This window comes from Aquarana catesbeiana, linkage group LG03, assembly GCF_042186555.1.
Source record: "Aquarana catesbeiana isolate 2022-GZ linkage group LG03, ASM4218655v1, whole genome shotgun sequence".
NCBI classification, from domain to species: domain Eukaryota; kingdom Metazoa; phylum Chordata; class Amphibia; order Anura; family Ranidae; genus Aquarana; species Aquarana catesbeiana.
In genome coordinates, this window is record NC_133326.1 from 399,890,797 (window position 1) to 399,962,885 (window position 72,089).

Consider the following 72,089-nt stretch of genomic DNA (forward strand, 5'->3'; position numbering starts at 1 on the left):
AGTTTGCAGAGTGCTAATGTAATTAAAAAATCTTCTAACTATATGGTAAACTCTTTGTGTGTCTGTGAATGCTCTGCCAGCTTGTATCTGTGGCAGATCTAATTACAGTGTAGCACTCACCGACACCAGAACTCGAGTGAGAGACCTAGGGATTTGAGGATATGTATTTTCTTCACACGAAATGTCAGTTCTAATATTACATACAGAGGTCATGTATTAACACGAGTAGTGCCATGCTGCCTGCCTTATTATTCAGCACAAATTGTAACTGCTGACAGGGGATTGTCCCTTCAGACTCATTTTATTGCACATCTGTTTTTTTGATCTGAAATGCTATTTTCTTGGCTCTGCCTGGCTTCAATACTTTTAAAGCAAGACCTTGGGCAAGCATGCAGAAACATGGGCACTGTCTCCATCAGTAATCTTTAAAATATATAAATCTGTAGCACTGATCAGTGTATTCTGACAGTGGGGAAGCCTCCCTTCTTTTGGAAAACAATGACACAGCAGGAGGATTCTGCCCATCCACCTCATGTGTGGATGGAGTAATCGGGTCAGTCTTTTTAATTCAACCCACTCGTTGAACAAATAAAACTGACCCATCTCTGCCCAGCTTAAAACTGAGCACTTATCTTTGAGACTTTGCAGACTTGTTTGTAAACATCTGTACTATGACATTAACAGTGGCACCATCAGTAAATCATGATCATGATTTAGATGCTCAATATTAACCACTTGACCTCCAGAAGATTTACCCCCCTTCCTGACCAGGCTATTTTTTGTGATACGGCACTGTGTTACTTCAACTGACAGATGTGCGGTCATGCGACACTGTACCCAAATAAAAGGTATGTCTTTTTTTCCCCACAAATAGAGCTTTCATTTGGTGGTATTTGATCACCTCTGCATTTTAAATTTTTTGCGCTATAAACAAAGAATGATCGACAATTTTGAAAAACAGAACAATATTTTTTACTTTCTGCTCTAAAACATGTCCAATAAAATAAATGTAAAAAAATCTAATTTCTTCATCAGTTTAGGCCAATATGTATTCTGCTACTAATTCTTGGTAAAAAATCCTAATAACCGTATATTGATTGGTTTGTGCAAAATTTATAGCGTCTACAAACTATGAGATATTTTTATTTATTTTTATTTATTTATGTATTTACTAGTAATGGCAGCGATCAGTGACTTAAAACAGGACTGCGATATTGCAGCAGACAAATTGGACACCTAACTCACACATTTGACACTTTTTTGGGGATGAGTGATTTATTACACAAAAATATGCACTGTCACTGCACTAATGACACTGGCTGGGAAGGGGTTAACATCAGGGGCAATCAAAGGGTTAACTGTGTGCCTAGCTAATGTTTCAATGTAGTGGGGGAGGTGCTTTTACTAGTGGAAGGCATGCATCAGTGTTTCTGCTTTACATGTACTGACAGAACAGAAATCTGCCTTGTTTACATAGACAGACTGCCATTCTGTCAGTGTACCGAACGATCAGTGGGTGTCGATGAACCCGCTGATCAGCTTCCGCTGTATAAAAATCACAGCAGGAGCGAGCCGCCGGCTGCATGCACTGCCACCGATACCCAGAAGTGCAGGATCACATATATATAAGTGATCCAGCGCAGTGCGGCTGCCCTGTAGCAGTAAATCTGCTATGGGGTGGTCGGCAAGTGATTAACAAATAATGGGTAGTCTATTGACAGTGTTGGATCCATTTTTTTAATTATAACTAAAGCTTCACATGATTAAATTGTGTAAACATTTCCATATAGTAAACTTGGGGCAAAAGGCACTCTTGCTTTTCCACATACGGAAAGAATTCTTTACCATTTGAGCTATAAAAATATAGAATGGATTTCTGTAGGATATAGACCTAGCCAACTCTGTAGATTGCTTTAAAAACAAAGGCTGGATGTGTTTCTAAATGCACAAATTGTTATTATTATTATTATGTGCCTTCAAGTCAATGTTGATCCCTGATGATCACACAGATAAATTGTTTTCTATAATGATATGTTTTTTGTTTGGGTCTTCATACTTCACATATAGCTGGCTATTAATAATTATAGGAAGTAATTATAGGAAGTAATACAGTAGATTGTTGATCTGGGGAATATCAAATTGCTTTAGGGAAACAGAAAGACATTTTTCCCTTTTGGACCATGCTTTGAAAGGCTATTTTACCTTCTTCTAAACCACAGGTTTAGAGTCCTGAGAGTGTACATTTTAAATTTTTGGGATTTTGCCTTTTCGTTGTGTTTCTTGTAATATCAATGCAATTATTATATAATTTGAATGTACATAAATAAGAATGTTTCATAGGAAAATATTATATACTGTACATGTGGATTTGTCAGATAACCCTGAATTCACTTTGGCGGCCTGTCTTATAATTTCATGTTTCTGTTAGACAGTGACATCCATGCATATCATTTACTGCACTTTACATGGATAAAGAGCACTTGGTAAGCATGACCCAAGCACTGAACATGATCATTATAAATTTCAATTGCATTTTAAATACTCACCTTCAATAATTCTTAAATTATACAGCACGTTAATAAGATGCTGAAACACTCAAGGGGAAAAAGCACAATGTCATACAAGAATATACATGAATACATCTGGAAATATCAAGGACACATGCCTGTTGTACATTGATAATTATTTTGACCAAGTGATGGATTGTTACTTAGAATCTGAATTACCATGACTAGGTTGAATACATTTACAGCCATTCATATGGGAAAATTCTTCGTTTTCCTAAATGTATCTGTGTGAAAAATCATATGTATGAGGAAACCAGCTGGCTAACCAAGCCGTTCTTTTACAGAGATATGACTTCAAACTGAAATAAGGTAGTACACTAACCTAGAACACCATCAAAGATTACCATAAAATCAAAATTTTGTTGTTTTGATTCTGTGTGGTTTCTTAGAAATAAATGAGAAAGCAAATGTTTAAAGAACTGATAGTTTAACTGAACTACACTGCCACCTAGCTGCTTAAAAAATGAATGCTTTCAATTTTTATACTTCAGATATACAAACTAAATTGACTGTGAAACCTTTACATGCAATTTCATTTGACGACTGAAAAATGCTTTAGCATTAGAAACAGACAAGATGAGTAATTTCACTAGCTATGCTATATAGTTAGACACATGTTACATATAAACATCACATTCTTACCAACAATATTTGCAGGGTCAAAGTCAGCACAAGCTGCTGAGAATTTTTTATGATTGTTGTGGATAATATCTGTCACATTGACAACATGACATGGCTTGTGTTCAAGGTGCTTCTCTTTATGCCTGCGACAGGTTCTTGACAGATCCATTCAGGCCAAACGGATCTTCATACTTCTCTTGAACAGGGTTTAATTTTAGCCTATAGGAATTGTATATGCAGTGCACATGGTGGTTTCTGAATGCAGCTCATAGTTAGCATCCAGCTACTGTCCCGTATCTGTCAGACTGTTGGTATGCATTCCTTGATTTTCGATTTCATTCTTTTGATTGTACTTAGTTTGTGCTGTGTTCTGTTTGTAACAAGGATTGTAACAAAGTTTAATGATGAACAAGTTTTTTTTTTTTAAATGTGTACCATCCACAGTCAGTTAAACCAAGGTTATTCACTTTTTGACTCATGCAAATTAGCCAATCACATATAACACTGCACAGAGTGCAATCCACTGATCACTTATAGATACAGTGGAGTCATGTCCTATTGCTCTTTTTACTGAAAAAAAAACAGTCCACGGTCTCACCCTGAATGTTGACACAAAAAGCCAACTTTTTTAAAATATAATGAATGCATAGAACCAGCTAAGGTTTGCACTTACACACTGATTTTCTGAAACCGAACACTAGAACAGAAACAGTACCTACAGTATGTACAGATGCTCTATGATGGTAATTAATTATATATACATATTGCATACAGAGTAAAGTAAGAAAAAAAAAGAAGTCAGATAGAAAAAATTAAGTTCTGCAAGTGAAATGGGAGAAACAGAAATCAAGAAAGAAAAGCACTGTCTGGAACAGTATTTGGATTTCCAGGTTAGCAAACAAGGCACTGCTGAGACATGGGTTTGAAAATGACAGTTTAAAATAATATAAGAGTAAAATTTACAAATGAGTATTAACATGTGTATAAACCATAACAGTTTTTTGCTACTTTTTGGTCCGTTTCAATATACCATTGGAAGCATGTTAACAGGGAAGTGCCGGTAATCGGCACTCCTCACCTCACACTGACAGAGTGTGTGGCGAGGAGAGCCAATCAGCAGCATCTCCACACAGGGGGACATGTAGGAATGTAATCAGGGCACTGATCATTGCAGTATAGTAAAACAGTGTCACTATACAGTGCCCACTAGTGCCCACCAATGCCAGCAATTAGTACCCACCAGTGGCAGCAATCAGTGCCCACATGTGCCACCAATCAGTGCCCATTGGTGATGCCAGTCAGTGATGCCTATCAGTGCTGCCCATCACTGCTGTCGATCAATGCCCATCAGTGTCGCCCATAAGTGCCACCCATCAATGCCCATCAGTACCACCTATCCATGCTGCCTATCAGTGCCCACTAGTGCTGCCTATCAGTGCTCACCAGTGCCACCTATTAGTGTCCACCAGTGGCACCTAATAGTGCCCATCAGTCCCACCTATCAGTGCTCATCAGTGCCACATATCAGTGCTACCTATCAGTGCCCATAAGTGCGGCATATTAGTGCCTCCTCATCAGTGCCACCTCATCAGTGCCCATAAGTGCCGCCTCATCAATGCCCACCAGTTCAGCCTATCATTGCCCATCAGTGCTGCCTCATCAGCGCACATCAGTGAAGGCGAAAAATTACTTAGTTACAAAATTTACTGACAGAAAAAAAATAAAAATTTTTGGTCTTTTTTTTTGTAAAAAACAAAAAACCCAGCAGTTATTAAATACCACCAAAAGAAAGAGCTATTTGTGTGAAGAAAATGATAAAAAAATTTGTTTGGGTACAGTGTAGCATGACTGCTAAAAGCTGAAAATGGCTTGGGCAGGAAGAGGGTGTAAGTGCCTGGTAGGCAAGTGCTTAAAGGGGCAAGGAACTGTGATTTCAGTACCTCTGTTGTGATCCTTCAAGATAAACAAAATGCCCATAGCTACAGAAGTGAGTGAATGTTTTTTTAAAAGTACTTTTACTGTGTGTTCGGAATTTGTTAATGCTCTGTGCATAAGGTGGGAACAGGGTCACTTTAAAATAGTATAAATAAAATATTTACTAACTATAAAATTATGTTTAGTCACTCAAGCATAGATATCTGAACTAGGGACGAGCCAGTGGCTCAGTTCTACCACTTCTATATATGACAGCTTCTATGACATCACTACCCAAAGATTGCCACTGGTCATATTAGGCAATTACATTAGCAAGGGTTGTGGGGAAGAGGCCCTTGTACTCTTCAACAGGGAGACGGGTTGCTTTGACCCCCTTCTTTCAATCTCCAGTCAGGCTGCATGCTTGGACTAAGAGTTTTTAAAGGGACCTCATGCATTTTTCTTTGTTTTTTGTTTTTGTGTGGAGTCCCCCTTAAAATCTTTTTTTTTTCTGTGATACTGCATACAAATATGTATATGAATCCACACCTTCTGCCCTTTTTTGTACACACAAACAAATCTGCCTTATGCCTACTTGAAGAAAGTGTTTTTGGACAGTGTTAGACTGCTTCTCTGAGAAGTGATAACTGGGTTGTCTGTGTTAGGAAATATACGCATTTACAGGCAAAATAGGATAAAGAAACATAATGAAAGAAAACGGTATAATTCATAGGCTTGTGGTGCACAGATTTCCCCATCTGCCCTACCCTCTGTGCTCCCACCCACTACAGTGCTTCCAGTTTCCTCTTCTCCTGCCAGCTGCTGCTGCATGCATTTCTGTGGACTGTGCTGTTGCTGACAATATCCTTGTGCTGACTATAGACAATATTCCTGCCTGCTGCCTGGATAATTACTATTGCTGTCGCTAAGCACATCCCTACCTGCTGCCTGGACCAGTGCTCTCCTCTGTGGACACTACTAAAAACACAGATAATCCTTTTTTTTACCCTTTCCGCAATAGAATTTATTTTGGATTGTAATTCTTGGTATGCAAATGCTATGTGTTAGAAATATTAAGGGCCTTCAAAAATGATAGGTTGCCAGGAAATGATATATGTAATTTATGTTCCTAGAACACCTGATGGTGCTACTTGGATGTTGGGCCTCTGTATGTGGCCAGGCTGTGTAAAAGTCTCACACATGTGGTATCACCATACTTAGAAGGAGTAGCACAATGTTTTTTGGGTTATCATATTTTCTATGTATTTGCTATGTGTTGGAAATATCTTATAAATGGACAACTTTGTGTAAAAAAAAATCAGTTTTCATTTTTTTTTCCACATTTTTTAAAAACTTCTGGAAAAAAATGAACCATTCAAAAGACTCATTAAGCCTCATAGATTATATGTTGGGGTGTTTTGCTTTCCAAAATGGTGTCATTTTGTGGGCAATTTCATTGTCCTGGTGCTCCAGGGCCTTCAAAAGTGTAATAGGTGGTTGAGAAATGTGATGTGTAATTCATGCTCTTAGAACGCCTGAAGGTGCTACTTCAATGTTGGGCCTTTGCATATGGCCAGGCTGTGTAAAAGTCTGACATGTGGTATCACCATACTCGGGAAGAGTAGCAGAATGTATTTTGGGGTGTAGATTGTTGTATGCATATGCTCTGTGAGAGAAATAACCTGTTGCTATGACAATTTTGTGAAAAAAAAAATCTTCATTTAGCAAAGAATTGTGAGAAAAAATTACAACTTAAAAAAATGCACCGTGCTACTTACTTAATACCTTTGAATGTCTACATTCTAAAAAGGGGTCATTTGGGGGGTATTTATATTTTCCTGACTTGTTAGTGTCTCAAGAAATGAGATAGACCTTATATCAGTACATTAGGTGTGATCAGATGTGATCAATTTTCAGTGATTGGCACTATAGTTTGTAGACTATAACTTTCACAAAGACCAAATAATATACACTAATTTGGGTTATTTTTACCAAAGATATGTGGTAGTATAAATTTTGACCGAAATTTATGAAGAAAAATTACTAATTTGCAAAATGTTATGATAGAAACAAAGAAAGGCATTTTTTTCACAAAATTTACGTTTTTTTTTTATAGCACAAAAAATAAAAAAACCACTAGTGATTAAATACCACCAAAAGAAAGCTCTATTTGTGTGAAAAAAGGACGCAAATTTCATATGGGTACAGTGTTGCATGACTGAGTAATTGTCATTCAAAGTGTGAGAGCACTGAAAGCTGAAAATTGGTCTGGGCAGGAAGGGGGTGTAAGTGCCCTGTATTTAAGTAGTTAAATATCTTGAAAAAGTTAACTATTTCCATGGGGTATAGTTAATATTTCACATGAATGTATGTAGCCATGTAATCATATATGTCCTTACAGTGGCCTCTGTGGAATGGACTTGGTAAACAATGAATTAAACATATGCATACCAATTTTGCAGAATTCTACACATGACAAATTATCATTATGAATACTCCTTCATGCTTCATTGGTGTGTTTTTCACACAGTGTTAAAATAATTAACTAACATTAAACAGCCATGAAGATGATTTGAACTAGATTGACGCATTACACAGTGAGCTGTCATGAGGGTTAATAGCAAATGTTAATCAATGTACGTGGAAAATCAGCCTCCAATACGGCCATTTACTCTTTCTATGTGCCCATATTATATCTGTTGAAGGCTTTTTACTGAAATATCTAAAAAGCACTTTACCCTTTTGTAGACAGATTGTCTGTAAATTCTAAAATTGTACATAATAAGGTAATAATATTATTTATAACACACAAAAAACTCTTCACAGGATACAGGACCATTTTAGTCATAGATCTATTGAAATTAGTAGGAAATGAAGCATAGCTGGTCTTTATAATTAGAATTTCCACAAAATGACCTAATACATCCTCACATGGGTGTAAAATAGACTCTGTTATGCTGTCACTTTAATTAGATATTGAATAAATGATACAGTTTAATCAATGTTACTGTGATTGTTCCAAAAGCACGTAGATATTAACCCTTTCCCATCAGTGAAAAATATATACATTTACCCCCATATGCTCCATTCCAAAGTGGCATTCAAAAAGTACTCTGAAAATATAGATTAAGTATAACATTTACTTAACACAGTATAACCCCAAAAAAGATTAATGTTCTCCAGTGTATTAGTTGGCTTACCTTTCCTTATTAAAGGAATGTGAGAGATAAGAGAAAAGGGAGCAAATGGCAGATTTAATTTCCCTATTAACTAAAATAACAATATAGAGATACACAGATAACAGGGACTTAGCAGTTTTGCTTATTAGAATTTTAATGACATTTATCATTTCTATAAAAGGGTTACCTTTTAGATAAAGAATGATATTCGTTAATATTGGTAGCAACATATTATTTGATCTCATTGTAAATTTTATATTTTGTTGTGATTTAAAAAAAAAACAGACGTAAGTAAGAATTATCATTAGGTCATCCTTATTAAAGCCAAATAAATTAAGTTAAAAAAATATGTAAAGTAAAAAAATAGCTATGCACAGCTACACCAACTGCCCTATAATATGCCATGTGTATGGCATAGTGGTCTGTTTTTACAAAACAGGGAACAAAGATGACAGATTTTAAAATTAGGCAGGTTGCATTCTGTTACAGAGATTCAGTAACAATCTGCTAATCTCATTTGACTGACTGTTCAAAAAAAGATTTAGTAAAATTTACAACTGCCTGTTTTATTATTATTGTATTCTGAAAAAATATTCTTAAAGATTAACAAATACATACCAGGCTGCATTTTACTGCTTGATTACATATCTAAGACATTTCTGTTAGGCATCATATATGTATTTACAAATCACAATAAGCATAAATGATGAGAAAGTGTACCTCTGGCTGAGCTGCTGGCAGAATGTAAACTGTTGCTTAGGATATCTTTAATGTTTTGCAAACTTTTATTGAACATAATTATAACTATAGTTACATACTTTATTTTACTGTACTCAGCCCCATGAATAGAGTTATATTCTTGCACCCATAGGTATATTGTAACCCCTTTCAATACCAGGCACTTTCACCCCCTTCCTGCCCTGGCCAGTTTTCAGCTTTCAGCGCTGTCACACTTTGAATGACAATTGCATGGTCATGCAACACTGTTAAATTATGAAATTTTTATCACTTTTTTTGCACAAATGAAGCTTTATTTAGGTGTTTTTTTTTATTATTTTATTTTGCTAAATACATGAAAAAGACCAACAATTTTGAAAAAAAATGTGTTTCTGATACAGCATTTTGCAAACAAATAATACTATTTAGGCCAAAATGTATACTGCTACATTTCTTTGGTGAAAATAACCCAAATCAGTGTATATTGCTTAGTCTGTAGGAAAGTTATAGAGTACATAAACTATGATATATATATATATATATATATATATATATATATATATATATATATATATATATGAAAATTGATCAGTCTTGATGTATTAATAGCCTTGAATAGCCTTGATTAATAGTCTTGATGTATTAATAATCTCATTTCTTGAGGCCCAAAAATGCCAGAACAGCGCAAATATCCCCCAAATGACTGCTTTTTATAAAGTACAAGGTACTTAAAAAAGGCATGGTTATTTTTTTTTTGAGGTTGTAATTTTTTGTCACGTTTTTGGAAAATAATTAAATAAAAAGAAAATGTTTTTTCCACAATTTATTTATTTTTTACATTCTGTCACCATTGCAATACAGCGTCATTATATCACTGGTGTAGCGGTGATCAGGGATACGGACTGGTGACAGTATGTAAAAAATAATTATGTAATATTTTTTTTAATTGTATTAATAGTTTTTCTTTTTGTATATGTATATGTATATGTATGTATGTGTGTGTGTGTGTGTGTGTGTGTGTGTGTGTGTGTGTGTGTGTGTGTGTGTGTGTGTGTGTATATATATATATATATATATATATATATATATATATATATATTACTGCAGCTTGTGCTCACCTAAGGAACAGTTTAATCATATGTGAAGGTGCTGCAACTTATACAAGTCTAAATACTCAACTTGGAATAAATATAAAACAAATTAGTATGCAACCTAAAAAATATTACTGTGCTAAATATTCAACAAAGAAATAAGTCCATACACAAAAATCATCATAGGGAAAATCCCAGTGAAAAAAGTCCATAAAGTGTTCTTTAAGTAGATTCATAAAACATCAGTGCTTCATATGGTGCTCTCTCCCACACAGAAAATAATTATACACCTCTTACCAGAAAGGCTAGATCCCAAATGATAAGGATCTAACATTTTCTTTTTTCAATATAAGTCAGCTGAGATTTTCCACTCCCCAGGCTCTGATGAGAAAGATCCTTGGTAAGGTGTTAGCTTCGCCCAGATACAATATGTTTCTCATATCTCCCGCTCCACTGATCATCCTGCTATAGATAGCTCTGAAGCATAGGGGATTTCAAGAAGGGAGAAACTTCATGGTGTAGTATGTAAAAATTACCTTTATTTTTAAAATAACTTATTGAACAACAAGAAGATGAACGTAAGCATGCAAAAAATAAACACACCTTGTCTGCAGCCTGGTACGTGGCAACATCACAGAATTCAGCTCCACCCCATGTGTTTCCCAGTATGAAGCATCGACTGGGAATGGAGGCTCATTCCGATGTCGGGAAGACAAGGTGCTTTGGGGTGGGGGGCACAGAGCTCCCCTGCCCCAAAGCACCCACTCCCCATGTTGAGGGCATGTGGCCTGGTATGGTTCAGGAGGGGGGCGTCCCCCTCTTTTTCTGACCTGCCAGGCTGCATGCTCGGATAAGGGTCTGGTATGGATTTTGGGGGGGCAACCTACACCATTTTTTTATTTTAATCTGTATTGCCAGGAGTTGGCAATGCATTACAGCCATGAGCAAGTTTAAATGATTTTCTTTTCCTTTAGAAATGTCATTATCGCTGCAGCATGTTCTATACACTGCACAGATGCACCACTTTACAGGCAGCCCCCCCCCCCCCTCCCCCCAGCATGATATTTAAAGGATTTTTTCATTCTTATTGTTTCACTTTAAGTATCATTAAAATCACAGTTTCTTTAATAACGATCATTTTAAAAACTTTTTTTGCATTGATACATGTCCCCCAGGGCAATACGCAGGTCCCCATACACTTTTGTATGGCAATACCTTGCATATAAGCCTTTAAAATTAGGATTTTTGATTTTTCATGTTCGTGTCCCATAGATTTTAATAGTTTGCATGTTCACTAGAACTTTTTCCCTGTTCGAGATGTTCTGGTGCGAACCGAACAGGGGGGTGTTCGGTCCATCCCTAGTGACTACAGTGCTGCTCACTATTCTCATTTCTGTAGAGAACTAAGGACCTGCACTCCATGTATCTCTGATTCTCTTTCACTCATTTTACGGACCTTTGTTTTCTACAACCTTCCTGTTGCTGCTTTATTATTTATCCATCTGTCATCAGGCCATCATTCATCACTGAAGAGGAAGGGGGCACCTCTACAAATCCACACACAGACACGGTATAGAACAAAGCTTTATAAATCAGTAATATGGTAAAGGTCAGTTGCAGGAACCCCACAGATAATACTTGTGACTGGTCCTTTGACCTCCACTTACTATTTCTGGGTACAGCACAGTTTTTAAGAGACCTGATATCTAAAATTTTCCATAACTAGACCTGGCCAAACTGAATTTTTGGCAGATTTGTCCAAACTCTGCATGTTTAGTTCCTGAAGTAAATATCTACTGTAGATATCACACACAAAATACCATCAGATGGAAATTCACAACACATAGCTGGAGTCAGCACTGCCATAACACCAATCTGAGATTTATGACTAAACATGTTTAGTTATACTTCAATATCTAGACAAATGACACAGAGAATTTGGCATGAACTTTGTTGTGATTTCCTATACTCTGGTCCTCATGTATCAAAGTGTCGGTACTAGGAGCTGTACTTATTGCCTTGTAGCCCGTGTTTAGATTTAGTCTGCCCCTGAAAAAATATGTAATTTTTTTTTAGAAAGTTAGAATGTGTTTTGGTGCTGTGAGGAAATAATTATAGTGTTCAGTACTGACATTGTAGGTATACAGTAAATAAAGACTTTTTTTCATTTTGGATAAAGTAGATGGAAAGGTAAAACCACTGTCAGTTTTTTGCCAACTGTGTCTAATTTGCAAGATTTTTCTACATTTCTTGTTCTATATACTGAACATGAATTGGGAGTATAGTTTTCCAGTGTGTGGGAAATCCCCTCTTGGACAGTTATCAAGTGTTCCTGTCAAAAGTCCCCATTGGAAGCTTTCCCTTCCATTTCTGTTATAATGGCAGCTCAAAATTTTGGATTTTCACTTCCAGTGACAATGGAAATCAGGATAAATAGAAAGAGTGAATGTTTCTATGCTGACAGCAATAATTAACCTCCCTGGCGGTATGATTATTTCGGATTTTAGCTGCTGAAAGCGGTACCATTATTTTGCATGGAAATTTGGCGTTTTATATTGTAGGTCTGTAAATCTTAACAATAACACACTTAAATCTGTCCAAACCAGAGTCTAGTAGATATCCCGGGTATGATAAAGTTTGAAACACAAAAACATAAATTATAATATAATAAATAAAAATAAATAATTAAAAAAAAAAAAAAAAGTAATAAAATAAATTTCCCCACAATTCACTATCGCTCAATTCTGCAAGTGTTCTAATTTACTATCGCTGTTTTCTAGCTGGTCTAAAGCCACTTTTGACGTAAAGGGACACTTTTTGGTTGCTATGGGCAATCTCCAGTTTCCAGGCAGAAAGAACAGTATATATCATATAAAACTGCATGCAGGGCATGGGCCAAAGCACTGGGGACAAAAGGGATGTGAAATCATTTCATACAGTACTGTAATCTGTAAGATTACAGTACTGTATGTGTTATGATTTTTACTTTTTTTTTAATTTGCCGCCAGGCTCCGCCCCCGTGCGTCGCGCCGCTCGCAGGGAACGGAGCCTGGCAGGAAGAGGCTTCGGAGGAGGACGGAGTCCTCGGACACTGCGGGTGACATCGCAGGATCCCGGGGACAAGGTAAGTAACGCCGCCCCAGGATCCTGCAATGCGATCCCGAGTGTGGCTCGGGGTTACCGCTAATGGTACTGAATTTTAACCCCGAGCCACACTCGGGAAAACCGCCAGGGAGGTTAAAAAACAAAAAAAAATGAAAATGGTATTTCAAGCTTTGTTTGTGATTTTCTACACTGTGTTCCTCGTGTATTAAAGTTCCGGTACTAGGAGCTATCTTTATTGTCTTGTAGCTAAGCTAAAAAAAGTTTTGCCCTTAATCAATCTTTATAGAGTCTTTGTCATTAAAAAAAAAAATTCCTGGCTTCTGTTCGCACAGATTGCCAGAGCAGATTTGAAAGACAAATTTTCCCCCAATATTCAGTTGTAACAGATGGATCGTAGGGTTTGCTGCTGGTATACCTAGCGTGGTGTTTCCTCCTGCCCTGACAGAGTTTCTTTTAGCTAAAAGTAAATCAGACTAAACATGGCTAATATAAACCCTATGTTAAAGCCTGTAGACACTAATCATGCTTTTTTTCCCCCCAAAAATAAGGTTTATTGAGCAAAGATAAAAGGTATAAGACAAAATCATGGGTGCGGTATACAGAATCCAGAAGGAATACAGTATCTTGATTGTATAACAAAAAAGTACACCTTATAGCAATTAGACGTAATACGTTGTAGAATAGAGAAACCTAAACAATAAAAGCACTTCCCATATGTTAACTGTACATCAAGTGGTATAGGGTGTAGTTGATGGTGTGCATATAGGCGTGTGTGCTCAGTAGTAATGTTTAGTTTTGGGCAGTGAGTTACCTGTGGGCCAGTTATGCCAGATTTAATACGATGAGTCGTGGCTATACATGACATATTAGCTAGGATTGTCGCAGAGAGGTCTATTGTCCTTAACCTGCACATGACCTGCTTGGGCAAGTCTCGGAGAACAAGATCAGTACTGTGAAGCATGAGAGGATTCTGGATTTGGAAGAAGGGTAGAGTAGTAGGATATAATTGTGGATCAATACTATTTTGCTGGGTTTTAAGAATCAGGAATTGTAGAGCAATGAGTCGCAATGATGTAATCGTGCAATTCTTGTTTTAGGGACATGAGTCAAGGAATTACAAATAGCGCAACATATAGAAGGAATAGTAGGTATCAGGAATCAGTGAAAATGGATCGGAAGAAGTGGAAAAAGGGATAAGGAGGGTCATAGGGAAAAAAGTGGGGGGGGGGGGAGATGTGGTTGGGTAGAGGAGAAGAAAAGAAAGAAAAAAAAGGAGGGGGGGTGTGAGTGTGACAACAAATTGACACCTTGATAAGGTGACTGAGCCTTAAGATGATATGTTATAATAAATATCTATGCCAGTCAAGCGTTTTTGGCATATCTGTTAATGGTTTAGTTCTAGAGAAAGGATATGATTACCGAGAACTTAAGAGGTTATGTATATCGTCCGGTATACTGAGCTAAATCTGGCTTCATGGGGGAGTTTCCCATTTCTTGAAGATATTCTGTCATAGATTAGTGCAGCCAACATGCCCATGTGGAGGTGAATTTAGAAGGTGAATATTTTGACACAGATATTGATTCTTCCATTTCTGCTATCTTGTTTAATTGTTTGGCCTGACTCTCAAATAACCCCTTGGACCTATTGTACATGCAACTTTTTGCGACATTTTACTCAATGATGCTTAGTGCCAACATCAGACCCCCTTATCTACTTTGGCAGACTGTGCTCTACAACCAACCCCTTGCAACATGTCATTTCTAATGTCCATAATACACTATGGACAGACAAACAAGCTGACGCAGGGAAAGCTTGTAAAGCATGGCCTCAAGACTTACAACTAGACCTGACTGAAGACAACAGGGAGCTTGTTCACTGTAATGTACATAAAGGCTCCATCAACATATCTACGCAAGAAAACAACTATAAAATCTTATCTTGCTGGTACATAACACCATCCCTCCTCTAAAAATTTGATCCAAATATCTCTCATCGCTGCTGGTGATGCCATCAAGCAAAAGGAACTCTCCTACATATCTGGTGGGATTGTCTAGCTATCCAATCATTCTGGATGTAAGTACACAAACAAACAACCCAGATTACCACCCACCCTTTAGACTTTACCCCAGCACAATATCTTCTCCATTTCTCACCATCCTCCTCCACCTCTTACTTTAAATCTCTGGCTATTGTTACCCGTTTACTATTTTTAAGATTTAATATCTCTCAGATATGATTTGGATTAAATGAGAGTTCTCTGATCATGAGTGAAAGCTTTAACACAATAACAAAAACGTATTGGTAAATAGTAAAGAGACCTAGACAATACACACAATCTATCTATTTGTACAGGGAAAGAGTAAAAATCATGGATTATATAAAGGAATACAGAGTATATTTCTTTAAACATTAATCTACAAACAGTAGGACATAAAAGACATAAGACAAACATATTTAGTTACAAGTACAAGGCAGACATTTCCCATAGTTATCAGGCTATGACCCACAGGTTCCATTTGGGTAACCGCTCTACCGGAGAGTGTGTGTTTCCCTCCCATCTAGTCTGTGTATATCATTACAGGCTGATGCCTCACTGATTTGCATGGGGTGGCTCTGCTTGGTGGGCCTCTCTAATCCTGGGTAAGAACTGGTTACATCTCCCATCCCTATACTTTGCATAAGTCAACCCCCTTTAATGCAAATCCTTGTCCCAGACTATTTTAAGCAGGAAACTTAACCTTGTAAGTAGAATACATTTTCAGGGAAATTAAGTAATCATGAGGGACTGGCCATGGCCCTTCATTTCATATTCAAACATGGGATCCTTTGAAGAGGTTTGGGTCCCATTTTTTAGATACACACGCCTAGGTACTGACTCATCTGTCTAACAGAGACTTCTGGGACGCTATGTTACATAGATAGCTAACTGAAATATTATCATAATTACAATATTTTATAGCTTTTAATGGAGATCTCACATAAACTCATAAGGCAACAGATGCCCGCTTGTGGCCAGTTGAGAATATGAGACTCAGCCACACCTAAAATAATGGTTTATGTGTAATCTCCTTTATTATTTAGAACTTTTGGCTTTGCCTTCTGAAACAAAAAAAACTCTTTGAGAGAAAGAAAAAACAACTTTTAAACTCTCCATTTCTACAGTCCACATTTCTGGATCCCAATATCAGCAGTCATCACTTGTTCTGGATGTAATAAGTCCATAATAAAAATAATAAGACACAAAACACAAAAAAAAAAACAAGAAGGGGAAAAAAATAATAATGGGGATCCTTGTTCTCAACAGTCCAATAATAATAGTACGAAAGTCCATAATGCCAATCAGGTCCTGTTGCCCTTGATTCTGGGATAGCCTTCCCTGGTGATTCCAATTGGATACAGCATACAGTAACGGCCTCTGGACCAGCTTTCCTGGCTTTCTGAGATTATACTTTATTAATGTGGACAAAGGTAGAGAAAGAAAAATACAAGTGTTTTTAAGACATATGCATTCAAATGAATGAATATCTGGTATGTCTTAGCATTAAGGACCTTTAATTAGAATTGCCATCAACACTTTAAACAATTTGAATGGTTCTGCCCTTCAGACAGGTTGTCTGATTTTCATCCCCCATCTTTCTTCCTTCATTGTCATTTGCCTGCAAGTAACTCTGCCCTGCCTTCTGCTGAATACCACTGTGTGTGTGTGACCCTTCAAGTGTCCAGGGGGATCTTTTTGCCATTGCAACTCACCACTAACTCCTTTTACTGAAACTGTGTTCAGTTATACCAATCCTGATGGGCTAACCTTGGCTGGTGCCAAAATTTTGTGCATATAGCTCCGTCCTTGGCTACCGCGTGTAACTACTGTATGAGTCCTTCCTTTAGCAGGCTACGGAAGAGGTCATAACTTTAAAAAGTCTCAGTGCAGATTAGGCAGTGTCAACTAAGCTGACAAAAATAACTTGATTTCAGAATACGGGTAAGTGTGATGTCACCAGGTACTTGTGTACTTAAGTACAATTGTACTATACTCTCTGTTATTTGTACTGTTGTACTATACTCTCTGTTATTTTCCAATCACTATGAGTCTCACAAGTCCCAGTATATCTATATGATATTCAAGCAATGCTCTTTGAACTTTAGTTATGGCACAAAAAAAAATGACCAACACATTTTTTTTTACCACTGACCACATATGATGACTGCCACATATTAGAACTGTAGAGAGGACTGTGTGTCACATATACAAAGAATATATTCACTTGACTGTTGCTAAACCCTGGTGTTACTGTTGCTATTGTCATAGTTGGTAATAGCTACAATGACATAAATTTATATAAAACAATTATCCAAAAAAAAGAAAAGAACTGTTGGAACTTGGCCCAAGCCCAAAATGCTATAGGAAAGCTTTACTATTCTATATCAACATTTTTTAACTGTTTTAAATGCATACTCATCCCTTTTTTTTTCACCATAGCAAAACAAAACTCCAGAATCACTAAAAAGGTGATATAGGAAAGAAAGAAAAATAGTTAACATTAAAAGAAAAAGAAGAAAAAAAATGAAACCAAAAAAAAAAAGCACAGATTTAATGCTGCCTCAAGATGATATTTCTGATACCCCTGTCTCTTTAAATTGTTAAAAAGCATTGAATCTATATTCAGTTAAACAAAAAAAACACAAAATGTAAAAAGAAAAAGAATTGCACTAGGTGCTCAAAAAAGTGAAAAAATAATTATTAGGGAAATATCCGTGAAAGGGGTCCTGCTGCTGGACACTATAACCCCAATACGAGGGCACAAGAATCAGATATAAAGAGAACAGTGGAGCGGTGGACAAATGTCATTAGTGAAAAATATTGTGAAATTATTATTAAAAAGAATTAAGCAATCAATAATAAATAACACCTAATAATGACTAGTGAGAAAACATTAAATCAAAAAGTCCATAAGTGATGAAAAGGCAAATATAGTGAATGCAAATAAAAGTTCTGAATTATAATGTGAGTGAAGTCCAAAAGTTATTCCATGTGGAGTTCTGGATCAGTAATCCACCGCCAGTGCTGCCCACCACCTGGTTATAATGTAATGAAGGCTTACCAGAGAGCCAGCGACTGCCCTTACTCAGGGGGGTCAAAACAGGCTTAGTAGAGGGAGACGTAGCGATGAACTTCGAGGGATGTCCTTTGAAAGACTCTGTTAGGAATCTTGCCAACTTGCTATCTAGGCGACTACTCAACAGCAACAGAGCACCAATTCAGAAGATGTGGTCCCAAAGATACTTCCTCTTCTGCTGCCTCTTCCAGCAATGTCTCCTGTCTACTTCCTCCCGACTCACCTGTTTGGTCATTGAGCAGCCAAATCTTCTGTGGCTGAAGTGGTTAAAGCAAACAGTACAACATTCTTACGTGTACATTGGTAAATGGTCAATGAAATTCCCACTTTGATCTAGTGAAACTAAAATGCCATAGACCTCTATAACATAACTTATAACTTGTATTTCCCGATGGACAAGTTACTCCCTCCATGTTTCCAATTCAAGGATTCAATAGTCCCTTTTAAAGGATTGGAATTCTTTCACAAACTCATCCCGTTCCTGTTTCATTTGCCTAATCACATACTGTAAAGCCTTATTCTCTGCCTTAATAGTTGAGCAAGGGGTGTATTATCTCATATTTTTATATTTATTACACCCAGGCCCTTCTCCCCAACGAGGTAAGTACACTTCCATGTCACGCCTCTTTGTTGTATATTTATTTTGTTTCAACATCTTTTCACCAGAAGACAAACAAAATTGATCAATGTGACCGAATAAACCATAGGTGTAGCATTTGATCTTTTGTAAAGTAATAAAGCGTCTCTTAACAACCGGTGTGGTTTTAGACTGAGAATATTCAATGGCCAAAACCTGATTCACAACTTTTCCTGTCTGCATATGAGATATAGGGGCACTTTCAAAAGAGCTCCCACCTTTCAATGAGTTGTTGAAACTAGCACATACTTCAGATGGAGATAATTTCCTGTTGCATCTAGAAATACTAAAACTGGTTGCATTACAATCTATGGTATGTGGAGACTGAACAAGCTGCCCTGGGCTGGAAGATGCAGACAATTGATTACATTTACTCTCTGCCTCCTTCAGCCTATGTGCCAGCTGATCCAACTCTCCCTGCTCATTTTGGTTGTCTATTGTTGGTTGCTGGTGGCTAGCATTCAAATTTGTCATAGAAACTTTTAGAGTACTGATATTAATTTTGGCTATTTCTATATCCCCCTTGAGAGATATTGTTGTAATTGTTAGCCAACCAGCGAGCCGCAAAAATGAGTGCAGTCTTACCCTCACGTTTGCTGTATTTTTTTTCTCTGTAAGCGTTATATTTACATACTCTTGTGCCTGGTGCCATGGGCTTTTAGATTCCTCCATTGCTCTTATTATTTCAGAGCTATTTTTAACTTTAGCAATCCTGGCCATCAATTTCTCCATGATGTACACGTTCAGAGACAATACAACAATACACCACAGAGCACACTTCTGACACAGTAGTCTACTACTTATGCCCCGTACACACGGTCGGATTATCCTATGGACATTGTCCGATCGGAGCGTGTTGTCGGAAAATCCGACCGTGTGTGGGCTCCATTGGACATTTTCCATCGGATTTTCCGACACACAAAGTTGGACAGCAGGAGATAAAATTTTCCGACAACAAAATCCGATCGCGTCAATTCCGACCGCGTGTGGCCTGTTCCGACGCACAAAGTGCCACGCATGCTCAGAAGAAATTCCGACACGGGACAGCTCGTTCTGGTAAACGTAGCGTTCGGAATGGATACAGCACTTTCGTCACGCTGCAATGTTCAAAATGGTTTAATACAGCGCACTCTCTTCTTCTTTATAATGTGACAAGAATTAAATAGTTTTGATGCTCATATTCACACACACTTCTCACAAACTTATTTCGTTACTATTTATCGGGATTCCCTCAATATATTTAGATTTCTCACATCTGACAACAAAATTTTTTTTTATTTTTGGACTTTAATGTAGATTCTTTTTTTGTGTTTCTCTTTTTTATTTATTTTTTTTGGTGATTTTGATTTGTACTCCCGAAAATGTTTGTGTGTGTTTTTGGTGACAAGTTCCCACAGCACCACTAATATGTTGTTCTATTTAATCTGTAGGAGATTGTTTGGTGTTGTTGTCCCTTGTTAATTTCACATTGTACTTTAGAAATGTACCTGAATTCTCACCAACAAACTGTCCTTTTTGGATGAAAACACACATAGGAGAGTAGAATTTCCCTAAAAAAATTTTATTAAGGGCTCACAACTATAAACAAAGAGGGAGGCAACGCTGGAGAAACTGCAGAAGTGGGCGAAGCCTTGGACCCCCAGGGCACACATCAATTATTTAAAAGCAAAATTGGTGGCCTGAGGAGTCCTTATCTAAGGGAGGGCAGTCTGGTCCAGAAGTCCCAGAGATCCGGAAAGCAGCAGATGACATCTGTGTCCCCAGGTTGTGGTCATACGAGAGACTGCATCTTCTGTCAGACCAGACTGAACCCAGGGCCATCACTCTTTGGTCTTCTTTCCACGCTTCCTTACAGGCTTTGGCTGTGGTGGTGGAGTTGTGGCAGCAGGAGGAGGAGGAGGAGGAAGATCGTCCCTCTCAATGACATCCGTCTTGTGTGTCAGTTCCCCACTCAACCCCTTACGAAGGACTTTATAAATCAGGTTCTCAGAGATCTTGCGTTGACCCTCCTGCATGCCCTGCAATTTTGTGGCAGCCATGCAGGCAAAGGCCTCTTCAGGACTGGGGAAGGCTCGGAGGGACGCCAAAGCCTCCTGGATCAGCCTGTACACTGAATCCTGCATGGGACTCGGAGTGGCCTTCCTGGCTCGTTTATATGGCAGGCGGAGGGGGGGGACCTGAGACTCAGTCAGGCTGCGACTTGTCCCTGGCTTCTCTTGGCTGACACTTAGCCCCGCCTCCTCCTGGCTGCCACTAATCCCCGCCTCCTCCTGGCTGACACTAATAATCCCCGCCTCCTCCTGGCTGCCACATTCCACAGCCTCCTCCTGGCTGAGGTCTTCCTGTGTATGAAAAAGGGACATAGTTTTAGTTTTTTATTCATCAATCACACACAATTTTCACCTCCTGACTGCTGCAAATTGAATGTTAACAAAAATAACAGACTATCCTTCTGAGCCCAGCAGTTTTCATTCTTGTCCCAATTTTGGGTGCCCACTACTGTCTATTGATATGTAAAGCACTTTTTTTAATCAGCAATTAGTGATCAATAATAACATCTAATAAACATCATTTATTTATTGACCAGAAATCTGTAGAAGAATTCTATACCTGACTCCAGCTGGGCTCCTCCACTTCTTCCTGGCTGGAAGGCCCAGGTTGGACATCGGAAGCCTCAGCTGGGGTGGAAGGAAGCGTGGAAGGAAGGGTGGAGAGGGATTCCCTGACTTCAGTGTGGTCTGACAGAAATCGCAGTCTCTCGTAGTACCACAGCCTGGGGACATAAACGTCATCTGCTGCAGCTCCGGACCTCTGGGAATCTATGACCTTCTTGCGCTCCCTAAGATATGTGCTCCTCAGGCCACCAATTTTAGCTTTCAAATAAGGGATGGTTGCTGTGGGGACCACCGGCTTCACCAACTCCAGCAGTTTCTCCAGCGCTGCCTGCCTCTTTTGTTTGTGGTTATAGTGGGGGTGTCTCACTTGCCACAGACAGGGCAGCTCCCTGTACTTGTCTATGAATTAGGGGCAGGAAATTGTGGTCGTTGAACCCATCCATTTTCTCTGCAAGACACAACACAAGACAAACCCTAATGTAAGGCCAAACTCCCCTAATCTTGTTACAATATAGGCTTCCATTTCGAAGCAGTATAGGCCCAAGTTTAGATCCTACCTTCGTTAGCACGATCGGCGTCTCCTTCCTCCACTCACAGATCGTACGTAAGACGCGTGCGTTACGATTTATACACACTGCGCATGCGTATAACTCCGCCCGCCCCTGACGTTATTTCTAGTCTATTCCCCGCCCCTTTTCGTTCGGCGCAGTGGAGGAAGAGCACATGGCGGAGAGACAGCAGGATAGTGCTAAGTACAGCAACAAGGAGGAGGAGGAGGTGGAAAGGCTGGAGCCTGAAACGTCCCGATCCAGAAGGAGATTAAAGGACTCAAAAATGTCCTTTGGGGAGATGTTGGAGATGGTGGACATCCTGAAGAAGGCCGACTATGATGGAAAGTATGGGCCTTACCCCAACCCCAATGTCAGAAAGGCCAAGATCATGGCGAAAGTGGTCAGGAGTCTGCACCGGAAATTCGGGGTACGACGATCGAAAGATCAGCTCAGGAAGCGGTGGTCGGACCTGAAATTACGAGAACATAAGCAGTACAGAAAGATCCGGAGAGTGCTGCAAAAAAGTAAGTAGTTGTCCTGTGTTCCTATTCTTTTTGTGTTTATTACGTTCGTGCTGCTCCATGTGCTTTTAGGAACTGTTTTACAGTTTAAAATGGCAACTTTCATGTTCATGGGCACATTATTCGTTCGGATCACACATTGTTATTTCGGACGATAAAATACCATTGTTTAGGCCATATGCATTTGGCCACCATTTTGACGCCCTATACTTGTCTTCAAAGAATTGTGTTGTGTAGATGGCTTTGTTACTAGAATGAAATGCAAACTAGATTGTGTGTAAGGAGAGGACACTGAGCAGCTGTTTTCACATCTTGACACTGGAGCACTATAGTGTGGGACACAAGAACACCATTTTTATTAGGGGGGGCACACAGGTGCCCCACTGTATACTATAGGGGGGGCTACATCTGTGAAGCTTTTACCAAACAGGTAAAGTATTGCAGCTTGACAAAGGACACTAAAAATGCTACATCTTGGAACTCGGCTAAAATAGACAATTGTACCCCACTTCCAAGCAATGTTTCATCTTTATAGTTCTGACCTCAAATATCTGTGTGCTAATTATACCATTTTTGTTTTACATAGGGGAGAAAAGACTCGGAGGACACCCCTCATCCGAGGAGACCAGAGCCCCCCCCCCTCTGGAAGAAGGGGAAATCCCCCCCAACACAAGATGAGCAGGAGGAAGAAGACGTGGTGGAAGTAGTCACCACAACAGGTGAGTGTCTGCGACCACAGGCTCAGATAAGAGATGGATTGCGGCATTTTTTTAAAAACTAATTTCTTTTGGGTTTCCTCTCTTTTTAGGTGATCGTGAGGTTGTGGATCCAGATCCTTTCACATCCGAAAGTGCCCAGATCCTGATCGGGGAGATCATGGGGTGTAATTTACAATTGGAAAACATCAAGCAAAACATCAATGATGTTATTCCAAAATATAAAAACATCATTGATGTTTTGGGGCGAGTTTAAAACCCCTCCAAATCACTTTCTTCTTTTGTCTGCTACAATGTGCGAAATGTTTTTGTGATTTTTCCCAAAGCCAAATTTGGAGGATGCACACAGTGTGCCAACATGTGCTATCTGCCATCACGGGAGATCAATGGACGCGTTTTGGGGGTGCAACCCCTTCCTCAATTATTAAGTAGCGGTGAGGAAGGGCTTTCTCCCCCAAAACACGTCCCTTGATCCCCCCTGATGGCAGCTAGCACATGTGTACATTGGGAAATTTGTGTACATCTTCCAAATTTGGCTTTTCCTGGGGTGATTTCCCTCCATCTGAACGCAATATCAAACACAGTTCCTAAATACTCATGTCTGATATTGCCTTCCAGTTCTACCAAATGTGAACTTTGTAAGATCAAGATTTGTGTCTTTCTTGTTGGTTTTACACAGGCCTGTTTTCTATAAAATGCACATTTTGATTTTGGATAATGCCACCACAAAAATTGTTATACAACAAACATGTTGGTTTGTCAGAAAAACCTTTGGTAAATGCACATGTGATTGTGCAGGTATTAAAAAGATTGCTCATCAAGAATGTGTGGATTATTGTCTCAACACTACAACACTTTTGGGGTGATGTAATTGTTGTTTTAGGAGAAAATGGGGGTTATTTCCTAAGGGCAAATCCACTTTGCACTACAAGTGCAGTTTCAGTGCAGTTGCAAGTGCACTTGTAGTGAAAAGTGTCTTTGCATTTAGTAAATAACAGCCAACAGTGCTTTGTATAAGGTTACACAATCACGACATTTTCTGCACTCCACACATTTCTGTCAGGGTCAGCTAAAACAAACACAAGCAGTAAATGTCCACAAAGAAGAGCCTGGGGGGAGATGCCTGTCGAGAACTTGAGGTCCTGCAGACTTCTCCCTGTGGCCAAATACCGCAGGGTAGCGACCAACCTCTGCTCCAGAGTGATGGCTTGCCTCATGCAGGTATCCTGCCTGCTGATATAGGGGGTCAGCGAAGCCAACAGACAGTGAAATACGGGGTCCGTCATCCTGAGAAAGTTCCTGAAATCATCAGGATTATTCTCACGGAGCAAAGGCATATGACAGAACTGGTCACGCTGAAGCAACCAATTCTTGGTCCATGAACTCCTCCCCACCCTGTTCATGGACTGGACTTGTGTCAAGGTCAGGACCCCAACACCAAGCCCCCGCACAGCACGAACTGTACGAGGTGTACGCATACGAAACATGGCTAGAAAACGGTCGGCTGCTCAGAACGAAGTAACAGAACGCACTGAAGAACAGCAAGGCCTGTGAAGAACAGCTGAAAAACAGCAACGAGCAGGCAAGATCACACAGAAAACTCTGATACAAAATGACTGCACGCACTAAAGAGCAGATACAAACCCACAAGCACAAACTGAACGGCAGAAAACGATCTGAAAGCCACGAGTCTGAAAAAGCGCGAATCGTCTCTCACCAAACTTTTACTAACACGAGATTAGCAAAAGGAGCACAAAGGGTGCCACGCTTGGTTCTGAACCGGCCTTTTCTAGTCTCGTCGTACGTGGTGTACGTCACCGCGTTGTTGGCGATCGGAAATTCCGACAACTTTGTGCGACCGTGTGTAGGCAAAACAAGTTTGAGCCAACATCCGTCGGAAAAAATCCTAGGATTTTGTTGTCGGAATGTCCGAACAAAGTCCGACCGTGTGTACGGGGCATTAGAATATGCACAAGAGTGGAGGCACAAACATTAAAATAACACTAATATCTTCACAGAAACAAGCCTACACCCAAGAAACAGGGGAGAGATAGGGGAGATGTGCTGAACAATAGAGACGGAGATACCGTATGTACAGTATAAACACCACAAACAATAGTGCTGAGATAAGCACACAAGGAACAATAGGGTAACCCTCTAGGTAAACAATAGAATCGATAGTGTTGAGATACTGTGTGTTCAGTAAGCCCACCCAATTCAGTTAAAAAACACATACAAAAAAAACTATACAACAAATTGTGCTTATGAAATTATTGGTAGGATTTCTCCTAACAAAAAAAAAAACAATTTCAAGGTATAATATAGTATGCTAAATGCACCTTATTTTACACTCTGTAATTAATTGTTCTCAGATATTCGCTTCAGTAACCAAACTTCCACAGTTTGTTACTTTAACTGACAACAATAAGAATATTACTGCTTGTAAATTCCCACAAAAAAAAAAAACAACCGCAAAAAAAAAAAAACTATTAAAACCTAGTTCAGTTTCACTGTCCTAAACAAATACTATTCCTTTGGTGGACACACAATTTAAATTATAACCAAAAATCTGTTGAACCTGTTTCAACCCAAACACAAAATAAGACAAGCACATTGCGTTTTTGTGTCTTAAAAATTAAAAATAAAGCATAAAAACTAAACCAGGAAAGGAAAAAAAAACAAAAACAAACATACATCCTCTCTCTAATGTCCATAATACACTATGGACAGACAAACAAGCTGACGCAGGGAAAGCTTGTAAAGCATGGCCTCAAGACTTACAACTAGACCTGACTGAAGACAACAGGGAGCTTGTTCACTCTAATGTACATAAAGGCTCCATCAACATATCTATGCAAGAAAACAACTATAAAATCTTATCTTGCGAGGGGCGCATGCGCGGCAGCGTCCAAGATGGCTGCTTAGTCCGGGAGCTCCGCGCCTCTCCGACCTAATGCCAGCCATAGCAGGGGTGTAAGTCCTCGTTTTGGCCCGACACCCGTACCATCGATCAGGGGACACCTCCAGCCACGATCGGATGACCCTCAATCCCACCCATAGGAACCTCATAGCCACGCTGAATGACTCCTCGGAGCGGTCCAGTCCTTCCAAGATGGCGGCTGTCACCTCACGAGGCCTGCCCGGCCTGACAGACTCAATTGCTGACCAGGATCAAGGGGCCCTCCCATCACCACAATCCTCAGATGCCACAGTGAGTTCACTCCCGGGGTTCCCCTCACCAGCATCCACTGACTCTCTGCTAAAGAGGTCATGTGGAGGGGCAGCTCTCACCCCTCAGCAAGATCTACTTTACAGCCCGGATGCATGGGAGGCAAAGGCCAGGGATCTCCCCCCCTCTCCTACTGATTTTCCCTCCATGATGGCTGCTTTCTCTCAGATGCTCACAAAAGGCCTATCTCACACAGATGCACAGATCACTGCCTCTATACACGCAGATATGCAGCAGATTGGAGCCAGAATAGAAATGATCGAGCAAAAATCTGACCAGGCGATCCTGAGAATTAACCAAAATACTTCCAGGATCCAGGATCTCCAGGACCAACTGGAATGCGCTACCTCCAAAATAGATGACCTCGAGAACAGGTCGAGACGTTACAACTTCCGCATTAGGGGGCTCCCCGAAACCGTCGAAGACACCCACACGGCTGTTCAGGACTTCATCAAAAGTTTAATCCCCACCATCCCAGCCCACCGTCTGGAGCTTGACAGAGCCCACAGGGCGCTACAACCACCGCATTCTGATGGACTACCACGTGACATTGTCGTGAAACCGCATTTCTATGCAGTTAAAGAGGAAGTGATGAAACTCTCCAGGGCGGCGGAGAAGCTGATGATCCAAGGCCATCAGGTACAAATATTCGCGGATTTATCCCCATATACCGTACAAAAACGAAGGGCTCTGAAACCGCTACTACAAGTCCTGGCGGGCAAAGAGATCACGTACAGGTGGGCCTTCCCGCTGAGACTGAACTTCTCATATCGCAACAAACCATACAGTTTTTCAACATTCCAAGATGGGGAACGACTTCTCCTACATCTAGGCCTGATTACTCAGGAAGTACCACAACCTTCTGCCTCTCGAGGAGCATCGTCTGTCAAGAGAACATCCCCCACCAGCCCAGTGTCGCCAGTGTGGCAGAAACAGCTTCCCAAACTTTCGAAGGAATAATTTCCCCCATGATCGGGCCTGCAGCCTGAAAAGAACTTACCTTAGGTCCTCACTTTGGACTATGCCGGCACTTGACCTGACGCCAGTATTTTGGTGACTGTCTTCTTCTATGTTCTCTCCAGGACTTCCTTTCAGATCCTTATGGGTTTAGACTCCCCTGGGAAGGTGTTTCACTGTTCCGTTTTTGTTAATTTTTTGTTTCCTTCCTCCGCTATTTAAAGACTTTTGATCACTACTAATATGTGATAGCAGGGCTTACACTGCATTGTTTATTTACTGCCATAGTTTTGTTCAAAGGCGGCGTTGACCGGAGTGGTCGTAGTGCGCCTCCCTCTGGCTCCGATAGTTGAACCTTTGTTCTTTCCTCTATCGGATCCAGACTCTCTCGACCCTCGGGTCGCAGACCTTTTTCTTTTTGGGTACCGGCCCGGGTAGGGATGGGTCCCTCGCTGGTCCGTGGGGTTTTGGGTTACGTCTTTCAGATGCACTATCTAATGCTTTGTTTCTCTACTCCCCTCTTCCTCTCTTCTTTCTCACTTTTCCTTACTCCCCTCTTTCCTTTCCTCTCCCCCACCCCTCCCCCTCCTCTTCTGCTACAGGTACTCGCTGGATCTCCCGTCCACTGTTGCACAGATCGAATTCTCAATGCCACTGGGGTCATCCCCTATCTGCCAGGGACAACTACGACGTCAGGTAAGACCTACAAACACTCAGCCCCGCACTTATCTCTCCCCCATGACTAACTTCACGATGACAACAGGCACACTTAAGATTTTCTCACATAACGTACAGGGCCTTAACTCCCCCGTAAAGAGACGTAAGATACTGCAACAGTTTCATACTCTGAAGGCTGATGTAGTAATGCTTCAGGAGACTCATTTCCCCACCTCCTATCAACCCAAATTCCTCCACAAGAACTTCATGAATTTTCACCTAGCCAATGCGGACAACAAAACGAGAGGAGTGGCGGTCTGCTTCTCAAACAAAACTCACTTCGCACATGCACATACCATCAAAGATCCAGAGGGCAGATACATTCTAGTGACAGGAACGATTAATGGTGAGGCTTACACGTTTGTCTCATACTACACTCCGAACAAACATCAGGACCTTTTTTTCGATTCCACACTGAAGGTACTAAAGCCGCACTTCATTGGCACAGTAATAATGGGGGGTGACTCCAATACCCCGTTTCACTTCTCCTCAGACAAATCCATCCCCCTGAGGCCCAAACCTAAACAGCCCCCTAGGTGTAGTCTTCGGGTGGCGCAGACAGTTCAATCTTTTGTCCTGGTTGATATCTGGAGGGAAATGAATCCCCACACTAGAGACTAAACGCACTACTCGGTCCCCCACCAAACCTTCTCTAGGATTGACCACATATTTGTCCCACCACATGTAATCCCGAGAGTAATCGCCTCAAAAATATATGACACTCCACTATCCGACCACTCGATAATGTCACTATCATTAAAGGGAGGGTTAGGATTAAAGGGGCCCTTTAAATGGCGCCTCAATGAAACTCTCTTGACCAATCCAACCCATTGCACGATTATAGACAAGGCGTTATCCGACTACTTTAGTGAGAATGACACGGGGTCGGTTTCGCCAGGCTGTCTGTGGGCGGCACACAAGGCGGTACTGAGGGGCAGGCTATTACAACTCTCCTCGCAACTTAAGGAGAGAAGTGCAGAAGTTTTGCGACTCACAGCAAACTTCCGCCTATTAAGTAAAAGCCATAAACAACACCCCACGCTGGATAGCCTGGCTAAACTGGACTTGGCTCGAGTGAAACTCAACCTCTCTCTCACTACTTCCGCGGAGAAACACTTGCGGTGGTCAGGCGCTCGTTTCTAATACCAATCTGATAGAATAGGCTCTAAGTTGACAACTAAACTTAGCCCTAAGATCCGTACCTCGGTGTTCCCCGAAATTCGAGCCTCGTTGGGCATTTGACGCAAAATCCAGCACTTATTATGAATTCATTTCATAATTTTTACTCACGCCCTTACGAGAAAATGCCGGGTGCGCATCACAAGACCAGGGAACTGTTTCTCTGAGACATTAACCTGCCTCACCTGCAGAAAACGCACCGTGATCTGCTTGACGCCCCCTTCTCCTCAGAGGAAATATTAGAGGAAATATTAGATGTCATTAAATCCTTGAAAACGAACTCTGCCCCGGGTCCGGACGGTTTCTCGGTATGTTATTATAAGAAGTTTGGTCCTCGTCTGGCCCCTTACATGGCCCGGTTCTTCTACTCCCTCCGGGATGGAGCCCCTCTCCCTAGTGACTTAAACTCTGCTTTTATCTCGGTCATTCCTAAACAGGGTAAAGACCCTAGCGCCCTATTTCGTTAATCAATAACGATCTCAAAATAATGACTAAAATACTAGCAAACAGGATGTCTGACTTTATAGCGAATTATATACATAGGGACCAAGTGGGCTTCATCCCGGGGAGACAGGGCCCGGATCAGGTTCGCAGAGCTATTGATTTGATTTCCCTTCTGCAGACCCAGTGGGACGGCGGTCCTGCTCAAGGGGGCTTTCTGTTGTCACTGGATCTGCAGAAGGCCTTTGACTCTGTGTCGTGGCCCTACCTGTTTGACATTCTTGAACGCAGGGGGTTTGGCAAAGGATTCCGCCAATTAATCCACACTCTGTATTCCTCACCCTCAGCTCAGGTGCGACTAATGGGTCACTACTCGGATCCCTTCGATATTCGCAGGGGAACTAGACAGGGTTGCCCTCTTTCACCCTTGATCTTCGCTATAGCGATCGAGACTCTGGCTATTGCCATTAGATCGAACGAGAACATCAAGGGAGTGCAATGCGGTCCTGACATTCACAAATGTGACTTATTTGCTGACGACATGCTATTATTCCTCACAGCTCCTCTCATTACCACACCAAATGTCTTCAGACTTCTTAGAGACTTCAGCTCTATCTCCGGTCTTCAGGTGAACGTGTCTAAATCTGTGGCCCTCAATGTTTCGGTCCCGGCGCCTCTCATAGACCAACTCCAACAACACTTTCCCTTCACGTGGGCAGATAACTCAATCCCCTATTTAGGTATCAAACTGACAAGAAATATCGGAGACTTATATGCCGCCAACTACCCCCCCATGGTCCGCTCTCTAGAGCTAGATCTCCAGAAATGGTTGAGGGAGGGCTTGTCATGGTTGGGTAGACTCAACGTAGTCAAAATGAATCTCCTGCCACGACTTTTATACCTATTATGCTCACTACCTATTCCGATTAAAAAATCTTTCCTGTCTAAATTTCAATCCAGGGTAATCAGATTTGTCTGGGGGGGACAGAGGTCACCGTTTTGCCAAAGACATTTTGTTCAGGCTTAAGTCTCAGGGGGGCCTGGGTCTACCAAATTTTTGGCTTTACTACCAGGCAGTACAGCTATTACAGTTCTCCGCCATCTATAACAAGATTTGCAGGCCCGATTGGATTTCCCTTGAGAGAGAAGCCGTACCACACTTCACACTCGACTTCTTAACATGGAGACCCCCCAAACATAGACCGGCAGTCTTAGCCCCCACCTTGTCTCACTCCTTAGCTCTCTGCGACCAATTACACAAAAACGCCAACTTGACATCGCCCTTAAGGCCTCTCACGCACTTCTTTCACAACACTGACTTTCCACCTGGGATGAACATACATGCGTTTCACTGGTGGCTAAACAAAGGCCTTTTCCGGATCGGCCATTTCTTTACTCCTAATGGCCCCATTTCATTGGGCCACTGTTGAGTACACTGGAAATGCCTACCTCGGAAACGTTCCGATTATCGCAAATTCAACACTTCCTCCACTCTCTCTACACTGACAAGTCGAATACTCCCAAGGCTACGATGTACGAGCTATGGTGCTCCTCGACAGGTCCCCAAAAAGGCGGGATATCCATTATTTACGCTTCCCTGGCAGATAGGAGGGACACCCCGGCATACGCTCGATCTTGGGAATCGGACCTGGACATCCAGTGGGACCCTGCTAAATGGTTCCAAGCCTTCAGCAGATCATCTAAAGGTATCTTAAATATTGCCTTGATAGAGGCTAACATTAAAGTTTTTACTAAATGGTACTATGTCCCAGCAAGGCTCTCGAGGATATTCCCAGACTCCTCTCCCCTATGTTATAGAGGGTGTGATCATATGGGCACGATGTATCATATTTGGTGGACTTGCCCTCGTATACGGAGTTCCTGGAATAAATTCCTCCATATTCTACGGAGAGTCTCTGGGATAGGTGTTCCACAAGACCCCACATACATCCTACTAAACTGCAATCTACACAACACGCCTAAGCCCACACAACGACTTATCTTTTTTATGTGTTTGGGAGCCAAAGTTACTCTAGCGAAAGCCTGGAAAACCCCATCGGTATCTATTTTGGCCACCAAACTGAAGATTTCTTGGATAATGTCACAGGAACAAATGGTAGCTAAACTGCTTGACACGGTCCCACGCTTTGAAGCGATCTGGGAACCTTGGGCTAGGTATGTCGGTATCTCTCTTTACCCGGGTCAATCGATCCCTTAGGGGAGAGTCCAGCGAGACTACAATCCTCCTTCATATACCCTACCCCACCTCCCTCCCTCTGTCCTTCATCTTGCTTCCTCCCTCTTCCTCATCTTTCTTTTACCCTTTCTCTATTTCTTCTCTGTTCTCATCTTCCTTCAATTCTCTAACAGTAGATGATGGTTTTACAAGGCCAATACCTGTCTATTAGCCCCCATAGATTGACCTCATATACTCATCTGGTGCCCCAGCATGGGAGGCAGCCAGTTAGTCTCAGGTATACTTCATAGTCAATGTGACCGGGGGTTCCGCCCGGGGGATAGCGTCGCCGGGGTTCTGTCCCGGTGGGGGCTCTTCCCCGGGGGAGCTGATGGATGATAAGGGGGTATCTCTTCTGGGTGGGATCCTGGAGCTCTCTCACTCCACAGTGTGTCCCCATTGGGGTGGAGTGACGACCTTGGGGACCTTCTCGAGGGGAACCTCCTGGCTGTATCACATTATCCGTCTTCCATGCGGGAATTAACACCTTACTGTCATATTTGTAATCGTACCAGGTATTTTATTATACTGCAATTGCTTCAGCCTTGTAAGTGCTATGTTTTTCACTCAATGTACTTTCCTCTTATGGCTGCCTTAGTCTTCGAGGAGTTTTATATTGTATGTTCCGTCATTACTATTTCTCCTTTGAAAAACACAATAAAAATATTGAACCAGAAAATCTTATCTTGCTGGTACATAACACCATCCCTCCTCTAAAAATTTGATCCAAATATCTCTCATGGCTGCTGGTGATGCCATCAAGCAAAAGGAACTCTCCTACATATCTGGTGGGATTGTCTAGCTATCCAATCATTCTGGATGTAAGTACACAAACAAACAACCCAGATTACCACCCACCCTTTAGACTTTACCCCAGCACAATATCTTCTCCATTTCTCACCATCCTCCTCCACCTCTTACTTTAAATCTCTGGCTATTATTACCCGTTTACTATTTTTGAAATTTAATATCTCTCAGATATGATTTGGGTTAAATAAGAGTTCTTTGACCATGAGTGAAAGCTTTAACACAATAACAAAAAAGTATTGATAAATAGTAAAGAGGCCTAGACAATACACACAATCTATCTATTTGTACAGGGAAAGAGTAAAAATCATGGATTATATAAAGGAATACAGAGTATATTTCTTTAAACATTAATCTACAAACAGTAGGACATAAAAGACATAAGACAAACATATTTAGTTACAAGTACAAGGCAGACATTTCCCATAGTTATCAGGCTATGACCCACAGGTTCCATTCGGGTGACCGCTCTACCAGAAAGTGTGTGTTTCCCATCTAGACTGTGAATATCATTACAGGCTGATGCCTCATTGATTTGCATGGGGTGGCTCTGCTTGGTGGGCCTCTCTAATCCTGGGTAAGAACGGTTTACATCTCCAATCCCTATACTTTGCATAAGTCAACCCCCTTTAATGCAAATCCTTGTCCCAGACTATTGTGAGCAGGAAACTTAACCTTGTAAGTAGAATACATTTTCAGGGAAATTAAGTATTCATGAGGGACTGGCCATGGCTCTTCATTTCATATTCAAACATGGGATCCTTTGAAGTGAATATGTGTAGAACAAAGAGGTTTGGGTCCCATTTTTTAGATACACACGCCTAGGCACCGACTCATCTGTCTAACAGAGACTTCTGGGACGCTATGTTAAATAGATACAAAGCTAACTGAAATATTATCATAATTACAATATTTTATAGCTTTTAATGGAGATCTCACATAAACTCATAAGGCAACAGATGCCCGCTTGTGGTCAGTTGAGAATATGAGACTCGGCCACACCTAAAATAATGGTTTATGTGTAATCTCCTTTATTATTTAGAACTTTTGGCTTTGCCTTGTGAAACAAAAAAACTCTTTGAGAGAAAGAAAAAACAACTTTTAAACTCTCCATTTCTACAGTCCACATTTCTGGATCAGCAGTCATCACTTGTTCTGGATGTAATAAGTCCATAATAAAAATAAGACACAAAACACCAAAAAAAAAAAAAAAAAAAAACAAGAAGGGAAAAAAAATAATAATGAGGATTCTTGTTCTCAACAGTCCAATAATAATAGTACGAAAGTCCATAATGCCAATCAGGTCCTGTTGCCCTTGATTCTGGGACAGCCTTCCCTGGTGATTCCAACTGGATACAGCATACAGTAACAGCCTCTGAACCAGCTTTCCTGGCTTTCTGAGATTATACTTTATTAATGTGGACAAAGGTAGAGAAAGAAAAATACAAGTGTTTTTAAGACATATGCATTCAAATGAATGCTTATCTGGTAAGTCTTAGCATTAAGGACCTTTAATTAGAAGTGACATAGATATACTGCTAAATAATGAGACCCTTTCCCATCAACACTTTTAACAATTTGAATGGTTCTGCCCTTCAGACAGGTTGTCTGATTTTCATCCCCCATCTTTCTTCCTTCATTGTTATTTGCCTGCAAGTAACTCTGCCCCGCCTTCTGCTGAATACCACTGTGTGTGTGACCCTTCAAGTGTCCAGGGGGATCTTTTTGCCATTGCAACTCACCACTAACTCCTTTTACTGAAACTGTGTTCAGTTATACCAATCCTGATGGGCTAACCTTGGCTGGTGCCAAAATGTTGTGCATATAGCTCCGTCCTTGGCTACCTCATGTAACTACTGTACGAGTCCTTCCTTTAGCAGGCTACGGAAGAGGTCATAACTTTAAGAAGTCTCAGTGCAGATTAGGCAGTGTCAACTAAGCAGACAAAAATAACTTGATTTCAGAATACAGATAAGTGTGATGTCACCAGGTACTTGTGGCTTCAGGAATAATCAAACTAAATTACTCTTAAGTACAATTGTACTATACTCTCTGCTATTTTCCAATCACTACCAGTCTCACAAGTAACAGTATATCTATATGATATTCAAACAATGCTCTTTGAACTTAGTTATGGCACAAAAAAAATGACCAACACGTTTTTTTTACCACTGACCACATATGATGACTGCCACATATTAGGACTGTAGAGAGGACTGTGTGTCACATATACAAAGAATATATTCACTTGTCTGTTGCTAAACCCTGGTGTTACTGTTGCTATTGTCATAGTTGGTAATAGCTACAATGACATAAATTTATATAAAACAATTATCCACAGTCGAAAGAGAAAAAAAAAGAAAAGAACTATTGGAACTTGGCCCAAGCCCAAAATGCTATAGGGAAGCTTTAATATTCTATATCAACATTTTTAACTGTTTTAAATGCATACTCATCCCTTTTTTTCACCTTAGCAAAACAAAACTCCAGAATCACCAAAAAGGTGATATAGGAAAGAAAGAAAAATAGTTAACATTAAAAGAAAAAGAAGAAAAAAAATGAAACCAAAAAAAAAAAAAAGGCACAGATTTAATGCTGCCTAAAGATGATATTTCTGATACCCCTGTCTCTTTAAATTGTTAAAGAGCATTGAATCTGTATTCAATTAAACAAAAAACCACAAAATGTAAAAAGAAAAAGAATTGCACTAGGTGCTCAAAAAAGTGAAAAAATAATTATTAGGGAAATATCCGTGAAATATCCGGGGTCCTGCTGCTGGACACTATAACCCCAATACGGGGGCACAAGAATCAGATATAAAGAGAACAGTGCAGCGGTGGACAAATGTCATGAGTGAAAAATATTGTGAAATTATTATTAAAAAGAATTAAGCAATCAATAATAAATAACACCTAATAATAATGACTAGTGAGAAAACATTAAGTCAAAAAGTCCATAAGTGATGAAAAGGCAAATATAGTGAATGCAAATAAAAGTTCTGAATTATAATGTGAGTGAAGTCCAAAAGTTATTCCATGTGGAGTTCTGGATCAGTAATCCACCGCCAGTGCTGCCCACCACCTGGTGATAATGCAATGAAGGCTTACCAGAGAGCCAGCGCCCTTACTCAGGGGGGTCAAAACAGGCTTAGTAGAGGGAGAAGTAGCGACGAACTTCGAGGGATGTCCCTTGAAAGACTCTGTTAGGAATCTTGCCAACCTGCTTCCTAGGCGACTACTCAACAGCAACAGAGCGCCAATTCAGAAGATGTGGTCCCAAAGATACTTCCTCTTCTGCTGCCTCTTCCAGCAATGTCTCCTGTCTACTTCCTCCCGACTCACCTGTTTGGTCATTGAGCAGCCAAATCTTCTGTGGCTGAAGTGGTTAAAGCAAACAGTACAACATTCTTACATGTACATTGGTAAATGGTCAATGAAATTCCCACTTTGATCTAGTGAAACTAAAATGCCATAGACCTCTATAACATAACTTATATCTTGTATTTCCTGATGGACAAGTTACTCCCTCCATCTTTCCAATTCAAGGATTCAATAGTCCCTTTTAAAGGATTGGAATTCTTTCACAAACTCATCCCGTTCCTGTTTCATTTGCCTAATCACATACTGTAAAGCCTTATTCTCTGCCTTAATAGTTGAGGAAGGGGTGTATTATCTCATATTTATATATTTATTACACCCAGGCCCTTCTCCCCAACGAGGTAAGTACACTTCCACATCATGCCTCTTTGTTGTATATTTATTTTGTTTCAGCATCTTTTCACCAGAAGACAAACAAAATTGATCAATGTGACCGAATAAACCATAGGTGTAGCATTTGATCTTTTGTAAAGTATTAAAGCGTCTCTTAACAACCGGTGTGGTTTTAGACTGAGAATATTCAATGGCTAAAACCTGATTCACAACTTTTCCTGTCTGCATATGAGATATAGGGGCACTTTCAAAAGAGCTCCCACTTTTCAATGAGTTGTTGAAACTAGCACATACTTCAGATGGAGATAATTTCCTGTTGCATCTAGAAATACTCAAACCGGTTGCATTACGATCTATGGTATGTGTAGACTGAACAAGCTGCCCTGGGCTGGAAGATGCAGACAATTGATTACATTTACTCTCTGCCTCCTTCAGCCTACGTGCCAGCTGATCCAACTCTCCCTGCTCATTTTGGTTGTCTATTGTTGGTTGCTGGTGGCTAGCATTCAAATTTGTCATAGAAACTTTTAGAGTACTGATATTAATTTTGGCTATTTCTATATCCCCCTTGAGAGATATTGTTGTAATTGTTAGCCAACCAGCAAGCCGCAAAAATCAGTGCAGTCTTACCCTCACGTTTGCTGTATTTTGTCTCTGTAAGCTTTATATTTACATACTCTTGTGCCTGGTGCCATGGGCTTTTAGATTCCTCCATTGCTCTTATTATTCCAGAGCTATTTTTAACTTTAGCAATCCTGGCCATCAATTTCTCCATGATGTACACATTCAGTGACAATACAACAATACACCACAGAGCAAACTTCTGACACAGTAGTCTACTACTTAGAATATGCACAAGAGTGGAGGCACAAACATTAAAATAACATTAGTATCTTCACAGAAACAAGCCTATACCCAAGAAACAAAAGATAGGGGAGATGTGCTGAACAATAGAGACGGAGATACCGTATGTACAGTATAAACACCCAAACAATAGTGCTGAGATAAGCACACAAGGAACAATAAGGTAACCCTCTAGGTAAACAATAGAAACGATAGTGTTGAGATACTGTGTGTTCAGTAAGCCCACCCAATTCAGTTAAAAAACACATACAAAAAAAACTATACAACAAATTGTGCTTAACAAATTATTGGTAGGATTTCTCCTAACAAAAAAAAAAACAATTTCAAGGTATAATATAGTATGCTAAATGCACCTTATTTTACACTCTGTAATTAATTGTTCTCAGATATTCGCTTCAGTAACCAAACTTCCACAGTTTGTTACTTTAACTGACAACAATAAGAATATTACTGCTTGTAAATTCCCACAAAAAAAAACAACCGCAAAAAAAAAAACTATTAAAACCTAGTTCAGTTTCAATGTCCTAAACAAATACTATTCCTTTGGTGGACACACAATTTAAATTATAACCAAAAATCTGTTGAACCTGTTTCAATCCAAACACAAAAGAAGACAAGCACGTTGCGTTTTTGTGTCTTAAAAATTAAAAATAAAGCATAAAAACTAAACCAGGAAAAGAAAAAACAAAAAAAAACAAACATACATCCTCTCTCCTTAGAGTTATTCTGATACCCACTAAAAAAAAAAAAAATTTACCTATATTTTTCCCTAGATAAACTTGCTGTAACCTCCAAACTCCTGGAAAAACTGACTCAGGTTAAAATCCAGCCCAATAACCTAAATTTGCATTACACAAATCGTGTAATATTATATTAAATACTTTCAGTCCTGGTCCCTTTTGTGCGTTGCCAATTATGTTACCCGTTTACTATTTTTGAGATTTAATATCTCTCAGATATGATTTGGGTTAAATGAGAGTTCTTTGACCATGAGTGAAAGCTTTAACACAATAACAAAAATGTATTGGTAAATAGTAAATAGTAAAGAGGCCTAAATAAATAGACACAATCTATTTGTACAGGGAAAGGGTAAAAATCATGGATTACATGAAGGAATACAGAGTATAGTCTTTAAAACATTGATCTACAAACAGTAGGTCATAAAAGACATAAGACAAATATATTTAGTTACAAGTACAAGGCAGACATAGTTACCAGACTATGACCCACAAAGGTTCCATTCGGGTGACCGCTCTACCAGAAAGTGTGTGTTTCCCATCTAGACTGTGAATATCATTACAGGCTGATGCCTCATTGGTTGGCATGGCGTGGCTCTGATTCGTGGGCCTCTCTAATCCTGGGAAAGGACTGGCTCCAATCCCTATACTTTACATAAGTCCCAGACTATTTTGAGCAGTAAACTTAACTTTGTAAGTAGATTACATTTTCAGGGAAATTAAGTATTCATGATGGACTGGCCATGGCCCTTCATTGCATATTCAAACATGGGATCATTTAAAGTGCATATGTGTAGAACAAAGAGGTTTGGGTCCCATTGTTTAGATACACACCACTCATCTGTCTACCAGAGACTTCTGGGATGCTATGTTACATAGATACAAAGCTAACTGAAATATATTCGTAATTACAATATTTTACAGCTATTAATGGAGATTTCACATAAACTCATAAGGCAACACTATGATGATGGTAAATGCAGCCAAAATGTGCATATCAGTACTTTGGGATCTCCTAAAACCTCCTCCATTTCTAATTGGTACAAACAAATAAACAAGGCTTTTTAATAAAAGTGTTAGAAGCAACGATGTGAAGCAACCAGTAGCAACTAGGAAAACATTCCAGTTCATCAATACAAAGCTATTGGAACAACAAAATACAATTCTGATTGGTTGTTAAAGGCTGTGATACTTTACAAACTGCTTTTCGCTGGACTAAATTATATCATTTTAATTGTGTAGCTGATTGCCTAACTAATTAGTTCTACGATTGAACTTGCAGGGGGCAACATATGCTTTATGTCTACATTTTAGCTTCCTTTGTAGTAATCAAACTTTCTATGAATATTTTTTAGCTAGTAGAAACAATGGATTCTGTAAACAAGAAGGATTGTGATTATGATAATAAACTCAGTAATTACATTATGAGGCAGCCCTGAAGTACTGAACACTGTTAGTGTTCCTAACCTAGAGCAGAGTGAAGTTAATTGAGCAATCTATTGAATTATGTTTAGACATTTTGTCTCGTAGTATACATACATTATTATTATTATTATTATTATTATTATTTTTATATAAATAAAGGAGGAAATGTGGTATTTTAGCTTCCTTCTGTATTTCTTATTATGGTATTGTATATGTTGCTGTTAGTTAAAGGGATATAGTATTAGTCACAATTGATTTATATAGCTAATAAAGACAGGAAACAAAATGCATTCTGTTATTATTGTTTAAATATACATTATGCATTTACTTGTCATAAACAAGTGTTGATATTGGGCAATATATTTAAGTGATTGTAAGAGGTGTCTTGGGGACGCTATTAAAACGATGAAAGGATAACCACTGTTTACACGTAACATTTTCTTTCAAGTTGCTGCAGGGATTTCTGTGTGGAGTACATGCTTTTTCTGTCATTTGGAAAGTATTTTTTGTCCTATTTATAGCAAAAGAGAGAATAGCAACAGTTTTATAATGGAAGATAATTTTAGCCCATTGTGGTAAAATTTATTTGTCGATGTCAGTACAAAGTGTATATAACCCAGTTCATGGCAGATGTGGGAATATTGCTTTATGTTTATCTTTACTTAACTGATACAGATTTTTTTTTTTTGGAAGGGTGAAGCATTTTCTTGCTGCTGACACCAAACATTCTGCAATGTAGCATGTAGAACAAGCCACATAGTCTGTATGAATAGTAAACAGCAGCACACGTTTTGGATTAATCAGATGTTAAATGACACAGCAGGTAAAAGTAGTTTGAAGATGACTTCTAAACACATGTATAGGCTTCATCTAACCACATGAACTGACATCAGATGCATTTGACTGTTGTGATACAGCTGGCTAGGTACAGTGACCTAAATATTAAATACATCAGGCAAGCATCTGTCCTAACTGATGAAGTATTATACCAAATTGTCATCTCCTTCCAAGTGCAAACCAGGTTGTTTATTGTAACTATTACATGAAGTAAGGCCGTAATTACAAAATAACTTCCCCCAAGTAAAGTTTACTTACTATGTTGAGGGGTGGGGTAATTTTTAATTTCTACCTGGTCTAAATCACTGTCCAGAACCATGGTAGAAATACTTTTGCATCACACTCAACTTCCTGGCAGAAAAAGCTTATCTTTCCCACCAAGTTACCAATGCAGCAAACCTAACCACTAGAATCTTGAGCACATATTAAAAGGGCACTGCAATTGCACGTTCTTGTTCTGACATTGTCTCAGAGGCTGTGGCAGGTCTTAGCTGTTTTTTGGGCTTAAAGGATAAGTTCACCTTTTTGGGCAAAATGTCACTTTTCATAATAAATAGAAGCGTTTTTCCAATGCCATTTCTGGCCTGGCTATCCCAATGTGCATTTCTCTGACTTACCTCATCCATAGGAGGTTTAAAATCTTGTCAATTATTTGTATTTTTAAAATGATTTTCAGATTCCATCAGTCCCTGTTGTTGAATGAGGGGTAGGCAACCTCGGCCCACCAGCTGTGGTGAAACTACAAATCCCATCATGTTTCTGCCTCTAGGAGTCATGCCTGTGATTGTTAGGGTCTTGCAATATCTCATGGGAATTGTAGTTTCAAAACAGCTGGAGGGCCGAGGCTGCCTACCCCTACTGTAGATCATCTCTCAGCTTTCACTTCCTATTAGGTCATCTCCCAGAAGCCTTCACTTCCTTGTTGCATCACAGAAGAGTGTGTGATAGGGTGTGTTCACCACTCTGAGCCACACCTCCCTCCCTCCCTTACAACCACCTTCCACCCACTTCCTATACAATCTGATTGTACAAACTCCTTTAAACCTCCTATCAGCTATGTAGTACAAGGGTCTGTCTGACTGTAAACAAATTGAATGGATTGTTCAGGTGTGTTATCCTATTCCACAGTTCTGGTAAAGGAAACTATAGAGATTGTACAATCAGATTGTGTAGTGTATGGCCATCTTTATACACGTACATAGGAGGGAGTGGACGGAGACACTCAGTTGTCAGGTATAGTTCACATCGCCACATAGCAAAAACTCACATTCACACACATACGTTAGTTTTGGGTGTTTTTGGAGCATTTTCACTTGTCACGCATAGGGCAGCCTGTTCACTTGAATGGGCTTCCCTACTCGCTTAAAACCACCCCAGAGAAGCTCCAAAACTTTTTTTTAGCATGTAGCATGGTGTGTTACTGCAGTTTTCGGTGCATTTGTCATACTTGGGGAGCCTTTAACATATAATGACAACACAAGCACAATGCACATTTGCAGAATTTCTGAAATACATGGCAAAGTGTGCATTTTCTGTGCTGTTTGCCATGCGTTTGGAAACACACAAATGTGAATGGAGCCTCATTGTTCTTGTGTAAGCACACCAATTTCACTTTCAGGCCTTATACACATTTTGAGTAGTGGGAGCACCTGTTTTTTGGCTTGTTTTTCCAGTGACACACAAAGGGCAGCCCGTTGACTTCAATGGGCTGTGCTATATGTGGCAAAGTAGCTTCTGGGACTTTTTGGCATGCTGTGAGTAGTAAATTTTTTACTGCATTTGTCACCTGCTTTTGTGGCAAAATGTGTGTTTGCTTCTGTCTTTGGTGTGCTGTTAACAATGAATGACACTGAATGTGCAACTAGGTAATTTTATATGTACACTATACAATCTGATTGTACAATCTCTGTACAATCTCCTTTAGATATACCAAAACTATATAAAAGGAGGACACACCATCTATCCAATCACTCTGTATCTGATCAGGCAGGCCCTTGCACTACATCAGGGAGTTTAGCATGCAGCCTTAGCCCGTCTGAAGCAATGCTGGGGAAACCAGGCAAATGCACGTGAAGTAATGCTGGGGGTGCTGTGAAAACTTAGTTGATGGGTGAAGGTGTGCTAATGAGGTCAGCTGGTAAACTCCTTCCTGTGTCTTACTGATTCGTCTGTCTCTGTTTGTAAACCAGGGGGTCTCTGAAGTGTTCTTAGAAATATAGCAAGGGCTAAGGTAAGGCTTTGTTCTTAAAATTAAAGAAAGCTGTATTTCCCTGCAACTGAGGTGCAATAATAGTATATTGGTACATAGGGGAACTGGATTTTAGAAAAAAAAAGTGAACTTAGCCTTTAATTCCAGCAACACAGCACTCTATATGAGGGCTCTGCTTCCTCCTCCCTCCCTTTCTCAAATATGGGTGTTATATATTTTTGAATACCACTTGAAAATTGGACTCTTACACCCCCTTCCAGTCCAGGCCATTTTTGAGTTTTTAGCGTTGTTATACTTTGAATGACAATTACTCAGTCAACCAACATTCCACCCAAATTATTTTTTTTAGACAAATAGGGTTTTCTTTTGGTGGTATTTATTGGGTTCTTTACTTTTTACTACTGTATATAAATAAAAAAATAATTAAAAGTTTAAAAAAAAGTTTTCTCAGTTTCTTTTATAAAACATTACAAATAAATAATCTTTCTTCATAAATGCAGCCCAAAACACAATCTGTAACATTTTTTCTGTAAAAAAAAAATTATTGTATCCTATTCAGTCTGTGTGAAATTGAGTCTACAAATTAAGGTATACGGTATGAATTTGAAAATTGATCAATCCTGAAAATGTCAGGACAGTACAAATATTGAAAAGATGACTCCTTTTTGGAAAGTAGACAATACCAGGTATTTAGTAAGAGATATAGTGTGCTTTTTGAGGTTGTAATTTTTGTTTAGAAAATATACAATATTTAGAAAATGAAAGAAAGAAAGAAATTCCATTTTTTTTTCACAAATTTGTTATACAGTTTTGGGGGTAGACTCCAAACTCCAAGCTGCAAGCTCTATCCATGAGGAAGTCTCGTGGATTGAGGTCAGGGATGAATTTTAGAAATTGCTTGAATTTGCTTTGGAATTCCCCATCAACATAATATTGTTACGGTGGGAGTGATCTTCTAAATCTGTTTAAGTTGTAATTTGCAAATCGCTTCTGCCTGCTCCTTATTTGTATCCACTATTTAATCATGTGCCTTGGCCATTACCTCAACCTAGGATTCTAAGTGCTCTTTGTGCTCCTCCATACATTCCAGCCTATTTGATAGGTTGGAGAGAGAGTTGGGAGATGGAGGACCTAAGCTCATTGTGCAAGCCAGCCTGGAGGTAAAGGAGTATAACATGTAGCATGCTTTCACTTACAGGGGAATCAGAGGCCAGAAAGAGGCTCTGAATAATCTGCGGGGAGATCAGCTTGTGCTCTGGCTTAATCAGACCAGTGGTGTTTCTTGGCTGAGGGCATCTTGTGTAGGGAGTGAGCTGGAGAAGTGTAGCAGGAGGCAAACCATCATGCATTTCAAGGAGCCTGATGGAAAAGGAAAGTTTTTGAATTATCCCCCACCACCTTGAGAATGCGCCTCTGGACCCTTAGGAGCAGGTTTGGCTGGATGCAAATAATGGAAAACTTAACTAGAGTACATGGGCAGCTGATACCCAGAAACACTCTTTGAGCCCATACCCCTTGCAGTGGACAATCTTTTTGGTAGTACCCTGGTTTGGTTAGTACCCTATATGACACCGAAATAATTTATAGGGGCTATATATACATCTTTTCCAATTCTTGGATGGAGTCTAGGTCTGATCTGGGGGCAAATATGGGTTGACCCTTTACTTTAGTCTAATGCCACGGGAGTGGTTAGCTTATAGGGTGTAGCCCACGGAATATATTGTCAATGGGGTAGTACCTTTCTGGGCATCTATTACCCTTTAATAGCTTTTCTATAGGGCGTAGCATACTTAGTGCTGTCACATGTTTATTTGTTATTAATATTATATTGGTTAATTTTTAATTACTTGTGGGGCCTTTTAACATGTTTAACATACTAGGCAGTGTCCGGATGACACTTGTGTGTATATTGCTTTACCCTATTTGGGTGGCTTTAGTTTTAAATATTTTTTGCCCTCTTAGTCAATATTAAGGTTTACCGTGACATCAAATTAAATTCTCCTTGTATATAAAGGACTAGGGCCTTTAACCCCTTCGTTAGGTTGCCCTAGGGAATATATATTGTATCTTATTGCTATTGGTAGTTTTGTTTTAGCCTATATCTACTCCCAATTTGTATGCATCCAGGGCATTTAGGTTAGGGATGAGCTCCTAATACATATAGGGCTTATCCTGTTTTAATATTTAATCATTTTATTTGACTTTTTGTCAAATATCAGTCTGGCAATATTATGTCATTTTTTATAAACTCATGTCTGTTAATATGTAGGGGCGAGCAGTGAATTTTGTTTGTTATCACTAGGGGGACGCCACTAATATGTGTGCGATACTTTCCCACTTTACTCTCTTACCTATTAAGGCTGTACATGGGGGGGATCTGTCCTCTAGCCATGGCAATGAATGTTGCATACGAATTAGCTTAGCTGCTTGCCTTATAAGCTGTGAGTTGTAGTAAGATGGTGCAGCTTTTGAAAACTTCAATGGTGAAACACGTAAGTTGGAGCCACGCATTCACATCAGCAGGGAGCCTGGAACACAGTTGGAGCATGCGCTGTGAACCGGCCCCTGCATACATTGTGATGACTGTAGATTGTAGCAGTTTTTAAGGGTGTTTTACCCATTTGCTGGTAAGTTTGTTGTTTTTTGTTTTTATTCTGATTTTTTAAATAAATTACCCTTTACTACACTATGGGGAGCCCTATTTCTTCCCTATGAGGATTTATCCCTGGCATTTCACTGAACATTCTCTGGAAACCGTGACTGGAAATTGCTGAATAGGAGGTCGTTTTTGATATCTTGGTTTGGTGGATCGGCTGGAGGAGCCATTAAGGGACATCACGCCAAGTAAGAGTGTATCAGCTGGAGGGGTCACCAAGGGACATCATCCATGGTTATCCATATATGCCTATCACCCCTGTAAGGGTAACAGGAGCTGGTGAGTGGAAACACGTAAGGGGGAGCACAAGAGTGACCTGATCTGCTGAGCACTTGGTCACTTCGGAGTTCCTGTCAATTTTTACAGCAACTTTGCATACCACTTGTTTGGGACTATTATTATGCATATACAAAGTTTGACAATACACATATTGATGAACTGGTGTTTTTCACATATATATATATATATATATATATATATATATATATATATATATATATATATATATATATATATATATATATATATATATATATATATATATATATATATATATATATATATATATATATATATATATATAATTTTTTTTTTTTTTTTTTTTTTTCGAAAGCTCATATCTTTATTTAGAATATATATACATTTATTTAGTTTTTTTTGGTGTTACTGTTTCACAGAGGGACTTTAGTTATTCTTTGGACATTTAGGGTTATTCATCTAATCGTTGTTCCAAGGAAGGGTTTTTTTGGAGTGTGTATCATTGCACTTTCTATCATATTATACGGTGGTATATGTAATTTTAACAAATAACACTATCATTACTAGAGCACATCAGTTTTTGGGTGGTGCACTATTGTTATATATTAAGGGACTGGGATACCTCTCTCCATTCTAGGGTAGTGCCATTTACCCCCTCCTTTTCTTACCATTTAACATAGCCCCTTAGGGGAGTCTATTAGGGGAGGGTGCAACCCTTGCTTGATCCTGAGTGTGGAGGTTCTCCTATTTTTTGCTTATGAGAAAGAATGATAATTAAAGCTGAGAGGATGAGTCTGGTGGCAATTGGCAGCAGTCTACCGTGTAGTGGTGCCATTTGTGTACCTTGGCTCAAATTTTAGTAAATTCAACGTGGTGGATTTATCCTGTGGCATACTGTATAACATAATGGAGAAGGAACATGCTCTAGGGTATTGAATATAGACATAGACAAAGATAGAGCAACCAGATGATGAATTAATCTGATTATTATATATAAACTCAGCCCAAGGAAGAAAGACAGTCCATTCCATTTGTTTATTGGGGACAAACATCTGAAAAATGTTGCCAAAGACTGGTTGATGCATTTGATCTTGCTATTCATCTGTTGATGATATGCATATGGAAAGGAGAGATTGATACTGAGCATTATCAGAGAGCTCTGCAGAACTTAGATACAAATTGAGAGGCATTGATTAGAAACTATATTAACAGGAAAGTCAAGGATCCTAAACATTTCAATGATGAAGTGTGAAGTGAGCTAACTGGCAGGGAGGAGCTAGTGAAGAGAGACAGTATTACATCTTAATGATAAAAATAGTGGCATCTTGAGTGAGTGCTCCATAATAAAATCCATGGCAAGATGAGTCCAGAGCCATTCACAAGAAGAAATGGGTAATGATAGTAAGTAGCCAGAAGGCCTGGTCCTGGGAGATTTTGAGCATGCAAATAGTTGAATTCATGAAAAGAATACATCCTTACTAAGAGCAGGCCATCACAGGTCTCAGGAAAGTAGGGAGTGGGTTTTCTTGATATCAGGATAAACTGAAGTTTTACTACTATCTATAAACCTAAGGTACCAAGGTGGGTGGCATGAACAGCTGACCAACAGGGAGGCTCCTATAAGCAAAGGTGTTTTGGCTGCAGACTGACAAGTAGTCTAAAAAAAGCACGCAATGTGCTTAACATGTTCAGAGAGAGAGGATGAAAACATAAGAATATTGTCAAGAAGTCTTGGAACACATTGTTTATAAAATTCTAAAAGGCTGACAGTGCATTCCTGAGGCCAAATGGTATGACCAAATACTCACAGTGGCCATTTCTTGTATTGAATGTGATCTTCCACTCATCATCTTCATGAATTCTCACCAAATGATGGGCCCCCTGTAGATCCAACTTAGAGAAATTGGGAAACACTTTGGATTTTGCTAAATAATTCCATGATGAGAGGTGAAATTATATCATTGCTATGCTGGCCCATAGGTGGCAGGGCATTATCCCCATATAGAATATAAAATGAACCACCTTATATACATACCTCTCTACCTTACCTCATTTAGAGGTATAGACAAATCTTTAACTTCCCTATTAAATTAATCCTAACACAACTCATAGACTATATATTATCCTTCAAATGGAAACCTTTTCATTTCTTTTTTCAGATGGCATCTGCTATCTCCCTTTATTCCTTTTACCACACTAAGTATGATTCTTAGGTACAAACTAATAAACAAACAAATATACTACTTTGAATACATTTTTCATCCTCACATGCATTATTTACTACTGTTGTCGCCATACTTTTCTCTTACTCCCAGGGATTCCTCTTTTGCCCCAGTATATTCCCTTGGCCTGACCTCCTTCAGTGGAGTGCACCTCTTCTTTCCCCCATTCCTTACCGGAATTTTCTCCCGCACAAACCATCGGCATATACATTTTTCAAGTTTATGATCGATCCATCATCAGTCCGATAACTCTATGCAATTCCAATTGCAAGGTCCTATGGTAACCAACTAACCATTGCTTAAACACCTTTACTAACCAACTATATGTAAGTGTTAAAATATTAAACCTAAATCTAATATTTGTTTTTGAACTTTGTGCCTTGGGTTTCCTTGAAACTGATTTTCTGTATATTTAACCTCATTTTAGAAAAGGTTCTCTGAAATCTTCACACCCCTGAAGAAGAATTTGACATATATATCAAAACGCGTTGGGTGTAAAGAGAATTCATTATTTACTTCCTCACAATACTATACATGTGATGTATGAACAATCAATGCCTTGTTATAATTGTTTTTAAAGTTTATTCAATAAAATTTATTCAACTTTTGTAGATATTTTTGTATAACGTTTTTTACTATTTTGAGTTCCTTAAAAGTCCTATTAGGGGAACCTTCTTGCATTTTTTGATGAGAGGTGAAGGGTATCTGCTACGAACAGTTATCTTGTGTAAGGCCCTGTGATTAATATAGGAGTGCAATGCCCTATACTTTTTCTCAGCAGAAGAGGAAGGATGAATAAAGGATGCTCAAAAGGAATCAATAAAATTCCAATACCTTCAGCCATTAACTGGTCAATAAAAGTATAATTATTATTCTATTATTCTTTTAGTATTCTACAGGATTAATAAAGCACCAAGAGTTTGCACAGCACTTTACAAAATAAAGACAGTGATACAGCATGGTTGCAATACCATTCGATGTAAGATGATTAGGAATGCCCTGTTCATAAAGCTTAAATCTAGAGGGGAGGGACAAATGGTGCAATAGGTAATAGCTGTGGGGAATGAGCCGGTGGATAAGGTTGAAGTATAATTTTCAGGTGGGGTAGGCTTCCCTGAGGAGATTAGTTTTTGGGGATTGATTAAGCCTGGTTTCACACATGTGCGGTGCAAATTGAAGCTCAGGTTTCACTGGGGAGATAAAAAATCTCCTGTTCAAAGGAATCACTGCATTTTAGCTCAGGATCAGTGGGCAGAGAGAGGGGGAGGGAGAGGGGGAGGGAGAGGGGGAGGTGTAGTGAGGAGAAGTAGAAAATCCATGTTCAGAACGCAATGCATCTGCGAAGCAGATGCGGTCCCATAGAAGATAAGGGGTTCGTAATTCGCACCGCAATGCTCAGAAAACGGACACGTTTTTTGTGCAATGCGCAGTGCGAATGCAAAGCACATATGTGAACCAGATGCATTCATATGAATGTATTTTAAAATGTCCTGCGAATTAGATGCGGTGTAAGCCGCATCTAATTCGCATAGGTGTGAACCCGGGCTGAAGGTGGACAAAGTAGTAGATAACTGGACAGATTGGGAAGGGGAGTACCATTCCTGGAAACAAACATGGGAGGTAGTGACAAGAAAGCAGTTGGTCTTAGGAGGGGTGAAGTGGACAATTTGGAAGATATTTTGAGATGAGGTTGGCGTTATAGCTGGGGCAAAACTGTGAATGTAGTTAATATTTTGAATTTTACACATCGGACTAGCGGAAATTAAATGAGGGATTCGTAGAGGGGGTGGCAGTTGCAGATTGGTGAATAAGGTGAAAGAAGTAGTGTTCATAATAGCCTGAAGGTGGGATAGCCTGCAGTGAGGCAGGCCAGTGAGAGATGAGTTGCAATAGTCAAGGAGGGAGATAACCAGGAAATGGATTAGTTGTTTTGTGGCGTCATTAGTTAAGAAGGGGTGTTAAGAAGTTTAGAAGAAAAATTAAGTATTAAATGTTGAGAAAAATTACCCAAGGAGCCGGAATCTAGGAACATCCAGTTGTTTCCCAGTTTGTTAAGGCAATTCGAGAATCAATGGCCCTTGGTTCCACGATAAAAACAAAACTTCTGGATTCATCTGCATTGTTTTTTCTGCTGAGAGAGGTGCATAGTTTTTAGTTGTATGGCAGAAGGTAGACTGAAAGACACTGGTGGAGTGGGAACAGAAAGAACAGCATTTCACACTTCTTCCATGTAAATGGCAATTCACTTTAATGTCTAAATACATAGCTTCTTCCAGAGAGGGATGTACAAAAGAATCCTTGCTTGTGTCAAAAAAACAGTCTAGACTAGTTTTACAAAGCAGGGTTGATCCAACCCACTAATACAAGTGGAGGTGCAGGGTACTAGAGCAACAAATCCCACAGTGTAGTATAGACTTAAAAATTAATTCAGCATATTAATCTGGGCAATAAAAATTAACTTAAATGACAATTGTCCTTGATCATTAATTCTGTTTTAACAGTCCAAGGACCATAAGGGAAAGTAGTGAAGGGTCCAACACACAGGGCTTCCGTCAAATGGGAACAGAAACTGTGTTCCAGTTACACTGACAAAACAAGGAGAGAGGCAACTCTGGGTGCAGATGTATGACAAGTTTTAATACACACTTAACACAAGCAACTCACATTTGTGAAGTCATAAAGGACTGCAGCTGCCATGTCACTCACAGCGTGCACGCTCATGAAAAGCATCGCTTTCAAGTGACATCATCCATCCGTGACTTCTACCAACTGTGCTCCAAGCCTTGCTTTGAACTGTCTTCACCATAGCCAGCCTTTTCTCAACTAGCGGGCTGTAGCAAGCCCAGCGCTTCTCCTCTGCCGGGTTGGACTGCCAACTGATGACCCAATCTCCACCTCCCCCTTGCTGGGACTTTACATGCCTGATTATGACTTCACAAATGTGAGTTGTTTGTGTTAAGTGTGTATTAAAACATCTGCACCAAGAGGCGCCTCTCTCCTTGTTTGATCCAACCCAAGCTGACCTGGTGAGGAGAGATGTGATTCAGATCCGCCCCCCCCATGCAGCTTTTCAGCAGTAAATCCCAGCTATTAGTCATCTGTTGATCTATTTCTGGCTGCAATCACCCAGCAAAATATCACTATAGCAGTGCTGTATAGAGATGATGGGCATTAGAGTTATTAGAGTTCTGCCTGACCCTCCATAATGAATGGAAGTGTAGTGATGTCAACTAATATCAACACAACACAGAAGTGCTGTGTTTATGTTCACCTTCACATAACACTCCTATGGAGTGCTTTGTAAAAGCATGAAAAGCCCAGGAGCCTGCAGGAGCAGCTTATCCCTGCCTCCTACAGGGGCAAACAGCAACCATCCCAATGTTTTAAAATGTTGTTTAGGACTTAAGTGATTAAGCTATTACTCTCTTGGTGTAAGAGCTTAAATTCCTTTACTTTCAGTGTCAGTAAACAGTGGTGTCTGGTTCAGACTAATCCTTGAGATTTAGGCTTGTGATAATGTAATGCTTTCTCCTGTACAAGTGGTCAGGGAATATGGTTAGCTAGTGTACCAGTGGTGTATTTTGGTTTTGCACTGCTCTAGGCACCCCCCATCTGTGTGGACTCTCTAGTGGCTATGCAGGGTCGCGGGTGGCTCTGCAGGGTCTCTGGTGGATATGCAGGGTTTCTGGAGGCTATGTGAGTTCTCTGGAGGCTATATGAAGTCTCTGATGGCTATGTGGGGTCCTTGGTGGCTGAGTGGCAGTACATTTGCTATAGGGCTGTAGTGAACTGGATAATAATAACTGCCAACATCAGTGCCAGTATTTGCAAAAACAACTCACAGCATTGGTGTCTGTAGCAGTAACAATAAGCCCCCAGCACCAGTGCCAGTTTCTAAAAAATAATCCTCAGCAATGGTGCCAGCTAACGTAATTACCCCCAGGACTGATGGCAGTTTTTGTAATAATAATTCCCATGTGAACTGACAGAAGTGGTTAACTTTCTGAGGGGGGGAGCGTGCTGGAGGTTAGGGGAGGTTAATAAATTAACAATGCTATTTGTAATATGCAGCATAAAGGGGTTAATGTACTGCCACTGGTTACTTATGCATTAGGGTCCAGTGGCAGGTAATTAACCCCTTTGTGCGGCATTCGTGGCACCAGTGTCTATAAACCCCTTCATGCTGCAGCATGAAGGGGTTAAATAACACTGACACCATATCCACTATTTAATAGTCATGTAATCTATTTTTCATTAAATCATTTTTTACAGTGTTTTTCTGCCTCCTTGTAATGTCCTCCCAAACCTCTCCTTTTCCTGCTCACTTCCTTGTTTTTAGAACATGCAGAACACATTAGTTGTGCTCATGTGCACTGTTCTATAGTCCCTATTCCATTTTGGGAGGGAGCAAGAGAGGGTGTATTGTATTCCTACATACAGTGGGACCATGCAGAACATCAAAAAAGGCTGAACCTTATAAAAAAATTTACTTTTTTATTATTATATATATCGTATGAGAAAGTAAGCAAAAAAGTAGCTATAGATATAGTATACTTGGACTTTGCAAACACATTTGACACAGTTCCCCATAGATGGATAATGCATGAATTAAGATCGTTAGGTATAGAAAGGTATAGAAACTTCAATCTGTAAATGAGTATAAAACTGGGTTAATCACTTCACCTCTCACATCCGTTCACCCCCCCATGGACCAAAAGCAATTTTTTACATTTCTGCTATAGACCCACTTACTTGGCAGTCACTTTGTCATTACAAAGGTAAACAAAAAGTAATACATATATTGTTTTTTTTTTGTAAGGACTAATGCCCCGTACACACGGTCGGACTTTGTTCGGACATTCCGACAACAAAATCCTAGGATTTTTTCTGACGGATGTTGGCTCAAACTTGTCTTGCATACACACGGTCACACAAAGTTGTCGGAAAATCTGATCGTTTTAAACGCGGTGACGTAAAACATGTACGTCGGGACTATAAACGGGGCAGTGGCCAATAGCTTTCATCTCTTTATTTATTCTGAGCATGCGTGGCACTTTGTCCGTCGGATTTGTGTACACACGATCGGAATTTCCGACAACGGATTTTGTTGTCGGAAAATTTTATCTCCTGCTCTCCAACTTTGTGTGTCGGAAAATCCGATGGAAAATGTCCGATGGAGCCCACACACGGTCGGAATTTCCGACAACACACTGCGATCGGACATTTTCCATCGGAAAATCCGACCGTGTGTACGGGGCATAAGTCTTCTTAAAATTGTCTTGCAATAAAGTTTTTTTTTAATCCTTGGACAATAAAATGCAACAAAACTAAACAAAATGCATTTTTTTTCTTTTTTTTTTAGCAGTTTTAGTTTAAAAATGAATATTGTTACTACAAAAGAAAGTGCACATTTTATTATGTAATTTGTTCTGTTTAAAATGTATGACAAAAATTCTGTTTCTGATACAAAGCATTGCAAAGTTATTTAAAAATGAAATAAAGTGTCTGTTTTTTTTTCTTTTTTTTTTTTCTTCAATAGTTTTTATTGGCTAATTTCGGTAAAAGAAACATACATTGTGCACAATGTACAACGATTACATGTCAATGCATATAATCATACATTTAGAAACATAAGTATGTAGTAATAGAGATAATAACAAAGATACAAATCTACATAACAGAACTGGTGCAACAGAAGTAGGCCTTTAAGTGACTTTGGTGATTATCCCTCCTGGCAACCCCTATGGGATCTCTTTTGTTGCCCGTGGAGGGATTTCCTCGTCGTGGTGTATGGGTATGGCCTACCCCTATCTCACCTAAGCACACTAAGACTCAACCAACTGTCAACTCATGACTATAAAAATGTCATACAAACTAGTCATAGGAATTTCGCTGCTCCTGACCACTGTACCCACGGTAGCCATAGTTTCCTGCATTTTGCTACGTGACCACCGCTAGATGCCATTGTCATTTCATAACTATAGTGCAGGTGTACTAGTTCCAGAGTTTGCTCAACGGAGGGTGCCGTATCTGTTTTCCATAATCTGGTAATGGACAGTCTGGCAGCTAGTAAAATGTGTGTTATCACGTGTCTAACTTGGTGGGGTTGTGCGCCTATGTTAAGGTTTAGGATTGCCAATTCTGGCTTCGGGGTTATGTCTTGGGTCAATAAGTCCGATAGTATGCGGAAAATGTCTTCCCAGTATTTTTTAATGTGAGGGATAGTTTTTGGGTGAGTTCCCAGAGTGCTGAGCATTTTGTGGCCCTGTAAATGGACTGTAAGGCTGTTTGCCATTGAGTTTCGGTATATGTGTGCCCCACATCCCTTTCCCAGTGAATGTGGGAAGATGTTTTAGTGAAGAGGAGTTTTTGATGAAGGATATTATAGATTAACGATATCCCTTTCGGTTTAGGGAATATGACTGTCAAGTGATTCCATATTTTCGGATGGACCGTGTAGAAAAAGGGTTTGATTGTCGCTATGCAGTGCTTAATTTGGATATAAGAAAAGAAGTCTGTTGGTGTTAGTTTAAATTCTGTTTGTAGGATAGGGAAAGATTTCATTTTATTGTCCAGGAGTAAGTCTTGGATGTATTGGATGCCCTTTTTCATCCATTGCTGTAGAGGTAAGTCGGGGGAGATTTGATGTAGGGATTCAAGTGGGATGGGTATCTGTGGAAGATTGGGGTAGGTATTACTTTCTATGATTAATTTTTTCCAGGCATGTGCCGACGCTAGCATGGTGGGGGATAGTGTGGAAGTTAGTTTAGGAAGGAAGGGTGTACTCATCACCCAGTATCTCAAATTTGGGCGGGTCAGTGACTGACTTTCTATTGTACTCCATAATTTACTTGGTTGTGATTGGAACCACTCAGTAAGCTGTTCCAACACTGACGCAGTGTGGTAGTCTTCAAATTCAATGGTTCCAGAGCCTCCCGCTAGCTTATGTTTTAAGAGTTTTGATTGGGCACACCTAGGTTTAGATCCTTTCCATATGCATTTGTTGAACAATATGTGAAGGGATTTAAAGAAGTACTTGGGCAGGGGAATGGGGATAGTTCCAAATAAATAGAGAATGTGTGGCAGGTGGATCATTTTGAAAGCCGCTAGTCTGCCTGACCAGGAAATTTCTTGTTTAATCATGGGCTGAGTTTCAGTTTGCAATTTACTAAGGAGTGGTTTATAGTTAGCCAAGAAGAGGTGTTTAACTGATCTAGTGAGTTGAATACCAAGATATGAGATACTTTTATCTGACCAAGCGAAGGGGAATTGGACTTGTAATTAGGGATGAGCTTCGAGTTCGAGTCGAACTCATGTTCGACTCGAACATTGGCTGTTCGCCTGTTCGCCGAACAGCTAACAATTTGGGGTGTTCGCGGCAAATTCGAATGCCGCGGAACACCCTTTAAAAGTCTATGGGAGAAATCAAAAGTGCTAATTTTAAAGGCTAATATGCAAGTTATTGTCATAAAAAGTGTTTGGGGACCTGGGTCCTGCCCCAGGGGACATGGATCAATGCAAAAAAAAGTTTTAAAAACGGCCGTTTTTTCAGGAGCAGTGATTTTAATAATGCTTAAAGTCAAACAATAAAAGTGTAATATCCCTTTAAATTTCGTAACTGGGGGGTGTCTATAGTATGCCTGTAAAGGGGCGCATGTTTCCTGTGTTTAGAACACTCTGACAGCAAAATGACATTTTGAAGGAAAAAACTCATTTAAAACTACCCGCGGCTATTGCATTGCCGACAATACACATAGAAGTTCATTGATAAAAACGGCATGGGAATTCCCCAAAGGGGAACCCCGAACCAAAATTAAAAAAAAAAAATGACGTGGGAGTCCCCCTAAATTCCATACCAGACCCTTCAGGTCTGGTATGGATTTTAAGGGGAACCCCACGCCAAAAAAAAAAAAAAAAAAAACGGCGTGGGGTCCCCCCAAAAATCCATACCAGACCCTTATCCGAGCACGCAACCTGGCAGGCCGCAGGAAAAGAGGGGGGGACGAGAGTGCGGCCCCCCCCTCCTGAACCGTACCAGGCCACATGCCCTCAACATTGGGAGGGTGCTTTGGGGTAGCCCCCCAAAACACCTTGTCCCCATGTTGCTGAGGACAAGGGCCTCATCCCCACAACCCTGGCCGGTGGTTGTGGGGGTCTGCGGGCGGGGGGCTTATCGGAATCTGGAAGCCCCCTTTAACAAGGGGACCCCCAGATCCCGGCCCCCCCCTGTGTGAAATGGTAAGGGGGTACAAAAGTACCCCTACCATTTCACTAAAAAACTGTCAAAAATGTTAAAAATGACAAGAGACAGTTTTTGACAATTCCTTTATTTAAATACTTCTTCTTTCTTCTATCTTCCTTCATCTTCTGGTTCTTCTGGTTCTTCTGGCTCTTCTGGTTCTTCCTCCGGCGTTCTCGTCCAGCATCTCCTCCGCGGCGTCTTCTATCTTCTTCTCCTCGGGCCGCTCCGCACCCATGGCATGGGGGGAGGCTCCCGCTCTTCTCTTCTTCTTCATCTTCTTCTCTTCTTCTCTTCTTCTTTTCTTCTCTTCTTCATTTTCTTTTCCGGGCCGCTCCGCATCCATGCTGACATGGAGGGAGGCTCCCGCTGTGTGACGGCGCTCCTCGTCTGACGGTTCTTAAATAACGGGGGGGCGGGGCCACCCGGTGACCCCGCCCCCCTCTGACGCATGGTGACTTGACGGGACTTCCCTGTGACGTCACGGGGAATGCCACAGGGAAGTCCCGTCATGTCCCATGCGTCAGAGGGGGGCGGGGTCACCGGTGGCCCCGTCCCCCGTTATTTAAGAACTGTCAGACGAGGAGCGCCGTCACACAGCGGGAGCCTCCCTCCATGCCAGCATGGGTGCGGAGCGGCCCGGAGAAGAAAATGAAGAAGAGAAGAAAAGAAGAAGAGAAGAAGATGAAGAAGATGAAGAGAAGAGCGGGAGCCTCCCCCCATGCCATGGGTGCGGAGCGGCCCGAGGAGAAGAAGATAGAAGACGCCGCGGAGGAGATGCTGGACGAGAACGCCGGAGGAAGAACCAGAAGAGCCAGAAGAACCAGAAGAAGAAGAAGAAGATGAAGGAAGATAGAAGAAAGAAGAAGTATTTAAATAAAGGAATTGTCAAAAACTGTCTCTTGTCATTTTTAACATTTTTGACAGTTTTTTAGTGAAATGGTAGGGGTACTTTTGTACCCCCTTACCATTTCACACGGGGGGGCCGGGATCTGGGGGTCCCCTTGTTAAAGGGGGCTTCCAGATTCCGATAAGCCCCCCACCCGCAGACCCCCACAACCACCGGCCAGGGTTGTGGGGATGAGGCCCTTGTCCTCATCAACATGGGGACAAGGTGTTTTGGGGGGCTACCCCAAAGCACCCTCCCAATGTTGAGGGCATGTGGCCTGGTACGGTTCAGGAGGGGGGGCCACACTCTCATCCCCCCCTCTTTTCCTGCGGCCTGCCAGGTTGCGTGCTCGGATAAGGGTCTGGTATGGATTTTTGGGGGGACCCCACGCCGTTTTTTTTTTTCATTTTGACCGGGGTTCCCCTTAATATCCATACCAGACCTGAAGGGCCTGGTATGGAATTTAGGGGGACTCCCACGTCATTTTTTTTTTTTTTATTTTGGTTCGGGGTTCCCCTTTGGGGAATTCCCATGCCGTTTTTATCAATGAACTTCTATGTGTATTGTCGGCAATGCAATAGCCGCGGGTAGTTTTAAATGAGTTTTTTCCTTCAAAATGTCATTTTGCTGTCAGAGTGTTCTAAACACAGGAAACATGCGCCCCTTTACAGGCATACTATAGACACCCCCCAGGTACGAAATTTAAAGGGATATTACACTTTTATTGTTTGACTTTAAGCATTATTAAAATCACTGCTCCTGAAAAAACGGACGTTTTTAAAACTTTTTTTGCATTGATCCATGTCCCCTGGGGCAGGACCCAGGTCCCCAAACACTTTTTATGACAATAACTTGCATATTAGCCTTTAAAATTATCACTTTTGATTATTCATGTTCGTGTCCCATAGACTTTAACGGTGTTCGCGTGTTCGAACGAACTTTTTTCCTGTTCGTATGTTATGGTGCGAACCGAACAGGGGGGTGTTCGGCTCATCCCTACTTGTAATAAGTTTTTTGTAGTGGCGTATATTTTCAAGACTAAGATATGGGATTTAGTAGTATTTAATTTATAGTAAGAGACTTCTCCAAACCAGTTTGTAATTTGTGGGCTTCAGCTAGGGAAGAAGTTGGGTTAGTTAGGATTAGGATGACGTCACCCGCGAATAGGCTTATTTTATGTGAGGTTCTACCTATTTTTAATCCCGTGATCAGCGGATTTGAGTGAACATGTTCTGCTAAAGGTTCCATCATCAGATTAAAAATAAGAGGTGACAGGGGGCATCCTTGGCATGTACCATTTGTTATGTTAAATGGTTGGGACAACATGTCAGCCGAGTATACTTGTGCAGAAGGATTTGAGTAAAGAACCATAATTGCCCTATAAATGTTGTCTCTGAATTCAAATTTAAGAAGTACTCTCTGTAGATATACCCAATGGACTCTATCAAACGCCTTCTCTGCGTCCAAAGAAAGCAGAAGAGAAGGCGTTCTGGTAGTCTCTGCATGGTGTATTAAATTGATCATACGCCTAGTGGCATCTGGTGCTTGTCGCCCTTTAGTGAAACCTGACTGATCTACATGAATGAGGAAAGGCATGATCTCTAATAAACATATAGCAATAGATTTAGCATAAATTTTTACATCTAAGTTTAAAAGAGATATGGGACGAAAGTTCTGAGGTGAAGTCGGTTCTTTTCCTGGTTTTGGGAGTGTAATTATAAGAGCACTTAAGGATTCTTTCACAAACATGGAAGATGAGGCTGCATTGTTACAAAATTGGGTGAGGTATGGTATCAGTGTTTTAGAGAATTGTTTAAAGTATTCCCCTGTTAGGCCATCAGGTCCCGGTGCTTTCCCCGACGGTAACGCAGAGATTGTTGCGAGAATTTCCTGATCAGTGAAGGGGGCATTTAGGGAGTGTAGTTGGGCTTTGGTCAACTGAGGGAGTGTTATTCGGCGCAAGAATTCATCAATGTTTTCGCTGGAGGGTTGGTTCGTAGTGACGTCGTTTCTAAGGTTATAGAGGTCACTGTAATAGTCACTAAACGCGTTGGCTATATCTTGTGGGTTAGTCAGTTTCTGTTTACTGTGTGGGTGAATCAAGTGGGATATCTTAGTTTTGATTCTATTGCCCTTTAGACGTTGTGCCAGTTGTTTGCCTGCCTTATTAGATGTGGAGTAGGATATTGCTTTAATTTTTCGTTGCATATGTTCCAACGAATTGAGGAGTAGTATCCTGAGTTCCTGTCTAAGGGTGAGTAGTTGGGCCAATAGGGTGGGGTTCGGTTTGGATTTGTGGGCTGACTCAAGGTTAGCAATTTGTATTGTTAGTTCATCAATGCACTTAGTTTTTTTCCGTTTACAGATAGAACTTAATTTTAATAGTACACCGCGGTTCACTGCCTTATGTGCATTCCACACCACGACAGGGTCACCCACCGAGCCACCGTTAATGTCAAAGTATTCTGTCAGTTGATTTTCAATTTCCTGTGAGTAGGTTGGGTGTTGTAGTACGTAATTGTTTGCTCGCCATAGGAATTCATTCCACTGGTGACCTGTGTCATCGATGGAGATTGTGATCGGGGTGTGGTCTGACCATGTCATGGTGTGGATCGCTGAAGCATTAATTTTTTGTAACAACCACTTATCAGTAATAAACATGTCTAATCTGGAGTACGAATTATGGTGTGGGGACTAGTAGGTGTAATCCTTTTCAGAACCATGATGACATCTCCACACATCATAAAGATCCTGTGAATGAAGGAAACTCTTCAGTGGGGACTCTTGTCTTTTGTTTGCCGAAGTGGTATCCATATGCACATCCGCTACTATATTAAAATCTCCACATATCAGCAGATGTCCTTGTTTGACTGCTTGGGCCTTTCTTAGGTGTGTCTAATGAATCGCATTTGGTTGATGTTCGGTGCGTAGATATTCAGAATGGTATATGTGATCTTATTTATAGTACCGAGTAAGATAATGTATCTGCCTTGGGGGTCAGATATAGCTTGGGTCAGGTGGAAGTCCACTGTGTTTTTTATGGTGATGAGAACCCCTTTTGTCTTGGACTCAGAGGTAGCATGGTAAATATGGGAGTATTTGTTGTTGTGAAAAAAGCTGTCGATTTGGGTAATAGATCTGTCTCCTGAACACAGACGACATCGCTTTTCAGCTTGTCAGGTGTTTGCCAAAGGGAATGTCTTTTTGCCGGGTGGTTTAGTCCTCTGGCGTTGATTGATACTATGGTAAGTGGCATGCTTGGTTGGTGACCTGTTTTGTGTTAGGTGGGATGGATAACACTTACAGTTAGTAGAAGGTCGACTGTAGATATAGTTGGAGAAGGTTGTCCGTTGATGAGGTATTTATGGATAAGAAGGTTTCGTAGGCGTGCAGGCTTGATATCCTAGCAGCAAAAAAAGTAAGATAGCAAAAAAAAAAAAAAACAATAAGTCAAGTCAAAGTGTGCTAGGTTGCAGAGCTGGTGTTTTCCAGCTAGTTATGCTATACTTCTGGTATAATAAGGAGCGGCAGAATGCAGCTGAATCAGCTATGCTGCAATGGGGGAAAAACGAAAGTTAGTAACAGAGGAAGAGTATTATTGGACACTAAGCATTGAGCAGTGAGGAAGAAGATTAGTTGATATAATGGCCCCATTATATTCAGGTATGAAATTTGTGTTGGTAGCCATTGGGGTCTTGGTACCGATGACGTTGCGGATCCTTTCTTTGCGGCAAGGGTGGGCTCCCTTCAATGGGGGGTTCTAGGATGATGCCCCATTCATGTAGGAGTCGCATACCCTTCTCCAGATCTGTGACGGTGTGAGTGGCTCCATTTTTGGAAATGAGCAGGGTCTTGGGATAACGCCACTTATACATAATTTTATGATTATGGAGGCCTTTCGTGATTGGGTTTAGGTTCCTCCTAAGTTGGAGTGTGTATTTGGACAAATCGGGATACAGCTGTAATTTCTCATATGGACGTGGCAGTGGCATTTTTGACCGGGCTTCTGTCATCAATTTTTCCTTTACATGGAAAAAATGAACCCGCATTAACACATCTCGTGGTACGGAAGCTGTGAGGTGAGGAGGTTTGGAGATCCTGTGGATCCTATCGATAATGAGGTCTCTAGGCGACACATCAGGCAGGATAAAATGCATGAGGTCTCTGCCGTATTTTGAAAGGTCTGCAGGTGGGATATTTTCAGGGACCCCCCTTAGCTTGACGTTGTTGCGTCTAGAGCGGTCTTCCAAATCGACCAGCTTGGCCCTGACCCAATCCTACTCCTCTTTAACTTCTGTGTAGGTGTCAATCAGATTGTTCACAGTGGTTGTACAATCTGCCATACCCCTCTCAATGGTAGTAACCCTGTGATCCATATTTGTCATATCTGTCTTTATTTTATGGAATAGGGAAGAGAGGTCTGTTATTAAAGAAGTCTGTAAGGACATTAACATGTCCTTAAGTGTCGTGTCCATTACCGGCTGCCCTGTGGTGGGGAATGATGCCATGGAGCTGTGTAGGGCCTGGCCGGATTGCAGTGGGTGAAAAGCCTGTGCCTCAATTAATTTCTGGGGCTGCTGCTGAAGTGATTGCTGGTGCGGAGCATCCATCCGCATCCTTGCTTTGGCCGGGCTGCTGGTGAGGGGGTCAGTATCTTGGGCAGGAGACAGGGGAGCCGCTGTGCTGTCTATTTCTCCCTGAATCTCCTCAGGGAGATCTGTGTAAGCCTCCCTCGTTCCAGCCGGGCCGCCGCCATCTTGTGGCCCACTAACCTCTATCTCCAGTGGGAACATCAGTTTGGTTAGCTTTTTCAGCGTGTGATCTCCCAATCTCTTGCGGGACATGGTCGACCGGTATGCTGGGAATTCCTGGAGAGAATTTGAAACCGATTGGCGTTGTGTGGCGGACCTGAGTCGTTCCGTTGTATTTCCTCACTGAGGAGCTGTCCTGCTAGGCGTCCATCTTCCTCGGCGGTTAGCCACGCCCCCCTGTTTTTTTTCAATATGCAACTTTTTTAAATGGGAAATATGTAAATATATGTTAAATGTGTAAAAATATTAACAAACAAAAGAAAAACAAAAAAGCCTACATTTTAAAAGTTGATGAAATAGAAACAAACAAAAAAACAGCAGGAAAATAATAGTCAAAGAGAGAAGGAGAATAAGACGTTAATTAGGGCTGACTAGAGTAAAGGGTTAACAAAGGAATAAGCATACTAATAGGGAAAAACCGCGAGAGAGAACCTAAATGGGAAAACAAAATTGTAGCTGCACCAATAAAACACCAATATCCCTACAAAATGCTCTAATAATTCTAAAAGGTGCGCTTACAATTTGTATACGCAAGTGATGTCAATAAATAAAATGTGTATGAATGAATTGAACTTGCATGAAACTAAATTCAAAGGGAAAATAACAACATAAATAAATGTACACTATTGTGCCAAAACACACATGTGAAAAAACTCAAATAAAAAATGGTCACAACGGTTTTACATCAATCAAAACAAGATGTGACAATAGTGAAAATAATAGAATAATATAAAGGTAGTGAACATAGTCCATATAGCAGCAAGAAAAAGTTCATGAAAATAGGGAAACAAATCCACTATCCATCAGGACGTACTCCGTGCAGTTGAAGGAAGAAGAGAAAGACAAGTAGATGTAACTTTCCATAAAAGTGAATCCAAAAGAGTGATAAAGGTGGACCCCTACCCTCGATGGTGGACCCCCCTATTGGCGAGGTCTTGCGAGCAAGCAGATTTAGCCCTCTGCAGGGACCGTGTGGTGGTGGCATCCGCAGCAGCTGACACTTCCAGCATCTCCAATCTGGTCTTATCCAAATCTTGTGCCTGGAGGGGGGAGAAGCACCCACTCTTGCAGTCTTTCTCCAGGCACTGCACACTTAATTTAAAGAAGCTCCTGTGAATCGGGGGTATTAACCTCACTCCGGTGTCTGTACAAGGTGTCGGCAGAAAGGAATCTCCACTCCGAGTGTCACTTCCAAGTTGATCGGTTAGCAGAAAAACTTCATACTAGTCACCATCTTGGATTTTCTGTGTTAAGTCAGAACCCCCCAGGGGTGCCGGGGATGCCTAGTCTGACTGAACACAGAAAATCCAAGATGGTGATATGGACTTGCTGCTATATGGACTATGTTCACTACCTTTATATTATTCTATTATTTTCACTATTGTCACCTCTTGTTTTGATTAATGTAAAATCGTTGTGACCATTTTTTATTTGAGTTTTTTCACATGTGTGTTTTGGCACAATAGTGTACATTTATTTATGTTGTTATTTTCCCTTTGAATTTTGTTTCGTGCAAGTTCAATTCATTCATACACATTTTATTTATTGACATCACTTGCGTATACAAATTGTAAGCGCACCTTTTAGAATTAACAAAGAAATAAACAGAGGAACATTTGGAAGGGTTGCTTTAACTGAAATCATTTGCAATTCTAAGTTCATCCCTTTGATCTGCAGATAAATGAAAAGAATGATACAAAAGTAACAGTAAGTTACTTTGTATCTTTCTATATTCCCATCTGAGCAGTGCTAAACTGATTCAGACTGCTTTTTTGACAGCTGCAGCTGTCCACACCTTCTCTAAGTAAACAGTAATGCTGGGGGGAGGGGCAATGGTGACATTTTTTTGGGCATGTGTAGTATACCCAAGGTCTGCAACTAGTTAAAGACTGTATTCAGAGAGTAGTGATTAATGATTCAGATTCTGAATGGTCTAAGATTGTTAGTGGTGTACCTCAAGGTTCAGTTTTGTGACCCTGGCTTTGTAACTGAAGTGCAGTGCAGACCTGAATGCAATGTTTGATTGGGCAAATAAGGGAGTCAATGACCGAGAAGAAACTAAATATGCTGGTAAAGCTTGAAATGCCAATCTTCTGTTTTCAAAGGAAACAACATACTTTCTTGAAATAAAAAGAGTATAGACTCCAGAGAGTAAGACATAATCTTGTCATAGTACAAAGCATTAGTAAGACCCCATCAGGGTTATGATATTCCATTTTGGACATCAGTTCACAAAAAGTGCAGAGAAGGCCAACTAAACTAAATTGATGAGAGGCATGGGCTGTGGTCTATCAGAATATTTCCCAGATGTAACAGATAAAGCAGTATGTACACTTCCCCATGTGGATTTGACAAAGATTGTAACACAAAAATTAAAATAAACACACACAGATGGTGTCAATGCATTTTTTGGATGGGGTACAGTAGTATACAGTATATCAAGTCAGAACATCTACAGTACATTATTAGTTTGGGTTAGTTGTAAGTGTCCTCTCAGCTCTTTATTCAGTAATTTTATATTCAGTGAGCTATATGTATTTTTAAAAGATTGTACTAGGTTTACACCCAATATTGAATGAGGTCTCTAGTGCAAAGTGAGAGGTAGAGGTTCTGTATGTGGGTGTAGTACAGGATGAGCAGGTTTTGCAAGACAAAGTGGTGGTTGGGCCACCCCATCTTGAATCAAGACATGTGTCCCTTTTCTATCTATACAGTCATATCATACAGTCACTGCACATGCAGGAGGTAGTTAAGTAGCTTTTAAAGCATTTTTCTTATTAATTTCCCCATACAGAGCACAACTGTTATTTAGGTCATAGCCCTGCAAACTGGTTAAAATAAGTCAGTGGAATAATTTGATCATATGATCACTCATTTGCTGCTGGAGCATGATTTTGTCATGCGCAAGCATTCCTCCTTTTAGCTATAGAGGGTGAGGAAGATAGTGCCAAGACCATATAGAGATGGGGCATCAGAAGGGGAATAGCAAGAAGCAGTTAAGTTACATCACTGGAGCTTATTGAAAAATTGGCTCCAGTGATGAGGAGGTTGTGGAAAAGGAAGTGGCACTGCCAAATAGGGATGAGCCGAACACCCCCCGGTTCAGTTTGCACCAGAACCTGCGAACGGACCGAAAATTCGCACAAATGTTAGAACCCCATTGACGTCTATGGGACTTGAATGTTTGAAATCAAAAGTGCTCATTTTAAAGGCCAATTTGCATGGTATTGTCCTAAAAAGGGTTTGGGGACCCAGATCCTGCAAAAAAAACCTTTTAAAAACGGCCATTTTTTTGGGAGCAGTGATTTTAATGATGCTTAAAGTAAAAAAAAAGTGAAATATTCCTTTAAATATCATACCTGGGGGTGTCTACATTTTTAACATGTTTAGCTCAAGCCAAAAAATCTATTTTAAGCTTTTTGGAAAACATAGGGAAGGGTTATCACCCCTGTGACATTTGTTTTGCTGTCTGTGCTCCTGTTCAGAAGATTTCACCTCACTTTTTGTCCCAATGACAAATGTTTTTTGAAAATTTGGGTTTTTTTTGTGAAACAAGGATTGGTGATAAAGCATCAGTGGAAAGGAGAAAAGTTTTTCCCATATTAACTCTTACAGGAGAGAATTTCCCTTCCTAGGGGTAGATTTCATCTCACTTCCTGTTGTCTCCTTCTTTTCGCAAGTAGGAGTCGTTTGTAAGTTGGATGTTTGAAAGTAGGGGCCTGCCCTATATACTCAGCAGAAATTTGAGCCTTAGGTGTTGTTGTGGCCACAACACTGTAAGCCCTCACAGGGCCCTGCTGTGAAATATTAGATCAAGAATTGTAATTACATGCCCCTGTTGAACAGGGGCAGAAAAATTGGGCCTTTGGTGGTGGTGGTGCCACAACACTGTACGTCCTCACAGATACTCTTGGTGGACGCAGAAACGGACCCTGCTGTGAAATATTAGATCAAGAATTCTATTTACATGTCCCTGTTGAACAGGGGCTGGAAAATTGGGCCTTAGGCACTGGTGCTGGTGCCACAACACTGGAACCCCTCACAGATACTCTAGTTGGAGCGCAGGAACTAGCCCTGCTGCAAAGAATTGCATCAAAAATTGTAATTACACGCCCCTGTTAAACAGGGGCTGAAAATTTGGGCCTTAGACACTGGTGCTGGTGCCACAAAACTGCAACCCCTCACAGATACTCTAGTTAGAGTTCAGGAACTAGCCCTGCTGCAAAGAATTGCATCAAAAATTGTAATTACACGCCCCTGTTAAACAGGGGCTGAAAAATTGGGCCTTAGGCACTGGTGCTGGTGCCACAACACTGCTACCCCTCACAGATACTCTAGTTGGAGCGCAGGAACTAGTCCTGCTGCAAATAATTGCATCAAAAATTGTAATTACACGCCCCTGTTAAACAGGGGCTGAAAAATTGGGCCTTAGGCACTGGTGCTGGTGCCACAACACTGCAACCCCTCACAGATACTCTAGTTGGAGCGCAGAATCTAGCCCTGCTGCAAAGAATTGCATCAGAAATTGTAATTACATGCCCCTGTCAAACAGGGGCTGAAAAATTGGGCCTTAGGCACTGGTGCTGGTGCCACAATACTGCAACCCCTCACAGATATTCTAGTTGGAGCGCAGGAACTAGCCCTGCTGCAAAGAATTGCATCAAAAATTGTAATTACATGCCCCTGTTAAACAGGGGCTGAAAAATTGAGCCTTAGGCACTGGTGCTGGTGCCATAACACTGCAACCCCTCACAGATACTCTAGTTGGAGTGCAGGAACTAGCCCTGCTGCAAAGAATTGCATCAAAAATTGTAATTACACGCCCCTGTTAAAATGAAAAATTGGACCTTAGGCACTGGTGGCGGGACTGGCGGCGCCCAGAACCAAAAATGTTCTCATAAGCTATCATCATGATCATTGAGGAGGAAGAGGATAATTACTCAGTATAACAGGATAGTCACTCAGCATCAGCATAGGCAGTCTTTGAAGGGATCTGACATTTCAAAAAAAAATATTCGGTTACATCAGCATCAGGTGCTTGGTAGCTGGTGGTGATCCAAGACTGATTCATTTTTATGAAGGTCAGTCGATCGACCGAATCAGTGGACAGAAGCACCCTGTGATTGGTTACAAAGCCTCCAGCAGCACTGAATGTGAGCTCCGAAAGAACGCTGGATGCAGGACAGGCCAGTAGCTCAATTGCATACTGTGCAAGCTCTGGCCAGTGATCCATCCTCAAGACCCAGTAACCCAGAGGATTTTCAGTGGGAAAGGTGTCCAAGTCATATCTTGCCCCTAGGTATTCCTGCACCATGTAAAACAGACGCTGGCGATGGTTGCTGGAACCGATCATACCTTGGGGCTGCGGACTAAAAAATTGTCTGAACGCATCGGTCAGACGGCCACCCTCTCCACCGTTCCTTCTCTGACTGACCGAAGCCTCAGCAACACGTTGTCCAGAAACAGGAGTTTGTAACCTCCCGGTCTCTGGGAACGCGTTGCACAGACCTTTCTGCAAGGCCTCCCGAAGATGTTTCATCCTCTGCTCCCTCTGCGATGGCAAGATAAGGTCCGCAACCTTACCCTTGTAACGTGGATCAAGGAGGGTTGCCAGCCAGTATTGTTACTTCTCCTTGATACCACAAATACGAGGATCCTTCTGCAGGCTTTGCAGGATCAGGGAGGCCATGCAGCATAGGTTTGCTGAGGCATTCGGTCCGGAGTCCTCTGGGTCACTAAGGATGACATGATTCGCAGCCACCTCCTCCCAGCCACGTACAAGTCCATGTGTTTCTTGGGACTGTAAATGATATCTTAAAGACTGCTGCTGATGCTGAGTGCCAGGCTCCACCTCCATACTGACACAATCCTCCTCCTCCTCTTCCTGTGTGATTGGCGGGCACGCAGGAACACTGTCTGGATAAAGGGGGCCTTGAGAGCTAAGGAAGTCTTCCTCTTCCTGCCTCTGTTCTGCCTCAAGTGCCCTGTCCATTATTCCATGCAGCGTGTGCTCCAACAGGTGGACAAGGGGGACAGTGTCACTGATGCATGCGCTGTCACTGCTCACCATCCTCGTGGCCTCCTCAAATGGTGACAGGACAGTGCATGCATCCCTGATCATGGCCCACTGGCGTGGGGAAAAAAAACAAGCTCCCCTGACCCTGTCCTGGTGCCATAGTCGCACAGGTACTCATTTATGGCCCTCTGCTGCGTGTGCAGCCACTGCAGCATGGCCAACGTTGAGTTCCACCTGGTGGGCATGTCACAGATTAGGCGGTTCTTGGGCAGGTTAAATTTCTTTTGGAGGTCTGCCAGCCGAGCACTGGCATTATATGACCGGCAGAAATGCACACAGACTTTCCTGGCCTGCCTCAGGACATCCTGTAAGCCCGGGTACCTGCCCAAGAACCGCTACACCACCAAGTTAAGGACGTGAGCCAAACAGGGCACATGGGTCATTTGTCCCTGTCAGAGGGCGGAGAGGAGGTTGGTGCCATTGTTGCAAACCACCATTCCTGCCTTAAGTTAGTGTGGCATCAAACACCTCTGAACCTGCCCCTGCAGAGCTGACAGAACCTCTGCCCCAGTGTGGCTCCTTTCCCCCAAGCACACCAGCTCAAGCACCGCATGGCATCTTTTGGCCTGCATACATGAGTAGCCCCTTGAACGCCTACGGAGCACCACTGGTTCCGAAGACAAAGCACAGGAAGAGGCCATGGAGGAAGAAGAAGAGGAGGGGGTGGAGGAGATAGGTGTGTCAGAATCATTAATAGTGGCATTTTGGAGGCGTGGTGGCAGAACAACCTCCAACACTACTGCACCTTGTCCTGCATCCTTCCCAGCTGCCAGAAGAGTCACCCAATGCGCCGTGAAACGTAGATAATGTTCCTGTCCATGCCTGCTGGACCATGAGTCAGCGGTAATATGCACCTTACTGCTGACTGCCCTGTCCAGCGAGGCATGGACATTGCCTTCCACGTGCCGGTAGAGAGGCGGAATCGCCTTCCGTGAGAAAAAGTGGCGTTTGGGTACCTGCCACTGAGGAACCGCACATTCCACAAACTCACGGAAGGGGGCAGAGTCTACCAACTGAAAAGGTAGCAGTTGAAGTGCTAGCAGTTTTGCCAAGCTAGCATTCAACCGATGGGCATGTGGATGGCTGGGAGCGAACTTCTTTCGGTGGTGCAGCAACTGGGGCAGGGAAATTTGCCTGGTACAATCTGACGTCAGTGTACCAAAAGCAGATTGCCCACAAGTACTTGTCTGTGACACACCTAATTCTACACCTTCATTCCTCTCAGTGCAGGTCTCAGAGAGGACTGAAGGTATAGTGGGGTTGGAGATCTCAGCTGATGAGGAGCAAGGAGAGGTTCTCTTTGTTCTTTGGTGTGGGTCTGATAGATACGCTTGCCAACGAACTGCATGGCAGGTCAACACATGTCTGGTCAAGCATGTGGTGCCCAAGCAGGAGATGTTTTGGCCATGCGAGATAAGCTTGAGACATATGTTGCAAATAGCAGCGGTGTGATCTTATGCACTCATCTCAAAAAAGGCCCACACCAAAGAACTTTTGGAATAACGCATAGAGACAGCAGTGCCCTGCACATGCAGAGCTTTGCGGTGTGATGCGGTGTGCTGCCCTTAGGCTGGCCCCTGGAGGGCATCCTGCCTCGTTGGTGATGTGCCTCCTCCTTCTCCTCTCTCCTATCAGGCACCCACGTTGAGTCAGTGACCTCATCATCCCCTCCCTCCTCATCACTGGAGCAAACCTGGCAGTATGCTGCAGCAGGGGGAGCATGACTGCCAGATTGCTGTCCTTCTTGGGCACCCCCTCTGTCTGTGCTCACCTTACTGCCTTCATCTAGCTCAGTATCATCATCAGAGCCTTCAAAACGCTGGAAATCCTCCTGGAGCATTTACCCAACACTGTGGTCAAACAGTTTGAGGGACTCCTCAGGAGGACATGGTGGGGCTAGGGAAGGAGTCACTGATGCCACTGAGCCAAGGGAAGAGGCCGCGTTGGCAGCTGCTTTGCCAGACAAAGTACCCTGAGCATGGGTGAGAGAGGATGAGGAGGATGAGGACGGCTTGGTCATCCACTCGACCAAGTCTTCCGCATGTTGCGGCTCAACACGGCCAGCTGCCGAAAAAAAGGAAAAGCATGTCCCACGGCCACGTGCTGATGAGGATGCACCGTCTCCATGACCAGCACTGTTGCCTCTAGACACAGAGCCTGCTTGCCCTCTTTTATTGGCTTGTGACTGTTTGCCTCTCCTTGCTGGCCTTCCAGACATACTAATGGCCTGCAGTGAGATGTAGCTGCACTAAGCTGGGATATATATATATATATATATATATATACTGATACTGCAGCTAGCAAAATCAACTGCCTGCCTGTAGTATGAGGACACCACCAATCTTCTACAGGTAGCTTTAGAAAAACATTGTGCAGAGGTCGCACTACGCTAACTTGTAGCTTTAGCTGAGCACTGTGCAGAGGACGCACTACACCAACGTTAAAATAATGTAGCTGCCTGCGGTAGTGATAAGATCAGGAAAACACCACCAACCTTCTACAGGTAGCTTTAGCTGAACACTGTGCAGAGGTCGCACTACACTAGCGTGTAAATAATGTAGCTGCCTGCGGTAGTGATAGGATCAGGAAAACACCATAAACCTTCTACAGATAGCTTTAGCTGAACACTGTGCAGAGGACGCACTACACTAACGTGTAAAATAGTGTAGCTGCTTGCGGTAGTGATAGGATCAGGAAAACACCACCAACCTTCTACAGGTAGCTTTAGCTGAACACTGTGCAGAGGTCGCACTACACTAACGTGTAAATAATGTAGCTGCCTGCGGTAGTGATAGGATCAGGAAAACACCACCAACCTTCTATAGATAGCTTTAGCTGAACACTGTGCAGAGGACGCACTACACTAATGTGTAAATAATGTAGCTGCCTGCGGTAGTGATAGGATCAGGAAAACACCACCAACCTTCTACAGGTAGCTTTAGCAGAACACTGTGCAGAGGTCGCACTAGACTAACGTGTAAATAATGTAGCTGCCTGCGGTGGTGATATCATCAGGAAAACAACACGAACCTTCTACAGGAAGCTTTAGCTGAACACTGTGCAGAGGTCACACTACACTAAAGTGTAAATAATGTAGCTGCCTGCGGTAGTGATAGGATCAGGAAAACACCACCAACCTTCTACAGATAACTTTAGCTGAACACTGTGCAGAGGTCACACTAGACTAACATGTAAATAATGTAGCTGCCTGCGGTAGTGATGGAATCAGGAAAACACCACCAACCTTCTACAGGTAGCTTTAGCTGAACACTGTTCAGAGGTCGCACTAGACTAACGTGTAAATAATGTAGCTGCCTGCGGTAGTGATAGGATCAGGAAAACACCACCAACCTTCTACAGATAGCTTTAGCTGAACACTCTGCAGAGGACGCACTACACTAACGTTAAAATAATGTAGCTGCCTGCGGTAGTGATAGGATCAGGAAAACACCACCAACCTTCTACAGGTAGCTTTAGCTGAACACTGTGCAGAGGTCACACTACACTAACTTGTAGCTTTAGCTGAACACTGTTCAGAGGTCGCACTACACTAACTTGTAGCTTTAGCTGAACACTGTGAGGAGGACGCACTACACTAACTTGTAGCTTTAGCTGAACACTGTTCAGAGGACGCACTACACTAACTTGTAACTTTAGCTGAACACTGTGCACTACACTAACTTGTAGCTTTAGCTGAACACTGTTCAGAGGACGCACTGCACTAAGTTGTAGCTTTAGCTGAACACTGTTCTGAGGACGCACTACACTAACTTGTAGCTTTAGCTGAACACCGTGCAGAGGTCACACTACACTAACTTGTAGCTTTAGCTGAAAACTGTGCACTACACTAACTTGTAGCTTTAGCTGAACACTGTTCAGAGGATGCACTACACTAACTTGTAGCTTTAGCTGAATGCTGTGCAGAGGTCGCACTACACTAACTTGTAGCTTTAGCTGAACACTGTGAGGAGGACGCACTACACTAACTTGTAGCTTTAGCTGAACACTGTGCACTACACTAATTTGTAGCTTTAGCTGAACACTGTTCAGAGGACGCACTACACTAACTTGTAGCTTTAGTTGAACACTGTGCAGAGGTCGCACTACACTAACTTGTAGCTTTAGCTGGACACTGTGAGGAGGACGCACTACACTAACTTGTAGCTTTAGCTGAACACTGTGAGGAGGACGCACCACACTAACTTGTAGCTTTAGCTGAACACTGTGCATTACACTAACTT